This window comes from Nesoenas mayeri (assembly GCF_963082525.1).
Source record: "Nesoenas mayeri genome assembly, chromosome: 1".
Classification (NCBI taxonomy): Eukaryota; Metazoa; Chordata; class Aves; order Columbiformes; family Columbidae; genus Nesoenas; species Nesoenas mayeri.
In genome coordinates, this window is record NC_137541.1 from 187,711,480 (window position 1) to 187,783,568 (window position 72,089).

Here is a 72,089-nt window from a genome sequence, read left to right on the forward strand (position 1 = left end):
CCAATTATGCAAGAAGATGCAAATATTAAAGCTATTAATGAAGAGTACAGGAAAGCCTTTATTTTTATCAATAAAGGACTGAATACAGATGAACTGGGACAGAAGGAAGAGGCAAGAAGTTACTACAAGCAGGGGCTTGAGCACTTGCTCCGAGGTGTTAGCATTCCATCGCAGGGTCCTGCATGTGTAGGATCCCAGTGGGAGTCTGCCAGGCAAATGCAACAGAAGATGAGGGAGACCCTCCAAAATGTTCAGGCTCGACTTGGCATTCTAGATCAAAACACCCCACCTGTACAAGCAAGCCCTGCTGCCATGGATGCCCCTGCTGGGGTACTCAAGTTGTACCCATCCATTCCTCCCAAAGAAAAACCGGAAAGACCACCAGCCCCTAATTCTTTGTTGGTACCAAGTCAGCCACCTGCAGCAGATGGAAGCGTTGCAGCTGTGAGCCAGGGACAAATTCCAGCTATGAGTCCATCACCTGCAAAACCTCTTTGTCTGCCAAATGAAGCACCTCCTGCCTATACCCCTCGAGCTACCAATGGCCATTTTACTGTGTCTTATGGCACGGACTCTGGGGAGTTTTCTTCTGTAGGTGAGGACTACTACAGTAAGTGTACTCAGCCACCTCCCCTTGAAAACCTGGGAGTGGATGCAGATGAGCTGATCTTGATTCCCCGAGGAGTACAGCTGTTCTTTGTGACTCCTGATGGGCAGGTTAGTGCTCCTTCATACCCTGGATATCTACGCATTGTGAAGTTCTTGGATGCAGATAGTGAGACAGCCCAGAATCGTCCACCTGCGTTTCTTCAGGTAACAGCAAAATAATTTTCTTCTCTGTTTAAATTTTAAGAACTGTCATAAAACTTTAAAAGACAATCTTCTTAAGTTCTGACTCTTCTGAGCCTAAATCTCTGTGATCATACCAAGGATGTTATAGCTATTGGAAAAATGGTTTTCTGCACATACACCCTTTTATGACTTTTTCTGCAAAAATCACCTCTGTGTCTTCACAAGGTTGTTGAGTGCCGACTGTTCTGGTGAATTGCATTTTCTAAAGGAGTTGATTTAACGTATATTTTCGTTTCATAGAATTAACTTTCCTTTCCTTACATAGAGAAGACATGTTGATTCACATATTGTAACATGTCAGCATAAAATGGGCTTGTGCGCTGCCCACTTCATTCTCAACTAGTGATAAGGTATTGCAGTTAGGACAACTGATAATTGGGAATGTGGAGGCCCATGCTAATCCAGACTCTGAACTACAAATGATGGGGTACTATTTGGATTTTTTCAGTCTGTGCTTGCTTCGTGTGGGCATGTTCTGTAATGTACATTGTGTTTCTGGACTGGTTTCTGACTTGCGGTCTCCTTGTTGCTGCTAAGACTGGCTGTTGGAAGTCTCATCAGCAAAAGGAAAACTTAGAGGAACAAACAAAAAATGCTTCATGGTTTTGGGTCAGCTGATTCGCCTCCACCTGTGTTAGCAGGCTTCAATAGTTTGCCAGCAACAGCTATATGTTCTCTTTATCCTACTATACAAATCTGTCCCAAGATCTACAGGAAGTTATAGGTGCTGTGAATGCTGAGTTGTTTGGTAGTGTGTTTCATCTGTTTCTACACCTGGGCCCAAGACTAGACCTCAGTTAAGAGTCTACCAGCTTGAATTTAAGTCCTGTGAAAATTAGTATTTTCTCTATATTAGACTGCCAGAACTAATCAAGAATATTTCCACAGTCATGTGGATTTCTTTGTTTGAAGATGGCTTAAGGCATTTTAACTTTCTTACTATATGGAAAATCAAGTTTGTGGTGCTTATCATTACATTCTGCCTGCCTTTCTTTTTAAAAAGATCCTTTAATTCCTTTATGTATTTCTCTTTTCTAGGTTTGTGACTGGTTGTATCCTCTAATGTGTAACCAGTCTCCTGTTCTGTGTTGCAATACTGGAGTCTACATGTTCCCTGACGCGATGTCTCAGATACCAGGATCCTACGTGGGAGTAGTGTTGTCTTCAGAACTCCCAGAAGCTGACAGAGAGCTGTTTGAGGATCTCTTAAAACAGATGTCTGACCTTCGCATCCAGGTAAATTCCTGGGCTGCATTTTTGAAGCTAAAAAGGAAAGGTGTAAATGATAGTTATATTCTCCCGTTTATGTTTAGTTGTGCAAAAATGCAAAGTTCTGTGTATTGCTTGGTAAGCCCACCAGTGAGAAATAGATAAAGTAGCCAAGATGAAGCAACCTGCTAATGAAACTGTAGGCTCTGTGAGGTGGGAGGACAGAAATTTTAAAATACTAAATTGTAAGCACAGAGAGGAATTGAAGACCATTTTGTATATTTTCTCTATTTTTCCAGAAGAGAACATAGGACCCAGAATGAAATTTTATGTTCAGGAGAAAGCATGTTTTTTCCTGTGTGTGCACACACATGCATACCATTTCTTTGTAGTTTTGATGATGCCATTCTTGGAATATTTGGCCCAAATGTGTGAAAGACCTGTGAAAATAGTGTGTACCTCAAAAATCTACCTTCAAATGGAATTTCAAAATAATCTAGTTCCTTACTATGGGAAGATATTAACAGATAGAGAAAATAGAAAAAACCCATAGTCTGACAAAGGTGCAGTAGGACAATGGTGACTGAAACTCAGGTGAAAAACTGGAGCACCATTTCCAGAAGAATGGTAATCAGTAACTACTTAAAAACTTATAGGAAGATGATATCTTCATGAAAGGTAAAGCTTGATGATTCAACAAGATTCTGAAGAGAGTCATGATGAAGGACGAATTTGAAGCATAGGATGTGGGTGAAGTTCTGCTACGTTATAAATCCTCTTGAGTTCAGCAGGGAATTTTGCTAGCACAGGAGACCAATAATTTTTACTTAAAAGTACTACAGAATTGTGATCTGTCAATTTTTACTTAAAAGTACTACAGAATTGTGATCTGTCAATGCAGGGCTTACTGTTCTTTTTCCTGCGTAGAAGTAGTTCAGATTGGATATCTCATTAGTTTCTTGTTGTCCTAAAATTCCGTGTTTTTGTTAATGTTCCCTGCTACGATGTCACAGGTGCCAGGATCCCATGAGAGAGTAGGGTTATCTTCAGAGCTCCCAGCAACTGAGAGAGCACATTTTGAAGATAAGTTTAAACAGATGTCTATCCACAAAGTCCAGGTAAATTCCAGGACAATGATTCCAAAATTTTATAGTAAAAACAAAAAAAAAGGAAAAAAGTCACTGAAGTACTTGTTAGAGCTGCTGAGATTCCAGACTTGGTTGAAAGCAGCAATGTATGCTGGGCTCTGTGGTTTTTAATTTTTTGTTTGTTTGTTAAAAGCTGGTTCAGTTAGTGCAGGCTACCACATTTTGCAAATTGGTAGCATATTTCTGGAGTTTTAAAAACTTTGTGATAAAGCACAAGTATTTCAAAGCCTAGTCTGATGGCCTTTTACTGTGTCTGTTTTATATAGTACTCACGAGGATCAAATTAACAAGTATATTTAATGTAATTTTAGTACAGAGTCACCTGTCTTATTAGAGAACCCATTTCTGGTCCTTAGAAAAGGCTTTAGAAGTCTTGTTGAATGTTTTTCTGCATAATGATCCAAACTGTGGAGTAACTAAGTTATACCTGAAAGATACTTTACTGGTTTGGTGTTTGTGGTGTTCTTTTGTTGTTTTTGGTTTGTTTTTAGTTTGTTTTTTGTTTACTTATAGCTGTGGTCAGTTTTCCTGCCCAGCCCTCAAAGTGTTTTGGTCACATGCTAAAGATGTTTTTTAAACATGAAATTTCACAGTGCTGTCAAGCGGTAATTGATATAGTACAAGTCAGGGATACATTCTTAATCTGGCAACTTTCCAAGACTTAATCTACTCTTTTCTATTAATGTTGTTTGTGTTTTAGTTTTGTTTTGTTGTTCTCTTTTGTCTGCAACAGCCATCTTTGTGCAATACCCTACTTTTATTTCCAGTAAATATTTCAGAGGAATCTAATAATTCCATGCAATATCAAATATTATTCTATATAGTGCATTTTATTCTGTTCATAGGTTTTGTTTATGAATGCTTTCATATAGACTTATAGACTAAGCTAAAAGGTTTTTTGTACTGTCTCTCATTAGCTAGCAGTGTTTTCAATCATATGAAATGTTTATTTTTTTACTTAGAGAAAGTCTTAAAAATAGAATTCTAAAAAAAACCCTAAGTATGTTATTTTTTTGCTTTCTCTAATTAAAGTTTAAATACACATTGTCTGTGAACAGTGTAAAGTGATGTTACACTTTTCAGAAGCACTAACCAGACCCTGTTGGTGGTTGCTATGTTTGAATAATGTCCACTTCAGCAACTCTCATGTTTGACAAGAAATCACATGGAACCTGTCCACCCAACTTTAAATGGGGAGCGGCATCATGCACAGCTTGCTGTGTTCCTTGGCTGTGCCAGCCTGCAAAAGCATCGACAGCACACAGAATGAATACTCTGCTTTATTTTTGAATTTGGGAAGAAAGGATGGGGAGCAAAACAACCAGAACAGCTGCATTCTTTTAGTTCAGCTGGACTGCAGTTCCCATACTGAATAACAACAGAGTTGACTTCCCTCTGAAAAGATAAAAGTGATAGATGGACAAGTCTCTTACCTTTTTTTGCTAGTTAATTTTTACTGTTAAGTTTTCCGTACTTAGTTACTTGACTATATGGCCATGTTGGCATGCAAGTCTTTTCATTATATCTGGATGAAGAAAGCATACAGAAAATGCTGAGCAGTCTGATAAGCTTTTTTTGAATGCATAGCAGTTCTATACGAAAGTAACTGAATCACTAATTTCCACTGCATTTCTCTACACTTACCCAAGGTATACATAGCATTACCATTTTCTGATAATAGATCTGTATGATCTAAAACATTTACAACAGAAATCCTGATGATATGTTGCAAAGTAGATTCTCAGATGTTTACTTTCACTTGTTAGCCTTCCGAAGCCTCCGGTGATGTCATTAACTTGCCTCAGACTGTACATATCCAACCAGAACCTGAAGGAGCAGAAAATCAGAAAGAGTTGCCAGAATGGAGTGAGAGAGTTGCCCACGGAATTTTGTCAGGTACTGTTGTAATAAGAGGAGTGTGTTGAATATAAACATCTGTGAGTACCATTTAAAACAGCATTTTCACCTAAATTCATGTGTGCTGGTAGAAGCTGAGTGGTTGGAAGTAGTTGTTCACTGGTTAGTTCTAGTCATAATTGTCTAAGGGATGCTTTGTTGGGCTCTATGAAAACAGTGCAGAATTTAAATCCATTGCCAGCAGTCCTGTTCATTGCAAATGAGTTAGGCTCCTCACTTGACTGTATGGTAGGGTATCAACCCCTATGATCCAAACCACTGTGACAGAACAATTTACTCCTCTATGAGCTGTTACATTGAAGCAGATATCTGTTGTGATTTCTGCAGATGAACTTTTTTTTTTCCCCCCTCTGAGAACCTTTGGAACACACTAATGACCACCTGCTGATTGTAGTAAATATGAATCTGCCAGGAGGGCTAGAGGGTTAGGATGTACATTTTCAGAATATTAATAGCATTGAGATGTGCAGTTTTATCGCTTCTGGCCCAGCTGGGGCTTGGATATCTATTAAAAAAACAAGTGGCTGTATTAAGCTGACATTTGGATGAGGACTGGCGGTATTAAACTTAAAGTGAATTGAAAAAATGTGGGTGGAGTAGGAGCAGAAATCACTGCAGGAATTCATGCTGGCCCATTCAGGGAAGAGAATAATTGCAGACACTGTAATCAGGGATGTTTCTAAAGTCAGTGTTGGAGAGACCCAGGAGGGAGGGCTGTAGGAATCATTGTCTATAAAATTGTACATTCAAAGAAACAGAATTTTTGTCTTGAAGGTGCATCTTGGGTAAGCTGGGGCCTAATGAAAGGAGCAGAATATACTGGTAAAGCTATCCACAAAGGAGCTTCAAAACTGCGAGAACACATTCAACCAGAAGAAAAACCTCTGGAAGTCAACCCAACTGTAGCAAAGGGGCTTCATGTAGCAAAACAGGCTACTGGAGGAGCTGTGAAAGTCAGCCAGTTCTTAGGTAAAAATTTCCATCTCATAGTATATTATATTTTGCCTTAAATAATATTTTGTAAAATGAGAGCTGGTTTCTCTTGCCAGTGAGCTAGGGAAGGGATTGACCTGATGAAATCCAGTGATCAGTAGTTTGTGCCTAGTTATCTCTTTTGAGAGAGATGCTTTAGGACTAACAGTTACTATATGTCCTTGAGGCATCTTTTTCTTTCCTAAAATCATAGTCTGTACAGTCTTAAGTTTGTCATGCTTTTCTAAGTTTCAGACAGAATGGTCTTTCTCTCTCTTTTTAAGTTGATGACCATGTATTTTCAAAGCTGTACTGTCACTGGTTGCTAACGTACATATTGTACCACTAGAGAATGTGTGTATGCGCATACCTATAAATACGCACACCCGCAACAAGTCTATTAGACTATGTATGAACTTCCAGATAGAAATGGCTTGGTGCTTAGAGGTGCATGGTAACCCTAGCAGCTCTTGGTAACTTCTTTCTGTTATTTATTTGCATTAATGTTTATATTTAGTATCCAGTGACTCATACAAACTTAAAAGCAAATTGTGCTGAATATTATCAAAAAAGCTTTGAAGAGCTGGAATGGTTGTGAGAAAGACTTCTCCAAAAGACAGGTCAGGAAAGAAACACATTCTGTTCCCTATCTGCGAGTTTGGGATAACAAAGCAATGAAAACAGTTTCTTGAAATTGGGAATGTATGCATTTATTTTAAAGTGCTTTTTAGCCATAAGACCAACTTTATTTATTTCTTAGGGATTAGAGCTGTGCAGAATCTGAAAAATAAGGTTGCTTTGCTATCACTTGGGTACTTGGGCATGGATTAAAATCTGTCTTTTCAAATAAGCATATTTAAATAGACGCAACACTTAAGACTTCAGTGAAACTTACTTTTAATTAGGAGTAAGGACTTTTAAAGAAAGACGTTCTATTCTTACTAAATAATCTGTATACTGTTGTTTTATGGTAGTTGAGGGAGTGTGTTCTATAGCAAGCTGTGTTGGAAGGGAGCTGGCTCCACATGTGAAGAAGCACGGCAGCAAATTAGTTCCAGAATCCCTTAAGAAAGATAAAGATGGCAAATCCACTTTTGATGGTGCTCTGGTGGTAGCAGCAAGTGGAGTTCAAGGTAATGAAAATTCCTTATATGTTTTTAGTACTTTTCAATGCTATGAACTCAAATAAGCTATTTATTTTTACAGGATTTTCAACAGTGTGGCAAGGTTTAGAAAGTGCAGCTAAGTGCATTGCTAAAAGTGTTTCAACTGAGACTGTAAAAACTGTCAAATACAAGTAAGTTATGTTTTTGTTGGTTTCTTCTACAACACACTGTCATTGTGTTTGAATCCTAGCAAAAAAAAAAAGCTTATGACAATGCAGGGAAGCTAACATATACTGGAAGATGCTGTGGAGAATAAGGGAATATATTGAGATAACCTCAAAACATATGAAATGCGCCCCTCAAAAAAGGTGCAGTAGGTATAATAAAGTGAAGATTAAGCAAAAGCATGTAGGTTAAATGGAATTGGTGAGAAGTGCAGCAAAAAAATGTTTGAAAAGGATTGCGGAACGTGCTCTACAGGCTATTAGAAGGAGACAAGGTAAATGTCAGCATGCAGCACTAAATGGATTGGCATTTGGGCTTGTGATGCATTTCAAATAGGCAGCTGATAGTGAAATTCTAGTCAGTGGTGCTTTATTGTAATGTTTGTTTTCAGTGGGAATGTCAGGAGGTGTTATATGGGAACTCTTTTCTCGTAAATTCACATTAATGTTTTTCTTTTAGATATAAAAATAGGAGAAATGGAGATCAGCAGTCAACAGGCACTAAGACTGAAAAACAATAAGTAATTACATGTTGCAGTTAATGACAATACCATGGAAAAACATCTGATACTTGATCTTTAGAATCAATCTGTATAAATATATGAACGTTTGACATAATCTCTCTCTTTTGGGAGCTGATTTCTGTGTCAGTAACATAGATTTCTGCCACTCAAAATACTTCCATGAGTGAGCTAAAGGAGTATCATCACAGTGTGTCTACATCAACAAAAAAAGTCTAAAACTTAGCTGCAGTGCTTTCGTGGATGGAATCATAGAGAGATGTTCATCATATGTGTCTCTTGGTCAGAACTGGGGGAAAACGGAGCTTCAGAAGTGATAGGTCTGCCAGAGTATGATACTACTACCTTAGTAGGTTTTTACTGTAATATAAATAACTGCACTATCTACACCTGCCAAACTTTTTTTTTTTTTTTTAAAAAAAAAAAGGATGTTACAAATTATGCAATTGAGACAGGCAAACTGAAAAATCAATTATCAAATATTATTAACTTGTTAGTTTAACTCTATTGGATAAGATAGTCTCACTTTAAGTGAGGTTTCTTATTTTACTGATGTTATATAAAACTGGCTTATGATGTTCCTGGGGTGAAATAACTAATCAAATTGACAAATACTGAACTTTTGCTGTGAGATTAATTCTGTGATCTGCAAATCAGATGTTGCTGATCCAAGGCTGTTACTCTATCAGAGAATTACAAACAAACCAAAAAAGCACTAATACTTTTTATTCAGTTTTGTTGTTGGTTCCAGCCATTATGCTATGGCTGTTGCACCAATAATGTGGTAGACTTTTGGAATCTTTGATATTCTGTGCTTCTCTCTAGCCTTATTTTGAGGTCCTCAAAGAATCTCTGGTCATAAGCACAAGGAAAAAGTAACTCTTGTAACTTCTGAGATTGTGATGCTGCCAGAAATACTTCCCTTTGGCCTGGTTTGTCTGATGACAATGCTCTCTGGAGAAATGTCTGGATGCCCAGAACAGCTAGAGTTACTGCTCTCACTGTACTCTTGTCCTCCTTCAGTGTGTTCTCTCTGCTGGGGTAAAAGTGACCTTTCTTCACACTTGAGTAACTAATAGGAAATTGCTGACTTGCCCCCTAAAACATAAAGATTGTGGACCCACAGCCCAGTGGAGAGACCTGAGGTTTAATTTCATCATAACTTCAAGATAGCTTTGTTGAGGCTTTTGGGGTTGTGTATGACTTCTCCGCGCCCCCCCCCCCCCCATTCCCCCCCCCCCAGCCCCGCTACTTCCTCTTTGCCGTTGTATTAATTCCACGTTACTTCAGAGAAGTTTTCACTGCACAATGACATGTTTTTTTGTAGGGACCTTGCTACCTCCAACTTATGAGCATAGCTGTGTCAATAATGCTCTGTACCCCAGAGACCTGTTAGATGGTCTGGATTGGTTTGCTTTAGCACCTCAGTGTGCCTGCTTTTGGAACTGGGAATTAACGTGCCAGTGTGTTACTGTTACACCAGACATAGTATCATATTATGGCATGTAGACACAGGCAAAGGCGATATAGAACAAGTACTAACCAAGCACCATTCTGGCAGTGGTGGTACTAATTGAGAAAAAATATGCCTGAGGTGATTCCGGTCCCCTTTTCTGTCACAGCTGAGAAGACAAGACAGTGTTAGCCCTCCCTCCTCAGTGCTGTTGCTCATGGTACAGACTAAGAAGGTTTAGCAGCTGCAAGGGTCTAGCTGTGAGGTCTTACATGGGAGAATAGAGGGTATTAGGAATTTTACCGAAGAATTTAGGTGAAAAAGGGTTATTGCACACAACTCCCTCTCCCACCTGCCACCATTCTTATGGTTCTATAGCTAAGTCTTCTACTCTTCTCTTGAAAACTAGAAGGGAGAAAGACTGGAAGGTTTTTTGGAGGAAAAAGGGCAGAAACATATTGGTATCTTTAAAGAGTAATTCATCTGATAGAGGAGCAGCCTTTACTCAAATGGCTTGGTAATTTCTAATTTTATTTTTTACACATTCATGCTGTGAGCTTACTATCTGTTCTTGCTAATGCCTAAAATTTTGCTTTCAAGATAATTCTAGTGAAGATAAAAATGCTATGTATACTTATCTACAAAACTGTTATCCTTCTTAAGGTATGGAGAAGATGCTGGCCATGCTACAGACAATGCCATGAATTCTGCAATCAACGTTGGTGTGACAGCATTTAACATTGACAATCTTGGTATCAAAGCTGTTGTAAAGAGAACTGCAAAGGAAACCGGTCATGCTGTGTTAGATGAGTATAAAGTATTAGACAGTGAGAAGAAAGATAAAAAATGAAAGTAATGGAGTATTTCTCAAAGCCTTACATCAGAGATGAAACTTCCTATTTAGAAATAACTACATTGCTAATCTGCAATTTAACACAAATCACAGTGTACTTCTCAAGCAACCTTTATTTAGTTTGACAGGAAAATGTAAAAGCAGGGAAGGCGCTCATGGAAAGGAAAATGAAAAGTTGTCTTAATTCTTTGTTCCATGTTGAACAAGGCTATTAAACAACTGGATTAGAGCTTTAGACAACTGGAAAGATATGAGTTTGCAGTTAATAAACTTGCCTCTGTAAGCACTTTTTCAAAATCTAAAATGGAATAATATATTAATAGAGAAATACTATAGTGGATATTTTTGTAATGCTTTGTATTTGTAAAGAAGGTGATGATATAGAACTACTTGGATTATTACTTCGAAACAAATTTGGTTTTTAACCATCTTTAACAATTTTACTAAAACAGCCTTCTCTTATTTAATATGCACTACAATAAGCTTTGTGTTTCAGTGTTTCGTAGGAAATTTCTCTTTACAGCTACCAAACAGCTAATCTTATCCAAAGTTATGTCAGAAGAAATGAAATATGAACCTCAGGTAACTAAGTAGTTAGTCCCTTTAAAACTATTTTTTTTTCCATCCAGCATATAAGCAAACCAAAGATAATCAAGCATTTTTTCTAAAAGAGGGTATTTACAACTCTAGAAAAATGTATTCTCCAGTTGACCCCTAAGGAATACAGAAAGATTTTTTTGAAATTGAGATTTTTGTGTAGAGAGGATAAGTATGTTTTTGCATAAATTATTTTTCTGTGAAAACATTCTGTAGAGGACACTAGGAACTTCTATGCATTCTGTACTTTTCAGCCAATCTAGAAGGATTCGGAGTACACATCATGGCCTCCTAATGGGAGACAATTATCTATTTGCTTCAACAAGTAGTTCTAACAGTCAGCATCTTTATTCCATTAAATTCATAGTTGCACAAGGTAAGTCTTTAAAGAGTATGAAGACAAGGCCTTTTAATGAAGAGATGGGTGTGAAATAGACTAGACATGACCATGTAGGTTTTTCATCCTGTTCCTAGTGAAGTGTGAAATAACTCCATATGTAGAACCCTTGAGATTATTAATTAATTAACTGCTACTTAATTAACAATTCATTATTGAGTTTTAAAGCTGATGCACATTCTGATATTGGCTGTACCTGCAACAAAGGGAACACCATCAATTTACAGCTTCTCTCCATTTCATGTAAATGGAGAAAATAAATAAAAATGGTTGTTAAGAAAGGCTATTTGCATCAGATTGAAAAAATACAGTAACAACTAATAGGTGCACATTTTGTGGTAGCCACTGTAGGTGTTTACTTTGGATGAAAAATGTGAAACAAAGGATCTAACCACTTGAAGTGTAACTTTGATTTATGGAAATAAAGATGAAATTAATATTGGTTAATCTGTGCTTGACCTTTTTATGATTTGAAGCTGCTGTATCGATCAGCAAGTGGAAAGGCTAGGACTTCTTCTGAAGTAGAAAAAGAACAGTATTGGAGTCTTTCTATGATAGAAACAAGGTAATAAATTAGAGTTTGAAGTGTTTCAAACTAAACAGGTCCATTAAAATACACTACAACAATTTCTGTTACTTAAGTCAGTCACCAGTTTAAGACTGCAAAAGACTTCACACTAGAAAAAGCATTTGTGTTGTTAGGAACTGCATTTACAATAGGGATGTATGTATTTTTATCTTCTTTCTCCCATTTTTATTTTGCATATAGCTCATGCTCTTTAGTTCTATCTATAAACTATCAGAACAGCAAGTTGTATTAAAACAACAGTTAAGATCAAAGTGTTCCAGGTTTCAAGAGAACAAGTTGTAGCATACTGAGGAAAAAAAGATTTAAATGCCATTGGTATCAGGCAAGTTTTGTCCTGTTCAGCTCACTGTTGTTCTTTTCACACATACTCATTTTTTCAAATTTGTTTCAAAGTAGATTAAAGCTATTTTTTTTTTTTAAATAATGCCTACTCCATTTTACAGTTTTTAGTGTGATACATCCATGATCTTATTTTCCAAAGCTTAGTTCTCACTGCTGAAAGTGCCATGCTGTTGAACTTGCCCTGGTTCAACTGTCACTACCTGGCCCTGGGCAGCAAATCCACATGCTTGTCCCCAGTTCCTCTAACATATACAACAGCCTCCCTCTACACGTTTACTGCCTTATCTCTGCTCTCCTTTTTATACACTATATACACTAAGCTCCCTATGCCTCATACCTTTAGGTTCATTTTCTATTCCCAGCTTGATTTTGTTTCTCCTCTGAATACTGAACATCTTTTGATGTGTGGCAGTCCTAGAAGTAGTCTTACTAATGCTGTTTATGGAGTGAACTGCCACTTGATTTCCTAACACATCAAGTATTTAATTTGGAAATGGCAAAGTCTTTTCTACTACAATATTGGTCTGAAAGCTCAAGATTATTTTTAATGACCTCCAAGTCATTGTAAGCTCCTGCTGTCTCTGACATCTTTGTCATTCTGTAGGTATAAACCACTGTTCTTACCTCAAGTCTAAACCCCTGCATTTGAATGGGTTTCTCTAGATTCCAAGTGTGGGTTGTTTACTTGGTTTGTTTAATGCTGATTTAAAAACACTTTAGGATAGCCTATTTATTAATATTCCTTGACAAACTAAATCTGTAATCCTTTGAAAAGAATTGGTAAAACTACCTTCCACCAAAGCATGCAGACCACCTCAGTTATTCACTATAGAGTAGTGTAGGTTGGAAGGGACCTCAGGGTGTCCCAGACTAGAGAGATGTGTAGCCCACCATTTTTCTCAAAACAGGTCCAGATGAAGCAGAGTACTCAGTGCTAGTTCTGATAATGTTTTTATGATCTCCAATGATGAAGACTTTCCAAACTCTCTGGACAACCTTTGCCAGGTAGGTAAATATTTCTCCCTTACACTGGGACAAAATTTTTCATAAGCACTTGGGTGTATTGCTGCTTATCCTTCCATAGAGCACACTGGAGAAGAATCTCCCTTCTTCACCTTCACTACACTCTCCTCTTAAATGGCTGTTGACAGCACTAAGACCTTATGCCTTTTCCAGGCTGAACATAGGCCAGCCCCTGACCAGCCTGGCAGCCCTTAGGACTTCTTTAGGATCCTGAAGCCCTTGGGACTTGTTTGGGAGCCCAAAGCTAAGCCCTCCAGCATGTGGTTTCACAAGTGCTGACCAGAGGGGAAGAAACACCTTCCTCACTGTCCTGCCTATGCTCTTGCTGATGCAGCCCCACAGGCCACTGGGCACCCATGCTGCTGGATGTGCTGCTGGCTCCTGGGTGGCTTCTTCCCTGGGCCTTTCCATTTGAGGTTGTGTTCATGTTACCACCCCCAGCCTGCACTGCTTTTCCCATCCCAAGTGTTGGACTATGCATTAGCTTTTTGTCACATTTCATTAGGTTCCTTTCAGCAGCCTCCTTCTCCCTCGGAGGGGCAGCCCTGCCCTCCTGCATAGTGTCTGCTCCCCTCAATTCATCGTTGTCTGCAAACTCGCTGAGAGCGTGCTCAGCCTTTTGGGTTGTTAATAAAGAATTAAGGGTATTGGTTCAGGTATTTATCCAAGAGTTGAGCAGTCATACTGCTGACCACCACACTTCAAGCCTGATGGCCCAGCTAATTTTCCAGCAACCTTATTTTCCAGTTATCCAATCTATAATTCACCAATTTGGCTATAAAGGTACTATGAGAGACTATATCAAAATCCTTGGTAAATTCAAAATATACAACATCCACCAGTTTCCCCATGTCCACACAGCCAGTCAATCATACCCTAGATACTGGTGCTAGAGAAATAGCTGCTACTTTGTCAAAATTAATTGATGTCATAATCCAAATGTTTGTCATTAGCAAACAGTCTACTTTGCTTTTGAGCAACTAGTTGTTTATTGCCTTCACATAATCCAAAGATACTTATTTGAGTATGAAATTCTGTTTTCAAACCATATTGTGTTGTGACCAAGCTTCTTCCTAACCTTTCTTACTAAAAATGAAATTAAAAGCCTTAAAACAATGAAAGTACCTTTACAGGTATCCATATATCTAATTTTAACCAATTTATTATTTCTCCATTTCTTTAGAAATGGAGAAAAATTCTCAGGTGTTGCAACTGTTGCTATGCTAGTGCCATGATTGTTAAAAATGCTAATGGTTTTAAGTTTTACACACAGAAGACCTCAGTCCATGAGACACTAAGATTCAGTACATTGAGTTAGTTATGAATGGTAATCTAGGTCCAAGTCATTACTTAAAATTATTGGCTCGCTATGGAATGTGTTTTCAATATGTATCTTAAAAAGCAAGCATTCAGTAAATCCTGAAGGCAAAATGAGCAGCTAAATTTAAATGCAGTTACAGTGCCGTACTCTTCTAAATTTCTTTCTTGATTAAAGTATTTCAGACAATTTTGAGTTCACACTTCAGGTGATAATTCACTGATTAGATGATAGCATCAATTATAACTTGAGACTGTCAAAAATCACCTCCTGTCCTAATATACATCAGACAAGTGAAATTAAAATGACTTTTCCTTCTTACAGTCAAGCTTCTCACTCTCCATCCTACTGTTCTGCTCGCAGACATTCCATCCTGCTGGATTAGTGCTCCTGCTGTTGCAGTAGCAGCGAGGAGTTAGGTCAGCCCATTCCAGTGTCACGAACCACCACCTTTGGACTGAAATTCACAATATTTCAGGACTGACCTTTGGATGGCAATACTGATTTATGCTACGTTAAAGTAATGGTAATACATAAGCCTTGTTTTAAACTTTGAAGGCAGTGCCTCTCTTGCTCAGCGAGTTGTAGGGCTATTGCATTTGGCTTCCTGCTCCTGCAACAGAGTGACATCCAAATAACTTGAGAAACTATACCCTTTGGTTTTTTGCCTAGTGTAGCAGTAAAGCAAAATGACAGTCCACCTCCTTCCTGAGAAAGTGGACAGTTTCTCTAGTGAGCACTAGATCCCATGAAAAGGCAAGCTGATCTATGAGCACACTAATCACTTCCAGTTTCACCCTGTCCCTTGCATCAACTCTGGTGCTTTTCTGCACAGCTGGTGGGCCATTTCAGCTCACTAACCAGCAGAAACTGCAAGCATTTTCCCTGATATAAGTCTTCTAGGTTTCATGAGCTGTACTGGATCATTGGACATTACACAAATGTCAGGGCTGGCACCGAGGCAGACAGAGAAGGTGACAGGAAGACCCTGACAGAAGGGATGCCACTCTTGGCAGCACTGAATTGTTTGTTAGATTAATTCAGTCCAGCCCACAAATCTTTGCCTTGAGAAAGCCATGAACTGATATGAAATTCCTTGTTTGAAAAACGCAACGTAAAACATTTTAAAGCATGAATCAAGATAATATTAGCCAGTAAATATTGACTAATTGACTCCATTGACTTGATCGGTGACTACCGACTATTCTAAGCTCTTCTGTTCCAACTCAGGTTAGGTTCTTGCAAACTACTTTATGCAGAGCACAGATCTCAATTGTCAAGGGTGCTAAAACACAGGCTAGACACGCTTTTAAAACCAGGCCCTGTTGCACTGTGCCTCCCTCCACATATAGGTCAAAGCATCTATTTAAAACCATGCTACTTTGCATCCAAAAGACGTGTTTTAAAAAAATCTCTGCATATTTGTGTTTCTCAGGTCATTAGAAGCTTAGCATACCAGCAGTTCACACTACATGCTCAAAACTCTTTAACTGGGCCACAGCTGTATCATAGAATCACAGAATGTTAGGGATTGGAAGGGACCTCAAGAGATCATCTAGTTCAATCCCCCCGCTGGAGCAGGAACACCCAGATGAGGCTACACATGAATGTATCCAGGCGGGTTTTGAATGTCTCCAGAGAAGGAGACTCCACAACACTCCCAGGCAGCCTGTTCCAGGGCTCTGGCACCCTCACTGAGAAGAAGTTTCTTCTCAAATTTAAACAGAACCTCCTGTGTTCCAGTTTGTATCCATTGCCCCTTGTCTTATCATTGGTTGACACTGAGAAGAGCCTTGCTCCATCCTTGTGACACTCTCTCTTTACATATTTATAAACATGAATGAAGTCACCCCTCAGTCTCTTCTTCTCTAAGCTAGAGACCCAGCTCCCTCAGCCTTTCCTCATAAGGGAGATGCTCCACTCCCTTCATCATCTTTGTTGCCCTGTGCTGGACTCTGTCCAGCAGTTCCCTGTCCTTCTGGAACTGAGGGGCCAGAACTGGACACAATATTCCAGATGCAGTCTCAAGGTTGGAAGGATCATCTGGTCCAGCCTTTGTTGGCGAAAGCAGATTTTTCCCAGTAATTTCGGGTGCTGCCGAGCCACATGTGGGGGATTTGCCCGGACAGAGGGAAGAAAAAGCCCCATCAAACGAGGGGCCGTTACAGCAGCTGCCGGCACAGCTGGTACCAGGGGGAGCAGACGGAACGACACGGCGAAGGCGATGCCGACTGCCACGTTTCCCCGGGCAGCGAGAGGCAGGGCGGCTGCGGAGACTGGGGTCGCCTGCCCCGAGGGGTGAGGAGGCGGAGGGCCAGGACCAGCGCTGGTTCGCCCGCCTCCGGCCACACCGCGACCGCAGGAGGCCGGGCCGGGCGGCTCCCTGTTACCCCACGCAACAGCCGCCGACGCCAGGGCTGCGCTTGGGCCGGCGGCGCCATGGGGGAAAGCGGCGGTCGCCGGGCGGCACATCCCGACCGGCTGGCGCTGGAGCTGGGGCGGGAGAGGCGGAAGAAGTGAGTGCCCGGCGGGCGGCAGCTGCTCCGGGGAGCCGCCCCGGAGGACCAGCAGGCCGGGGGCTCCTGCCGCCTCCCTGCGGCAAAATGGCGGCGGTTGTCTCGGGCGGGTGATGCGGCCGATGCGGTGGGTGGGGAGCGGCCATGGGGGCCGTGTGGCTGCCGGCGGGTCCCGCAGCTCGGCTGGGATGTGCTGGGAGCACGGTTGGTGCTGTGAGAGAGCCTGGCGTATGGCGGGCAAGAGGGACAGCTGGCACTAGCACAAGGAGCCTGAAGAATTTGGGTAAATAATTTTAGCCAGAAGTGGTACGGAACAGGCATGGCTGGAGAACGGGACGGCGTGTCACGGTTTAACCGCAGTAGGCAGCTACACCTGCTCGCTCCCTCCTTCCCTCCCTGTGGGATGGGGGAGAGGATCGGAAGGCTACAAGTGGGAAAATTTGTGTGTTGAGATAAACACAGTTTAACACGGTTAAAAAAAAAAAAAAAAGGAAATGGGTACAAACCAAGTGATTAAAAAAACCAAACCCAGAAGCAAGGGCAGCCTTGGCAAACTGCAGCCCTCGGTTCTGTTGCTGAAGACAAAGTGGCTGTCCCTGCTGTGTCCCCGCCCAGCTCCTCCTGCACCCCCAGCCCACTCCCTGGTGTGGGGATCCGAACATGACTTGCCTGTGCAAGTGCTGCTCAGCAGTAATTAAAACATCCCTATGTTATCAACAGTTATTTAATCACAAATCCAAACAGCACCATATGAGCCTCTGTGAAGAAAATTAACTGTATCCTGGGCAAAACCAGTACACTGCGATTGGAAACCATGATGGGGTAAGAACAGAAAAGACCTCTTTGGCGGAAGAGGATTGAAATGATCAAGGAGGTGCTCCTTAAACACACTTATTTGCACAACTGGAAAGATGGATTTCAATCTTCTCCACTATCAGTAAATATCTCTGAAGACTATAGGGAAGGTATGATATCTCTCCAGTGCAGTTAGCAGAGAAGATGAGGACTTATTACTGCTACCAGTTAGTTCCCTTGCTTAAGCAGCAAATGTTGCAGAGCTCTGATTATTGTTCATGCTCACACAGTGGTGGCATTCTTGGTTGTTTTTTTTATCAGTTTGCTTATGAAGTTACACATTTCCCCCCATGTTAAAGAATATGGTTGCCTTTTGAATGTCAATAAATTAAAAGTTAGAAAATGTCAGAAGCTCCCCTGCTGCCTTAAGTCTGTTCCTTTATATGTACATTTCCATACCATTTTCAGACATTCTATTCCATACTGATTTTTCCTCTGGACAATGTTTCTTTTAGTGTCTATCTAGGCTGCTGATTCTTTTCAAACTAGTCCTGCAATTGTGGACTATATAAAATGTTTATTTACTAAAGGAAAGGGGGAAGCCGATATTAACAGAGTCAAAATGGCTAGGCAGATTTCTGCGTTTGAAATGCCACAAAAAGGAGCCTGGACATACTTGCACCAACATGTAAGCAAATATCCTTTTACTAAGACTGAACAGTAGTGTGTCAGTGTAATACATCAATTATCCTCTCTATGCACCAATTCTTTTACCTGATACATGATCCTGATATTATAGGTGTTCAGGAAAAAGCAGAATGATATTGGCTTTGTTCACTGCTCTGATTTTTCTTTTTTAATTAGTGAAAACCTGGATCCTTTATGTACCTTAAGTTCTTGCTAATATCTCTAAGAATCTTCTGCAAGACTGGGCCCAAAGCCCAGAACATTGTGAAGTGGTGACTTAATTTGCCAAGGAAAGGAAAATATCTATTTAACAAATACTTTTATTTTGACGGCATGACAGCAAGACTTGCTGCTCCAGGTGGATCCTACACCTGTTTCCTCTGTGTATGTTGTATTTACAAATAGACAAGAGCATTACTGCCGATTTCACAGAAGTTATTTATTCAACCTAACTGTTAATGACCAGGGTTGTTATACATCTAAACCAGTGGCATGTATAGGTGATGAAAGCAGAAAGGCTCTTAGAAGGTGTGATTCATCTGCCCCACTTTGGCTGTTTTAGCATGAGATGACTCAGTCCTGAGGAGCCTGTTTCTCTGCGTTGGGTACAAAGCAGGCTGAGGATGACTGGCTTGCAGATAGATGTCAGCGCTCCTTCACAGCTACCTCGTCCTTGTCATCCTTTTACTGGCTTATTTGATTATCATGCCATTTAGGCAGTTTGCTAACAGCCCACCCACCACTCTCATTTTACATTCATGAAGAAGAGATTTTTACTTCAAAGAGTAAACTGAATCATCCATGTCCGTAAGGGGGCTGTACCTATAGTACCTGCTGATTCTCAATGATTGTGGATGTAATACTGTGAAATCTTTCGAAGGCTTTAATGAAAGTCAGCTTAAATCTGACTCTGAATTACTGTAATCAAGATTCAGAACAGGTTTTGATTGGGAGATGACATGGCAAATGTTTCTGAGAGAGCAAGCATATAATACTGCAGCATACTTCTTAATAGACAAAGAGATCTTAAAGCCATATATTTATGCCTGTCAACTACTTACTAATGTTGATGGAGTTGCATGTTAATTCAGCTTAAGAGATTTCAGCTTCTGTGGCTCTCCTGGCAAGGAAAGCTGCAGTGTTTTCCCAGCACGCTGCTGACTGCAAGTGTCAGGAGCCTGTAGCTTTCAGTACTCTGCCCTGCAGTGCCTTTTGCACTGCGCAGTATTGTTTCTGCTTTGTTCCTAGGTTCTGAAGGCATCTATACATTTTGACTTCCACAGGAATCAGTAAAGGTCTGCCATGTTAGAGAGCGCAGGCCCTAGAACTGGTGATTTGCCTTGAGCTTCTCCTGTAATGTTTCGCTGCTTTTTCTCTCTGCTATAGAAAATGGCTTCAGGCAGTCTTGGGCCTGATACGTGCACCACATACTCAGATCTGGATAGCAAAATGTGCACGAAAATGGCTTTCATCCCAAGTGGCTGTCACTTTCAAGTTAAATAACACCTGTACGCTGTTTTAAAAAGAAACTTAGCAATTTTTTTCTTTTGTCATTTCAATCACAGCCTTCTTATCTGAACTGCACTTTTTTCTCCTTTTCTTCACAAGAGCTTTCTTGTTATGCTTAGTATGCAAAGATGTAGTTTAAGTTCCCCTCATGACTTAAATTTGAGCTTCCAGGATTTATGGGCTTTCTTCTGTGATGACTATAAATTGTCCATTGCCAAGGGAAAGATTTCTAGCCCTTGAATATGTGTAATTATGTTTAAAACATGTGAAATTGCAGGTAAAGTCATACCACAGGCTCTCTAAGTACAGACCAAGTCTCTCTTTGGGCAGGCGGCTATACACAGCTGCTTTAAATTCACAGTAACAGATACATGGTGTGACCATAACTTCCTGTCACAATTAGAAATAACTGCAGAAATGTAGAATAATCTGATACATTAAAAAGCTGAAGTATTTACCAAGTTGGTCAAAGTTATTTGTTTCTACATCTCTTCTCAGTCAGTACAGGATCTGTAATTTACTGCATATACACTGACTAAAGTGGAGAGGTTCTACTCTGGCTACTTTCAGGATGCTATTGAATTATTCAGTGTTTAATAATAACTAGATTTTCTGTTTAAAATGGTTTCAATTGCCAAATGAAAATTAGACTTTCTGTCAGTGTAGCAATTGCAGTTTGACACCTGACAATTTATCATTTCTGTACACACTTTCATCAGAACAAAATATAATTGGTAGCTGGCTGGCAGTTTTGCTAACAGTGCAGAAAGAATTACAAAATTTAATTTCAGAAATGTTGTATATATTCTTGGAATGGTAGCAGAAATGAAGAACTGAAAACATTGGATTTAAAGAACTCATTCTTCCTGTGTTTTCCCTCTGCACCCACCTAAGCACTTAGCTAGGATTTGTTTGAAAAGGAAAACAATTTCATTTTGATAGAGCTCAGCTCTAGTTACAGCTTTGACTATTTCTAATTTATAGTGTTATATCCTTCCAAAATCTCATTTTGACACTCACTGTTGTTATAATTTCCTCTTTTCCAAACACTGAGGGGTTGATAGAAATCTGCTTTACAGAAACCTTATCTATTTGTATTGGAATGATACCAGCAACGTAGTAAGATTTTGTCTGTCTTCTTCCTCACCATCTGCCTCTTTCATTTGGAGTGGGAGAAAATACGCAGCAGGTTTCAGATTTCCTTTGGTTTTCCCGCATCTAAGATTTTGACTCCTGTGTTTCAAGTCTGTCATTTGCTGGGGCTTTCACCAGTTCCTTTTTGTCTCCAGCAAGTTACCAGAACTTCCATTCTTTCTTTGGCTATGTCCCTGGATACCTGGTTTAACGTCAGTAGGGACAAAAAGCGCATTGGAGCAAGGAGGATTGAAAGACCCAGCTCCTCCCTGCCGTTCAAGATATCCGTCTTTTTGCGCTCCAGTGTGTTTTTTGCACTGAAAACTTACTTGCATTACCTTAAATTAACCTTTTTTACATTTCTTGTCTATTTCAGCTCTTCAGCCCTCCCCATTCCAGACATACCCCTTTCGTTTATTAAAATCAGTTGGTTTGCTTCTGCAGCTTTCAGTTGAAATCTGGTGTTTTAAGCTGTGGAAAAGTGGCACCAACTGAATGTGAACATGAGGAGTGCAACCATTTCTTACTGATCAGCTCTGTCCTCAGACTGTTTATTTAACCATTGCTTGAAGAGCATTTCTTATTATGAACATATTCAGAAAAAGAAGATCCATGTTGACATGAAAGCCCCCTTTAAAAAAAAAACACCACCAAAAATAAGACCGCACAATGATTTTCTTGCATGTTTTAATGAACTAAGATAGGATTTTAAGGACATCTATTGTCATATTGGTATTGCAAAGCATTTTCCAAAGGGCCTTTTTTGCAGAGCTGCTTTCTCAGTTCTTTTGAAATACCTCAATTTGGGCACTGAAAAATGGAGGCACCCAAGAACCATTGGTTGTTTTTTGAAATCTTGGCCTTCCAAGCTTAACTTTAAAGGACAAAACCACAAACTGCTCTTGCGTTGTGTTGTGCTGTGTTTTTCTTGTAGCTGTGCTGGTGTGGGCTCATCTCCTGGCATCTCACAGGCAGGAGCATTTCTCCATAGACATCTCCAAAAAGCACCAGGCTGTTGGCATAAATATAGTCAATAATTTAGTTAGCCGTAATTTCCTTCTGGCATGATTGAGATCATATGGATTTATTGTAGCACACTAAGCTACCATCTTGCTACTTAAAAGGGTGAGAGTCATCAGCATGTTGTACGATGCACGCAGGTATCTTGTGCACTCATCAGAGTAAGTCTTCTGCTGCCTTCTACTTCTGGTCATACTTTCTAAGGCAGAAAGAGTCTGGTTCCCATGGTACTTTTCAGTTGTCTGGCTGTCCAACCAGTGTACAGAAGCAATAAATGAGCAAAAATATATTTTCCCATAAGATTAATGTACTGAAAAAACTGGTGGCTTTAGCTCCTGTATGTTTTGCTAACACTCATTTTAATCATTGGCTTTCTTTTCTGATAGCCATAATACATGGTATGGTTTGATTGGTTTTATTATGGGTACAATTTAGAAAATAGCTATTAGGCATTGAGCAGTGACTCAAAATGAAGAATGAATTCAGAATTTCAAATAGTATGTCTGAGGCATATTCTTGTTTCAAAAAACATATTCCTTGGGCATCTTATTTTAGATGAAAAATTAAAGTCAGTGTCTTCTCTACATTTGCTTAATTCTAATGATATGCTAGACAGTTATTAAATTTTAGGTAATATTGGCCCTGTTTTTTTATGGAAGTAATCTTATTCACAAAGTAGAAGTGCTTCTGTTGTTTTTAAGGCACTGTAGTATCCATAGAGAAAAAATACATTAAAAAACATGGACAAGATGATGTAATTACATAGGAAAGACCAATAGATCCTTAATCTGAAAATACATTCAATTTATTAGTTTTATTTTTAATAATGAGATTAATGTATTAACCAATTTATTGAATTCTCTAAATACCACAGGGAAATGCTTGAAGCCTCAATATTTGAACTGAGAAACACAGTAACAGAACTGGAAAAAAGACTTAGCAGCGTTGAAGATGAAGGTAAGTGAATTGCAACAGTCTTATTAGTTAATTAGGAAACACAGAAAATTCTTTTGGGTAGGCCCTATAGAGATACAAGTACTTTTTTTTTTTAATATAAGTTTTCCCTTTTCAAACATGCCTACTATAGGTGTGATGATTCAAATATGACATTAAGGAATACTACATGCTCCATGTTAGCTTTAATTTTTAAGGAAACTATGAATAACATGAATTCATGGAGTTTGTTAATATTCTTCCCACAGTAAGCCCAGTGAAGAATTCCCTTGATTTATATTTTCAAACTGTTTTGTGTGCAAAAATCCTCATTGTGAGGATTGCTAAGTGGAGACTTCCTCAGTCTCCAGACAAGAAGTGGGGACAGTTTGAAAAAGTGCTGACTTTTACTTGAAATGGCATAAAATGATCTGGGAAACAGAATAACCCTGTATTTCTTTTTAAGGTAATGAATGGAAAACCAGATATGAGACACAAATTGAATTGAATAAACAGCTGGAAAGGCAAATTAATATTCTTCATGAGAAGATGGAGCTTATTCGTGGCAATCCAGCAGGTAGAAATGGGTAGTCATAACTGGTTTTAAAAAGAATTAGTGATTATATGTTGAAATTGTATCAATGGGTCAAATTTTCTGCTTGTTTGTAGATAAATTGTCCATTGTTCGCACCTTTGATCAAATGCCTGTGGTGAGTACTATGGTGTTTAGTTGGTTAACAAAAAATCACGGTTTAATTGAAGAACTTGTATAATCTTTGGGTTTTTTTCATGACAGAAAATAACAGCAGCCTGGTCTAGAAATCAAAACAATCAGTCTTCCTTACTTGTTTATTTTTTCAGATATGCAGTTGCTTATAAATTTATAGAGTAAAATCATTAAATAGGAGGTACGTAAGACCTTAATCATGTAATGACTGAACGAAGGTTGTGTGGTTGGAGCTGCATTAAGGCATATAAGGTGGAGTAGTTGGACTAACTCCATGAATAAATGGAAAAATGTTACACCTTGATCGCAAAATCATGGCATCATTTAGGTTGGAAGGGCCCCCTTTGAGATTTCCTAGTCCACCCCACATACTCAAGCAGGGCCAGCTACAGCAGGTTGCTCAGCATCATGTCCAGCTGGGTTTTTAATATCTCCACAGATGAAGACTCCACAACGTCTCTCGGTGATGTGTTCCTATGTTGGACAACTCTCACAGTAAGAAAAATGCTTTCTTCTGATCAGGTGGAATTTCATGTGTTTCAGTTTGTGCCCATTGCCTCTTGTCCTGTCACTGGGCATGACTGAGAAGAGCCTGGCTCCATCTTCTTCATTCCCTTCCATCACATATTTATACACATTGCTGAGATCCCCTTGGAACTTCTCTTCTTCAGGCTGAACTGTCCCAGCTCTCTCAGCCCCATCTCATCTGTCAGGTGTTCCGGTCCTTTAGTCATCTTCGTAGACCTGTGCTGGACTTTGTCCAGAAAATCTGTATCTTCTTGTACTGGAGAGCCCAGCACTGGACCCAGCTCTCTCTGGATGTATTTCAGCAGCACTATAGAGAAAGGACAGATCACCTCCCTCAACCTGCTGACAACACACTTCCTGGTGGAGCCCAGGTTTGCCTTCTGTGCAGCAAGAGTGCATTGCTGGCTCTTGGCCATCTTCTTGTCCACCAGCACCTCAGGGTCGTTCATTGCCAAGCTGCTTCCCAGCCAGTCGGCCCCCAGCATGTATTGGTTCCTGAGGTTATTTCTCTCCGGGGACAAGACTTCGCATTTCTCCCTGTTGAACTGAACTTCATGTGATTCCTCTGCCTATTTGTGCAGCCCACTGAGGCCACTCTGAATGGCAAAATGATCCTCTGGTGTATTGGTCATGATTCTCAATTTTGTATTGGCTGTGATAACATAGATAAATGGTTGCGGTAACATTTTGTATAACACAGTAACAGGAAAATTCTTCATTGCACAGTAAATACATTGTTTTTGCAACACCAAAGGAAGTATCTGTTTTTATTTTTAAAATTGTATTTCTTAATATGCTCATATTTCATGGCCTGTATTTCAACAAAGCGTAAAACATTTTTCTGTAATCTTAAGGAGAAAATGGCAAGAAAAAAAGCAGCAAATATTTTTGCCATTTCATTTTCTAAAGTAGTACATGAAGTGAAAGCAATTTCAGATTCAGGACTGCTTTTTCCATAGTCTGCCGTCTGCTGAAATTTTTTACTTTGAGACCTTTTCTGCTTCTTACCCACTTTTAGAAATAAAGAAGGCAGATAAAAAGATTTGTTAATGCCTAGTAACATAAGCAGGAATAATGAGGATTATGAGGTAGGGCTCTGATGATTTTTATTCCACTTGTTTATGCTTACAGACGTATTTCCATCTTACTTTTTTGTGCTTTAGATTCTGAAGATTAATGGGAGTTTACTGAGCCTAGAGGAGGCTGCGTGCCCTGTTAGTGGGAGTGATTATCTGTTGTAAGCAAGGTGTGAAAAACTGCCTGGTTTTTGTGATCTCATCCATGGATTTCTGATAGTAAACATTCTCACCAGTTTTAGTACTGTCCTAGAGACCGTGGTGTTTTCTAAGTTGGCAGGTTTATTTTTTTAAAAAGAGTTAATTAAAAAGAGAACAAAATCTCTCCCATCTCACTTTTATGTTTTATGGAGTTGATTTTCAAATACAACTGGGATTACATCTGAAGAAAAGTCTTGAAGAAAGAACATTGATGTAGAATATTTACAGTAGATTCTGCTTCAGACAATGTTATTTCTGTCAGTTTGTAGAGCACAGACTGGCATGCACACTCACAGTATCAGAAGTGTTTATTTCCATCCAATTGCTAGTACTTGTAACAAATCCAATTACACCTTGCCAAGCACTCCAAGAGTCATTACCAGTGAGATAATCTCCTTTACAGGCAGCTGGGCCATGCCAATCCAGTACATTTCTAATCCCTACTAAATACTGCCTTGCCTCCTCACCTATGAGCTGTGGTTCTCAGAGGTTTGGTTAGTTTTGCCACAAAGGAAAGAATGACAGCACAACAGGAAGATTCATACTGCTAGAAGGAGCCTAGAAGACAGTTTGGAGAGTCCTAGATGTACTCAGTGACACCTGGGGAAGTCTAGAGCCCATGTTGAAGTCTTTCCTTCAGCCTTCCAGCTTAGAGGGAATACACTCTGTTTGCTAGCCAGAGGGGAAAAAGAGTGCTTAGGGATTTGAAATATCAAATGTTTCTTTTTTCCTTGTTTTGATTTTCGGGAGATGGAAAGAAGGGAAGAAAATGGATGTATTTTGTGGGCTTTGCTGGTTTTTGTTTTTGTTTGTTTGCTTGGGTTCGTTTTTTGTTTGTTTGTTTTCATTTTTGTTTTTACTGAAGCTGTCAGAGAAGTCAGTGTATATTTACAGATACTCTTGGAGAATGCAGAGCTGCTTGCTTTTTTTTTCCTTTTACATTTTAGGTGATAAAGTATTGGTAAGAAAATATACAGATCATTTTGCAGAGTTTAAGCAGATAGTCCTTTTATGTTTTTGAGAGTTGTTCAGGGAGTAGGGGGAATACTTATCTTCTCCACAGATCAGAACAAAGAGCAGACATAGTGAGTGGATGTAGAAAAACAAAGAGCTTTGCAGCCAGTCATCAATCTACATTTGCTCAAAGTAAAAATTCTGAGAGTGGGTATCCATAAAATTCTGTGTGTGTGTGTGTTAAATCAAAAGTACACTATGATATTCAGCTTTCAGCTTACAGTTGCATATGAAAATCTGTGAAAATACAGCAAAGTTATTCTTCTGGCAAGATTATGAAATTTGTAGAATATGGCAACAAAAGACAGTAGATTTTGTTTTGAGCAACATATTTTGTAAAGTAAGTAGTATTTACAAGTCTTTTTAACCTGTGTTCCCAAGGGAGTTAGAATTATGCAGTTAGAGTAATTGGAAGTACCTCTAATAATTCTTAACTTCCTGAGCAATTTCAGCTCTACTTAACAGAGGAGATATCTCAAAGATACTGAAGAGATTTATCTCACTCAGCTAGTCATTTAAGGTCCTGCCGTAGTCAATAGAAGGAGAAAAACATGTCCGTAGAGTAATTCATCCCATTTAGAGACAGATAGCATAAATTATTTTCTCAATATCAAGCACTACAGGGAAAGTAAAAAAAAGATTAGTCATCAGGGACCCTGGCAGTCAGCAAGCTGTAAAAACCTGAATGAAAGAGAAGAATACAAATGCAAATTCTAGAGTGATGAACAAAGAAGCACAGAGGATTTTCTGTGTTGATAAATTGCAGTAATTGTTGCAGATGGCTTGCACTATTTTTGCTTTGGAATTAGAATCATAGTGATGAATGATTCCTTGCTATTAAAAACACCCCTAAACCATTTTAATGTACAGTTATAATTTTGGAGTCCTTATACTGACTTGAGATAATTCTTTTGTTTTGTTTGAAGGTGTCACATGACAGTAAATGAAGAACCAATACCTTGAACACCCAAATTTTTCCAGCCAGGGTTTAGAAAATCATATTTGTGTACTGAGGGTGGATTAAAAATAACCTAAACTGTGACAAGCACAAGGGAGTTCCAAGAGTGCAAACTGTTTGGTTCAGTAATTTTCTTTGTGTCCCAATGAATAATACAAATGTCATAAAGTACTTCAGAAATAATTGCAGAAGGAATGCCTTCTCTCTAAGGTGTTAAATGATATGAATTTTACTTGGCCCTCCTAAGCATGCTGCATTCGTTTGCTTTTTTCATTAAATGAGCTTTGGTGAAATACATGCTCTCTGCTAAGCAGAATTTCCCGTATAAGCAGAAAGAAAAAGATTCCTTTCTCACCATTTCTGCAAGAAAGAATCCCTAGATAGTGGCTTTAGTGTGCAGATACATAAGAGCATACTACCAAATCAGTTCGGAAGAGCACGCTCCTGGTAGCATTGCCTTAGCAACGCTCTAGTTAAGATTAGCCAAGGAACCAAGGTTTCTGTGATAAATCACTATTTTTGGAAATGTCCGGCACCATAGCTGAGAAAGTTCTGACGTTAAGGGCCAGATGTTACTTGCTTTGCAAAGCTGCCTTTCTGAGAGCACAGGGGCCACAGAACTGAGCCCCTCACACAATCACCTCAGGGTTTTGCCATCAGTTTTAAATTATAAGCAGAATGTGTGGCAGTGTCACACTGGAGAAGGTGTTGGCAACATCACAGGAGGAGAATCTTGGGTTTATGAAAACACACAGTGAAGATTTTGTATTTCCGTAGGTGTTGCTAACTGCCTATAGGGAACATCAGCACTTTATAATGGCACAGGAAATGTTTACAATTCTCCTAGCAAGCCACTGTTAAATGAATCTCATTGCTCTTGCTGGAGTAAGTCACGAGTAGCAAATGGTAGGAAGAAATCCGGTATCCTCTCTTTTCGTGAAACTCTGAAGTATTTTGGAGAAAGTTCGGCAGTCTGGTCTGACTGCCCTGAGCTGTATCTTGCCTCCTCACAGACTTCTCCTTCCTACTGCTTTCATCTGACCTCAGACGAGTATTTTGGATGCCTCCAAGAGACTTTTGCATTTTTTCCTTTCCTTGCCATGTTGGCATTACTTGTTCCTCCTTGGTGGCCTTGCACAAACCAACAGACTATTTGATTCAAATCACTTTGTGGTATTCCCAGAGGCAGAATACGCTTTTTATTTCAAAGAAAACAATCAGGGAAAAATCTTGCAGTCAAGTGGCAATATTAACTGGCTATTCTCAAGAATTCCTTTGCAGTCGACTGCGACCCAGGATATCTTCCAGAGAAAACGTATAAGGATGTAGCCTCCAGCTTTTTTTCATGCCTACCAGGAGAGATACTGAGTGAAGCATTTCAGAGTCAGCAACAACTTGTTCCGTCAATCTGAGCCAAAGGGATGGAGCTCTCCATTTTAACTTCCTCCTCTCCAAGTCAGCAGATAACCAATATAAGCAATGCTGTGAGACCATTGACATAAGGACTGGTGGTAGCAGTGTCCCACACCTATTACACTGAAGAAGCCTCAACTTTCCAGCAAGTCTTCAGGCTGATGTCTTTACCCTGGTGGTTGCCAGCATCTGGTGCATTTGTATAGTTCAACTCTCTATCTCTCTATCTGGTTTTGAACATGAAGGTGATGGTAACCACAAGAGGGCACCTGGCATTCAGACAAGTACAGGGAGCCTTGCTTCACTGATACTGAAGTCCTTACAGTATCTGGTACATATATACTGAGTGCATATTGCATGTAGGAATATACTATGCTAAATAATTTTTATGTATAATTTTTTCAGTGATATACGACTAGTGAGCTTATTGATATCAACATAAAATCAAGTTCCTTTACAGTAAAACTAAAGACGTAGTATTGCTTTTTGCTCTTTATGAGTTTAAAATGATATGTTAAAAGATTCAGCTAAATCAGCTGATGAACATCAGCTCCTAGTGTTGGAGGGAAGGGAGTTTATTTTCCAAACAAAACTGCATTTGATTTAAAATGTCAAGTAGAATGGATTGCAAAGGATTCTTGTGTTGTGTTTTTTTTTTTCTACACAACTGACAGATGTATTGTTTCTGTTCTAACTCACGGAGAAAAGTTAAAGAGGATTAGAGCTGAAGCAAATTGCCATGAAGATGAGCTGAGCTCTTATGAAAGCAAGTTTGAGCCTCTTGATGATGTCATGAATTTGTCACCTTGTCTATTGTGAAACGATTGATAGAAATTGTCACCTCTGTTGCCACTGGTAGCAGGGCAAAGAAAAATCCAGAATGAGAGCAACTTATGTGGGTGGCCTTAAAATTCAGCTGCAGTTTCATTCTGTATAATTTCATTTTCTGGCAAGTTTTAAGCCAAATGTGGAACTGCAGTCGAATAAAAAAGAAATTGTGTGTAAAAATGAATTGGAGCATTGGTGTTCCTTTTGTGAAACTCTGGGCTTTGGTCACTGTTGGGCACAAGACTTAATTTATCATTGCTCTGGGAGTGAATCTTGCTAAGCCCTGCAAAATTATGTTGCATAAAGAAAGTATTCATTTAAAATCTCAGTGTGTCTTTTAGTTTACCAGCTTGTTCCAAGTGGTTTGACACGGATGACTTATTGAAAACTAAGGATCTTAAATTCAGCTTAAATCCCTTAGTCAGCTTATGTCTTCTTTTCAAGAATACATTGTCCAGCTATTCAAGACTTAGTAGAAGAATCTGCAATAAATCTAACTTAAACCCAACATTTCAATATTCAGTTAAGCCACTTCTAAAAAGCTTTTTTTTCAGAATTTTTCTTCCTGGTTCATCCTGGAATTTTGTTGGCAATTTCTCCTTCTGGGTGAGTTCTGCATACCTGGGAGGCTTCTTCTGCTTCTCTCAAGCTCTCACTGGTCCTTGATTTGTACTGAGGCTTTTCTGTGCTCCAAGAGCTCTGCTACGAGTCTGTGTTGCTGCGTGCTTTAAACTCTGTTTTCTGAGAGTTTTTGCTTTTGTTTTGTTTTACTGAATTAAACACTAAGCTGATCATACAACCGTAAGCATCAAGAATTGAATCTGTTTGTGTGACGTTTCTTTCTGCTTACTTCCCACAGAATTCAGGAAAGGCAAATCCAGTCCTGCATGACTTGGCTGAGTTCATATGCCGGTGTTTCTCACTTCTTGATTTGTATTCTTGTGCAGCTTCAGATATATAAGGTTTCAGCTAATTCTTCAATTACTGCCTTGAAAGAAGGGCTGGGTTGTAATTTACAACAATCCTGGCTGAAGTGGGTTTCTAGAACCTCTTTGAAGTTTTACGATTTAAAATTTTCTTTTGTCTGTTTTTGAAATTGCATTTTGTAGCGTTTAGTGACTTGGAGAGATCTTTTAGTTGAGTAGGAACATCTGTGTTGCTAGATTCCCGCAAGAACTTCAGTATTGCCATACTGAGCTCTTCATCATCAGTTAGTTGCTTGGACACAGGAACCGAAGTCAGAAAGCTGAGTTAACTGCCTAAGTTTCCTAGGTATTAACTGGGAGAAAGGCAGCTAGACTGGGATTCACAACAGAGTGTATATTAGAGATGGAAAATCAATGGGAAGTTGGTAGGAAACGCCCAACAATGGTGTCCAGAAGTAGGCATGACCTTGCAGCCTTTCTCACTTGTTCCTTCTCTATCCATGTAAATTTTGCATTTCTGACCGACTAACAGTCTGGCTTCAAAAAGTATCTCAGTGCTAGTTAAGTATGATGGCAAGGGCACTCTCAAGATACCAGTATACAAGCTCTTAGGGTGGCAGGGGTCTAAAATGTAACTCATCTAATTTCTTTGTGGGTTATTCTTTAGGCTGTTCAACGGAAGTGGATCCTTTCCTCTGGTAGCATGGGTGGAGAGTGCTTCTCAGGTTATGCCTCACTGGGGGGATGACCACCAGGGATCTTTGCTTTGAGACTCCATACAGGCTTTCAGAGCAGACTAAGCAGCTTGATTAAGCTTGCGCTTATGGGCAACTGAAATAGCAACAGCTCAGATGCCTACCTGAGTTATATGTCAAAAACAGATGTGAAGAATGTAAGACATTGCATAGACTGCTTTACTAGCATTAGGATATTAAATTCTGCCTGAAGTGCAATTTAGACTCTGATGCTCTTTTGATTTTGAGCTTCACTTCACAATCTGTAAATTGCGAGTAATTTATAACTTTCTTATTTCACAGGAGAATTGTAAGCACAGGTACATTACAAATTATGAGGCACCCAAATACTGTAAGGATGGTAACTGCATACTTTAGTCACATTATCAACCTCTTTCCATCTGCTTGCTCATCAGAAGCAGCGTAATGCACCGTTTGTTTCCTTGCCATTGGATAGCATCCTTGCTCCAGAGCTGAATGAAAGCCCAGGCATCTGCGCTGGACCAGCTGCATTGGCAGCAAGAAATAGACAGCGCTTCTGAAAAAGATGAAATGAAAAAAAAGATCTAAAAGTAGTTTACTTCATAGGTGAAAGAACTCAGATAAATTAGATGAGTACCATCACTGAGGAGATACCACATTGCTGTGTTGTATTTAATGGCTGCAACAGCAAGTCTTGTTGTTTTACATAACACTGATGGACAATCTAGTGAGGAAATAAATAGTAGGCTGTGGATTTACATAGAGCAAATCTGGAGAGCAGCATGAACTTCTGTATTTACTGTATTTAAGCTTACTGTGGTTGTACCAAAATAAGTTGTAGGTGGTACAGAATGTGTTGTACAAAATATGGTGTCACATGGTTATAATCTTTAATGTGAAGTCAGGTCAAGAAGGCAAAAATTAATTTCCTAGCTTGACAGTGTTGAGACCTTCTCTGTCGTGTTTAATTCTGTACAGACACTGATGTTATAGTGAAATAGCACATGATCCTAGTGGAGTTTAGCCAAATCTTCTCTTTAATCTGCAGTTTACTTTTTCTCCTTGAATTGGCCAGTGTTGACTGTATTGACTGCAAGAACCTTCTGTATTAGGACAAAGATTTCAACTGCATCCAAGGTACTTCTGCCTTAATTAGGAAAACCAACCCAAACCAACAAACAAAAAAACCTATTTTTTTCACATCTCCAGTGTGTCTGTTATAACAGATTAAAGTTAATAACAGTTCAGTCATGTGTGAAACATTAGTGAAAGATATAGCTCTTTTGTGTCTCTTGTTTGTTTGTTTGTTTGTTTGGTGGTGGTGGTGGTTTTTAACAGTGAGAGGGGTTATTCTCTCTTGGCAGCGTATTTTAAAAGTATTGTGCCTTTAGCCATGCTTCTGAAAATTCTTGACCTTAATGGAAATCATTCCTAGGGAAGTCTCAATAACAGCCAGAATAATTTTTGTGAAAAATAAGATTTGGAACCAAATGAGTAACGTGTAGTACAGAAAATTATGAAAAAGAATAAAAGTTGCAATGATCTGCAGGCACTAGAAAGGATAAGACTGGAGATCGCAAACAGGCAGATGTAAGAGCAGGTGTATGTTTGGTGGATTTTAGAAGCCATTGGTAGGACTATCACTTTACACATCCAGAAAACAGAACAGCTTGATAATGTCCAACGTCAAGGAAATTAGTTATGGACTTGAGATGAAAATGCTCTTATAAGAATGACATAATCTTTTGTGTAATGACAAATGACATTTTCAAGTTCACTCTGGAAGAGACCAAATGAGATTATGCTAGGTTGGATGGATGCCCAAAAATGTAGAAGCTGAACTGGTCTGACCAAGGTACTGACTGAGAGATGGAAGGCACAGTTGTAATGATAAAATGAAGGTCATAGAATGACAGAATTGTTGAGGTTGGCAGGGACCTCTGGAGTTTGTCTTGTCCAAACCCACTGCTCAAGCAGGGCCACCTAGAGCCAGTTGCCCAGGATCATGTCTAGACTTTTTAAAAATATTTCTAAGGAAAGAGACTCCACAAACTCTCTGGGCAACCTGTTCCAGTGCTTGGTCACTCTCAACAGTAAAAAAGTGTTTCCTGATGTTCAGAGGGAACCTCCTGTGTTTCAGCTTGTGCTCGTTGCCTCTGGTCCTGTCACTGGGCACCACTTAAAAGAGCCTGGATCTGTCCTCTTTGCACCCTCTCTCCAGGTAATTATATATGTTAATAAGATCCCCTCTCAGCCTTCTCTTTTCCAGTATGCCCATGTGTGTTTTGTGTTGGGGATCTCAGAACCGGAAACAGCACTCCTGGTGTGGCCTCACCAGGGCTGAATCATAGAATGTCCTGAGTTGGAAGGGACCCACAAGGATCATTGAGTCCAACTCCTGTCCCTGCACATGACAACCCCACAGTTCACACCATGTGTCTGAGGGCATTGTCCAGTCTCTTCTTGAACACTGTCAGACTTGAGGCTGCGACATCTCCCAGGGGAGCCTGTTCCAGTGCTCCACCACCCTCTGGATGAAGAACCTTTTCCTAATGTCCAACCTAAACCTCCCCTGGCACATCTTCCTACCATTCCCTTGGGTTCTGTAGAGGGGAGGGATCACCTCCCTCAAAATACTTTGTCTAATGCAGCCCATGGTAATGTTGGCTTTCTTTGAAACTTGAACATTGCTGGCTCATGTTCAACCTGTTGTTCACCAGGACCCCCAGGACATCAGGGATATTGATCCCTTAAGGCTTAAATTAGGTTTGGAATTTTTTTACCATTAGCAAGCATTCATAAACTTTCTGATAAAGAATATGACGTGAATACTGGCCTTCCAGATCTGAAGTTTGGACGATAAATAGGGAAAAATTTCCACACAAAAAGAAGGGGAGAATATTTGGAGAGAGTCATGTTATATAATTTTATGTTATATTCCTTTCAATGTTTACCATGAAGATCTGGTAAATAAAGGCATAGCAAAGCATTAGGTCGTGAGAAGAAAAAACTGATTGTTAAGGCAATGATCAAGTAGTCAGTAAAAAGAATTCCGAAACAGATACTTATTTTACATGGGGGGCCTAAGCAGGGAAATGGAAGAACCTGGCTAGCCTGAAATTATAATAACATTGGTAATGAAAACATGATAGGATAACAAGTACTAAAGGTATGCATTTGGCAGGAAAGATGAAAACAGAAATATATGTGATACGTAGCAGATGTGAGAGACATTTACATTAATGTTGTTCGTCATCATCTGTTTGGATTAAGTCATCTTGAGGATGGACTGGAAAACAATTTTTAATCACAGTAATATTGGGAAATAATATTGAAATATATATGGAAACAATATGAATCACTTAAATATTAGGACACAAATATTTTCTTTTCTATATGTAGATATCTGGCTCTTGGCTAGATTTTTATTTCCTAATGCAGGCAGCGCAGGTCTAATTCATACAGTCAGCTGAGTATAGAGAGTTGTATCTAGATTTATCTAAGTAGGCATCTTCAGTGGAATAGTTGTGTAGACAGAGACTTGCAGATGTTTCCATGCAAGGTAGCCCATTGGTGCTCCAGAACTGTCTTCTGTAACCCATGTCATATCTGCCACATGTGAATGCCTTGGACGCTCTAGAACTTGTGAGATGGCAACTGAGTTGAGCTCTTTAGCTGCTCAGCTGAATGAATCACTGCACATCCTTGATTGTATTGACTGTGACTCTTAGTAGGAGCTTAGTTCACATATGGATTCTTAAATGTAGACTTCCTCACCTCAGACTGAATCCCATCCATATAGTCAAATACAGATATAAATATAAAACTTGGATGGATTAATTTGGATATAATATTATTAGATTTCTTCCAGAAATTGTTTCATATGCGATACTTGTAAATAAAGACAGAAAACCAAGTGCTGAGGCACAGATCTCAGTGGATGTGATAGTTACCTTTTATCAGAAAATACTGGATAAAAGGAGGGAATGCTGGTTTAGATTTTGAAAATGTAGAATATTGTAGAAAAGCCAGTCATAAAAATTGTCAGATAAAGTGATTGTAAATTCATTCATTTTAAATTTAACATGTATATATTGCCTAAGTTTTCAGTAAAGGCAGAAACAATAAAATAAAGGGCAAGGGAAGAAATAGCTAATGTCAGCAAATGAGTGGAAGAGCAAATGGCAGTAACCAAATCTTAAGGAAAACTCAAGGAGCTGGATATGCTTGAATTGAGGGAAAAGGGTAATCAGTACCTTACGATTCTGAAAGAGCTGGCTTGCTACATCACTGGTTTGACAGCAAGTGGTTTTAATAAAGCCGTGGATGATTGTATTGTGTGCACTGGAGAAAAGCAAATATTTTTTTTTAGTTTTAAGGCAGAGAAAGAGAGGAATCATTGTTGCAAAACCACTCTGAAGTATGGATTTATAAAAGTGACTCATGGTGGGCAAACGTTGACATTCTGTGATGAGACAATAGATTTATTGTCACAATAAATATAGTAATCTTGTTCATTGTGACCTCTGATAAAGATACTGTGTCACATGGGAAGTGACTGATTAATTTGGAGAAAATGAAAATTAGTAGATTTGTTGAAGGGGTAAGCAGCTGGCAAATAAGAGATAATAGCCATGACTAGTGAAGGACAGTACAAGCAGTGTTTTTCCAAGATCAGATTTAGGAATAATCTTAACAGTTAATGCATGACCGTGATACACAAAGTAAAAATACATTATATTATCTTTCTCCTGATACCAGGATGTCATGTAATAGGGATCTGGACGTTAAGAAAAAGGATGACACTGAAGACCTAGATTATTACAAATGGGTTTAAAATGTAATAGTGTAGACCAAAGAATTTAGGAAATTGTTGTGAATTGAAAGCTGATTATCTGGACGCAGCTGCAGAGGAGAATCTGGGTATTCTAGCTGATCCCATGTTGCCTGTGAGCTCTCACAATGCAGCTGTGAAAAATGACAATACAGTCCTAAAATTTCTCTGTACAGATAAAGAAGTGTTACTGGCATTATTCAAGGCAGTGAGATGGCTTCTGGAGTTCTGCATACTCCTGTATGGTTCTGTTCTCCAACCATAAGAACGTTGAGCTGCAGCCTGGTGTACAAATGACAATTAGATGAAATGACATTGTACTACATGAGAGACTATTTTTAAAAGCTCAGCTTATTTATTCTAGTAAAACGAATGTTACAAAAAGATGTTCCTGTTTTCTGTATGTGCATGCTGGGAGCAAACAGCTAGGAGGAAGAAGGACAGGTATCTTATAGATCATTTCAATACAAGAACCAACAGGTATAAACTGACCCTGAATAATCTGAGGCAAGGAATTAAAAAAGCCGCCTGCTATTAGAACCTCTCAATGAAAACGTCTCTACTGGTTGGAGTGGATCAGTTAATGAAGGGGATTATGAGAAGCAGTTTGCTGTGTTAGAAATGGAGATGGACCTGCTTGGGTGGGCATTTGACTTCCACTACACAGCAAACAATAAACTGGCCAGTGCCAGTAACCAAATCTGGACTCTGCCACTGTTATTCTGGCTCGTCTCAGTTGTAAATAAGGTATATGGCTACACACCTAAGACAGATAGTCTCCCCACAAAATACTGCTTTCTGGCCAAGTTGCTTTGGGTTACCTTTGACATCCCACGTGCCTTCGGCCAGTCCAGCAGCTCTCTCAGCAAGTGGTTTGAGAATGGATGTGCAGATGAGGTCTGAAACCTTCCTCCTACTAAAAAGGAGCCATCAGGCTGAACTTTGGTTGGGGAGCAATTCTAGCTAGTCACCACAAGGTGACTTTGCTCACCTATCAAGGAGGACCAGTGTGGAAAACCATATCTGTATCATTTTAACACAGTGGGAATGTGTACTGCATAACTGATAATTGTAGCATATGATTAATTGCTTTTGCCTCTGCAGCGTGCCAGCCAGCACCATGTAAACAAAAAGTGCACAAGAAACAAACAGAATGACAAACATCAGAATACTTGAAGAATGCTTGGGATCTTTATACAGGATGGAAATATTTGTAAAACATAATTTTATTTACTATAACCACAGGGTTCTTTAAAGGAGGTTCTTAAACAACTACAAGAAGAGAAGAAAAGTCTCCAGAATCAACTAAAAGACTATGAACTTAGACTGGAACAAGAAGCAAAGGTTGGTAATCACTGTTTGCCTCTAAACTGCAAAAGCCATTATGTTGTCTGACAAACAGACAATGTGTGTGGAACACAGGATAGAATAGTTCCACAAAATATGTCACTGGAAAAAAGCTCTGCTGTATATTTGTTTCTTCCTGTATGATTCAATTTTTAAACTATTTTGCTTAATGGTAGCCTATATCCTTTATTTTACCTGTAGGCCTACCACAAAGCTAATGATGAGCGGCGCATGTACCTCTCAGAGATCTTACAGGTAAGAAAAAAACTGTGTGACTTAATAACTTTTAAAAATCATTATGGTTTCTTAATGTAGCAACAGCATCTGTTAATGCCATGAGGTCGAAGTCTTTAATCACTTCATTCATCTACCAAATCCATTACAAAAGCTGCTTTTTAAAAATTTTAAGAGCTAGAAATTGAAAGATGGCCAGAGTTTGTTATTTTTTCAAACATTTTTTCTTCTTTATCAATTGGATAGTGTGATACTCAGGAATGACTGTCACTGAATCCCTGTCATAACTAATGGGGGTGAAAGGCTGTAATTAGCAGTGTTTCCCTGTGTTTGCACAGTGGACAGCTGTTTCCCTTACGTGGTTCATTGCTGCTTTGGGAAATCTGAAATAATTGCTCAAAACTTTCCAGCATGAAACAAACAGTGAGCCCAGGAAATGGCCATGATAACTGTTAATATCGCTGCATTAACAGTGAAACTGGGAGCTGCTGGAGGAAGAAGGTAGGAAATAAAAGATAATTTTATTACTGAACATGCTAGCAAGAGGAGTGTCCATGTTCAGCTGCCTAGAAAAACACATAAACATACATAAAATAGTATTTGAAGTGAGGTACGTGCACTGGCACGTTGCTTAAATGGGGCATTAGGGACAATGATTTTGTGACAGACACTCAAGGTACTTAATGCATTATTATTTTCAGTAAGCAGTTATTTGCCCCCAAGATTGCAGAATCAGGTGAGAGCAAAATAATCATGTTCAGATTAATCTCCCTGTCTTTAGTTCTCTGAGTGTTAAACAGCCAATCTGAAGTAGTTGTAGAGGAATCCTCTGTAATCTGTGGAGAGAGAAGCATGTTTAAGGTGCAAACCGTCACACCTTTTTTAGATCATGATGAAATAAATTTCCCAGTGATTCATCTGTTTCTCTTCCTGAGCTATAAGCAGAGCCTAGGTGAGTAGTTTAGATTAGACATCTACCTTTTATGTTGCTAATCTGAACAAGGCAGTCAAGCTAATACAGTTGATGGTTGGTTGCAAGAGAATCAGTGGCTCGTCTGGTCCCTTCAGGTCCTCTTCTGCTGTAACTTTGATTTTATTTTTGCTTTTTCATTCTTTTAAAATCTACCTATATGTGCCTTCCCTTTTAGCAGCTCATTTTAACAACAGAGATAGAAGGAAACTTACATTCAGTCCAGATGTATTAAAATTTCATTGGTTTAGGGTCTGCACAGTAATGATGGCAGCAGTTGAGCTAGAAAGATGTACCCATAGACTAACATTTTCCATACATTCCAGAGTAAATACACTACAGGATATTGTTATCTCGTGACAACAATACATTCCGGTGACATTCTCTTAGATACAGAGAATGGGTATAATGGTTTTTAGGCCTTTTTTTCCTCATTATGTTTGTGCTTTTCTATAGCTCACAGTAAAAATAATAATTGAATGGAAGTTTTTATTGGCAAGTGTTAAAAAATACCGAGAGTTCTGCATTTTTTCCTGCTTTGTTTGGATTCCATCTGAGCCTACAGCAGAAGCAAAAGAGAAAGATGCTTCTGAGCCGTACTTATTTTATTTACCTTTTCTATTATCAAGTGCTTTTCTGCTTTTTTTTACAAAATATGTGTACCTTCTGAGTGCTTTTGTTGTTTGTCTTGTCGAGATCCATAAAGATATAGTCAATTTTAAATCATAGTATTAAGATTCACAAACTTGAGAACTCACGCTAGAGGCACTGGTAGTTTATGGTGTATTCTCGTTTGCCTTTTTTGTTTTGTTTTCAATCTGAAAAAAAAAAAAAAAAGTTGATTTGTGATCAGGAATCCACAAATCTCAAAGCACTTTCTGGTGGTATTCAGAAATTGGTTTGAGAAGAAGAACAATAGCAGATCTTTAAAAGAGCCGTTCTTTTAGCCTAGATTTTTACCACAAACTTTTGCTAGCATAGTAGAGTCTGACTTGTGGTTGGGATTTCTTTGCAGAAAAAAGCCCACAACTATAGATAGGTACAGCTGGAAAGCTGCTTGTACAACCATGGCTCATTTTACTTGGGGTAAGCCTGGAGTAAACTACCAGAAAAAACTTTGCTATGGATAATAATGGAACTCTGTATACATATAAATTTTTAAAAAGTGAAGGCCATTGTAGCCTAAGTTTTGCTTCATGTGTCACAGAATCACATCTGCTCAAATTATACTAGCCATCATTTTTAATAGTAGAGATCCTTAAATGCAAAAACTTTCTTTCCTTCACAGAAGCAAATCCATGCACATCCTATTCCATTTTTACACTTGCGCTCTGATAAGACTGTGTTTAGTTCCAGCTGACTTTGCTGTGACTGGGCCAGGAATACTTGCCTGGTGCATCATGTACATGGAAGCCCGGTAGAAACCCTTGTCTTATAAGCAGAGAGACATGCTGCTTTTTAGTCCCAGAATTTTTTCTCCCAAATGCAAGATGTTTTCACACATACTATAAAATGTAGTGTTATAATGTAATATGTAATGTTATAATCTAAACCTTGAGCCTTGTTTAGGTAGCCCCAAAGTCTAGCTTTTGGCTTTCAAAAGGATTTCACTGTCTTTGTATAGCCAATATGTTGTATATTGTGATCATCATATATTTATTATGTATTCCTGATGGGTTTGTTTAAAGGGGCTTAGAAACTTCCATTCACTTACATGAGATACCCAAATGTGCACAGTAGTCAGGCAAGCCCTAAACCTTCTCAGTCTTCTGTTTTTCTGTCCATGGTGTGTCTGTCCCTCTGAGGGGCAGTTTTAAAAAAGGCAGCTGGGTGAGGAGGGAACCCTGTGAGCAAAGGAAAAGGAGAACCAACCAATTTAATCCTGGTCAAATTTTGATAAATGCAGTACCAAGAATAACAACCGTTTTGTTTTGTTTTGTGTTTGGTTTTGTTTTCAGTATGACCAGTAATGTAGATTTCCAGAGTATGCAAACTCTTTTTTTAAAGTAGTTCCCGTTCTTAATTGGTAATTTGTTTTGATTCCCATTCAGCGAAGTATGTTAGAAATATAATGCTTCTTCATTGAAAATGTGGACTTAACAGGCAGTATGACCAAAAATATGCTGATTATCTGATCATCCAGCTTAATAAGTAATGGTATTTTTGCACAGCAAGGGATTTTGGAAAGTCTTCAATTACCCAAATCAAAAAGGCAATATGTGCTGAAAGTATTTTATGGTAGTAAGACCATGTTGGGTCAAAATTAGTTTGGAAAAATTTTACTTCTTTAACTGTGATTGACTCTTCCATGAACCTGCTTAGCTATATTATTAAAGTGAGCATACACTATACATATTGGGAACATCTGAAAATGTAATGAGCAAGTTATAAGCATGAAATTGTGTAGACATATTTGCTTACCAACTTTATCCCTTAATTCTGTGTAAGCACAGATTTAACTTTTCTCTTTTTTTGTAAAAATTTGACTATTGCAGACCTCAGCTACAGTTAAAATTGTTGAAAGGCAAAAAACAGATGCTCTGATGAGCAAGGGAGAAAACCAGAAATTGAGGTAAATTTCCTTTATATTCCTTTTGTTTTCTGGTTTATTATTTTTTGCTAGAAACTATGTTTTGAATATTGCAACTCTTGTGCTCATGGTAAATATCACTGATTGTAATCCTACTGAAGAAGTATTAATGTTATCATCACTTTTGATAATGCTTTTCAGTCAGTTTTATTTAATACTAAGTATGTTGCAATAATGAATATATATATATGTGTGTGTATATATATATATATTTAACTGGCCTTTTTGAAATCTTACAATCCCTCTGATGTTCTTCCCTTTCAAATTGCGTTTAAAATGGATCATTGTTTTCTATATTACTGCAGCAGTGGTAGGAACAAGTATACCCTTTAGTCCATTAAGAGTAATTAAATTAAATAAAGCCTTGCTTGGTTATTTTTAGCCAATAGAGATTGTAAAGCTTTTTGTGGATTATAATGTGAGTGATTTTAGCTTACAACGTATAAAGGCTTCATTGTTTAACATATTTCTGTCTAGTTATATGGGTTAGAAATTTAAATTTGAAAAGAACCCACCTGCTCTGAGCTATATAGAAATAAAATGAGTTTCTGATTGTAGTGCTTGTGAGAAAGCTTGAGATTGGAGGAGATTTGTTTTCTTAACTGAACATGTTAAGAATATCAAGTACAAAGCATATAGGGAATCACACCAAACGTGTGTCAGATCCAGTATCCTGCCTCCAGTGGCCATAAGGAGATGCCTACAAAAGTGTGTAAGCAGTCAGGTATAATATTTGCTTTTGGAATTCTCCCAAATATTTTATATTTGAAGACTTCCTGAACTAGTATGGTCTTTATGTATTTAGTATCTCACAATCAATATTCTTCCATGAACCCACTTACTTATATCATTAAAATGAGCATACAGCATACATATTGGTAACATCTGAAAATGTAATGAGTAAATTATAAGCATGAAATTGTGTACTTACCAACTTTATGCTTTCATTCAGTGTAAGCACAAAATTGCAGGATTTCGTAAACTGGAATAGTGGATCTTCATGCTCCAGGAGAGAATATTAGTAGAATATGAATTAATTTAGTACAATATGAATTAAAGTTTATAGCTGCAGTTTCTCAATATGTTGCTTCTGGCCCCAGTGATGTTTAACATAACTCACGTGGAGAAGGTCAGGAAGCCAGAACTAGGAGAACTCACTGTCTCTGCCGAGAGATTAAATATCATCAGCCAGATCCTGAGACTTGCTGAGGGTCAGCACTGAGCTCAGATTATGTTGGGGGTTTTTAATAATTTATTTTCCTAGACTTATTACTTACCCTGAAATTCTATGACAGTGTGTTTCTGTAATTTTCTTTATATCAAATAAAAGAAAATAAAATGTAGAAGAAAATAAAATGTCCTGTAATTGCTGGTCTCAGAAGATGCGTATGATAACAAAATATCTCCTTTCAACCCATTTTCCCTCAGGGGATTTTTTTTTAACTTTTCAAAAACCTTTACACACATGAAGGGAATTGTTCGTCTTTTAAATTGTCCTTAGTAGCGAAGGACCCACTTTGCAAAGCATTGGCTTTTATAACCAGTGAGTTAGAACTTCCGGGTCAAACTTGGGTCTTAGCTGGCAACATGGAGATAAGAATGGAGATTTGGCATAGTTTATATTTTAAGAAAATACTGGAATATAAGTAAGCACCTTTTATCATCACAAGGTTAACACAGCCATTGTTATATTCTTTTTTGCTTATGTTTTGACTTACAGCCTGAAGGTCTTTCATTCAAGCTGACATTAATGCAAAATTTCATTTAAATAAGAGAAGACCTGCATGATTGAAAATAAACATGTTATTGAGAATAATTTGAAACTTTTCTGTCCAGAGTTCTCATTTCACATCTGTTGGCCGTTCAGAAAATGCTTGGCCTCATTGGATTCCAAACCATACTAAGAAACTATGTTTCATATTTGTTTTAACTATGGGTACAGGTTCAGAAAACCCAACCTATACATTAAAGCAGTGCTGAAATATTTTTGAGTAGTAATTGTGAACACTAATTTTTGATGTATTGTTTCCTGGCCATTCCAACATAGAAGCCAAGTTCAGTGAAGGTCCTTTTTATGGTATTTCATGGGATGAGAAGAAGATAGGCAAGCTTAAAATTGGGAAAAAACAAAGGTGTCTTGTTGACTCATGTCTCTGATGCAATCTGAGCAGCCAATTTAATGTCATTCTGAGGCATATGGTGGGGATTAATAGCTCAGTTTCAACACTGCATTGGCTGCGACTACTTGGCTTCTAAGTCCATAAGTTTTGAATGGAAAGAGGTTTTGCTGCTTGCAGAATTCCACACAGACATATGATGCCTGTTTGTTCCAGCTCTACAGTGATCTACAGATTAATCAACTGATTTTTAGTAATCAACTGATTTGAATTTGGATGATCAATTGATTATTGAGAAAACTGAGGCCTTGGGTTCTGATCTTCAGGCTCTGAGTAGAAGCAGCTCCATATCTCTATGGGGGGGGCAGCTGTCCCTTCAAGATCATGACTGCTCATAAGAGCTGGAAAAAAAGCATGTGTCAGTCTCAAGAAGACAAGCAAACCCTAGGGAAAACTTTTTTGGCTGTTTGCCCTGAAATTTGTAACTTGATTATGTCAGCACAGCTTCTACCTCATAACAAAATATTTCTCTGGCTACCATCAATAATATAATGATGTGATGATGTGATATATTTTCTTTCAGAATGCCTATTACTTGAGAAAGACATTGAAACCCCATATATTGTCGTTCGAGTATGTAAGGTGCTGTCTCTCCACTGTAGTAATGAAAAGGGAGAGAAACAAATGTATGTTGCATAAGAGTAAAGATGCATGCTGCTTGACCATGAGATCATGACCCTTCTGGCTGGTGGAATCACCATTTCCCTCCCTGGGATTTGTTTACATTCCCACTTGTTTCTCTTAGAAGATTAATATGAAAACAGCTCTGGCAGGGTTCATGTAGGCAGTGGGTGTATGTATGATGAGTTCCATTTCAGAAGTCCGCTGGCAGCGTTTCCTCTGTAAGACCATGGGCTCAAGAGCATGGGTCTCCTGCGTGGAAAACCCACAGAGAACTGTGACTACATCTATGTGAAGTTTTTTTCCATTTCCTAGTGGAGATTATGCTACTGATGAAAATGTCTCCTTTACCAGTTATCTTTCTATTTGTGCAGGTGTTTAGTATTCTGTTCATCTTCTTCAAATGCCGTCATTTAGGTAACGGGAGGTAGTCAGGAACCATAAGATGGGGATTGAGTTTGTATGCAGTATAATTAGATGCTCTGCTAGCCTGCAAACCCAGAAATATACTCTTTTTTTTTTTTCCTCTCTCAAGTTTATTATTAACAATAGTAACCAGTTATGCAAATAGAAAAAGTATGCATATCTCTAGCACCTAAAGCTTACAGGGAATGTGACACTTGATGACTAACTTCACCCATTTTATTTCAGAGGGAGATACGGTGTTGCAGGAAACCCAAAGATGGTTAATCCCCCAAAGGAATCAATCAAAAAGACTGCAGGAATGAAGCACCTTCCAAAACTAAAGCACTGATTTTAAATGAATGCCAAGAACTTCCAATCACTTAAAAAAAAAAAAATAATTTAATTGAAAGTTTCTAAATTAGAAATGAATGTATTTGTGCCATATTGTAATACCAAACACAGATCAGCATGTCTTCTTGGCAGCCTTAATGTAAATGTTCCTCTGCCTGACAGAACTGGTCTCCTAGTTGCCATCTCCATTCAGGTGATCTCTGACCCTTTCCGTTCTGGTTCTTATCAGTGATTCTGAGTACCAGGGCATCGGAAGCCTTGGAAAACATTTAATTTCTTTATACACTAGGTAGATCCTTGAACTCTTTGACTGCACAGCAACTACTGAAAACAAATGAGCCTCTAACATTTTTCAAGAAGAAGAAGAAGGCAGACTGATGGAACCTGAAGTATTATCACACCACCCAAACCAGTGAATCTCAGATAAGATTCCATCCAAGGGCATCCCCATTCAGTATAGGCACCAAAGAGAAACTGTCAAGTAGTCTGATGTTGCTACAGTTCAACAAGCCTTTCGTTTTGATTTTTGAAAGACCGTCAGCATATTTTACTGGCCAGTCTGATTTCTTACATGCTACCGTACCACAGAGTGCCTTTACAGTATAAAGCTGTTTCATATTCCACGAGCTTTCTTACTCTACCGGAGAAGACAATACACCTTAAGTTTATCTTTTTTAAAAGCTGACTTGCAAGAGATGACCACTTTCTGTTTGCTTGGTTTAGAAGCAAAGCACCATTTCCAGCCACTTTAGACACTAGTAATAAGAAGAAATGAAAGAAAAACTGAGCAGCTTTTATTAAGGATTCTTCAGAACATGTCTTGTGGAGGGACTGTTTCTTTTACACACTACAAACACATTATGATTCCAGATATTGGTATGTTGTTGTTTGAAGTTTAAACTCTAAAATGAATCTTTGTGTCCACAGTCTGGGTTCCATAAAAATCTCTAGGTAGTCTTCTGTGGCACTGATCCATGTATTTTTAGGGTCCTAAGTAGTGTCAGTCTTTAAAGTCATCTCTTCAATGAAAGCAGAACTACTTTGTATTTTCACTCTTAAGCATGCAATTATTGTTGCAGTTTCATCACGTACATTTCAGTCATTAAACTTCAGCAGAATTTTTGTAAGTGGCAACAGGAAAAATGTTTTGATAATGAAGCTTCAAGCTTCTGGGTTACATCTTAAAAGCTCCTCAAAGAGCAAATGTGATTGATTGACTGCCCTTTATTATTTTTAAGAGCATCCCTAGCTCTTTGCAGCATCTAATAAAGCTTTTTGCCTCTTTAAGAGCAGTACTAATAGTTCCTTATTACTGGCAGCATTGAAGTGATGCTGTAATTAGACTCATACAAAAAGATCAATGATGTCATTCTAAAATGCAGAGAAAGAAGACCTGCAGTATTGTTCAGCATATTCAGTATGGAAACCCCATTTTTTTCTCTTGCGTAGTATGAGATTTATTACAGATATTTCTAATGTTGCCATGATGCACCTGGTATCATTCTTTTACAAGCAGGGTTGTCTGCCTGGCCAGTTTTTTCCCCACAGTCACAGCTGAAAGCACAGCACAGCTGATTAGGTTAGCACTCTTCTGTTCCTGTTTTTCACATGGAAAAGTTTCCAGATTTTGATTGTGCTGGCATTTTTTATTGTGAAGAAGGAGAGGGGAAAAAAAATCACCATAATGGTCCTATTGGCATAAAAGACAAGGGCCATCTGCAGTAGTGGAGAATATCCAGTTCTTGGATTCATGCAGCAGACATTTACTACTGCTGTCTCTGAATCAAATGTTAATCAGTGCATCAAGTCTGGTCCCTGTAGCACCTCAACATAACTGGAAACATTGCACAGTTTGGGACAGTAATGGCCTGAGAAGAGGAGCAGACTGTCCTTCTTAATCCTGTTTTGGCTTGCCAGGAACAAGCTCAGGATTTGAAACTCAGTTCTATGGCAATTAAGCCCTAAAACCTGTGTTTGACCATTCTAATTATATGTCAAGCTGTAATGTTTGCTGAGCAAAGTGGCTACAGTTCTGTACTTTACTTTTTAGATTACTTGGTATTTCCTTTTCCTCCCACCTTTCTGGAAATAAAGGTACCTTGATGATTAAGTTTGATGACTCAAGTTTCTTTGCAACAGCAAAAAGGTAGTTTTTGGTTTCGAAAATGTTGTGTTATTTCTTTGGACCCAAATGAAACTTTTACTCTGCTAGCTTTCCCAAACCACGCTGGAATTTTTTCTTTGGTTTGTTGGTTTGGCTGGATGATTGTTTTGAAAGTCCTGGATTTATCTTGTGTGGACTTTTCTCATTACTACTATGCTGCGCTATGAAGTGGGTTTTGTTTACATTTGCAGCGATGAACAGTTATGTGTCTTTATAAAGTATCTTCTACAGGGAAATTCTGTCACCTCTAAAGTCTCTGTGAATCCTGTTGTGAACGGTAGACAAATCTGAAGACAAAAATGGGAAATTGAATTGCTGATAGTTGTGGTCAGTGGGTGAATGGAGCTAAACATCAGAGGCAGCTGGGATTAGAGCTGAAGGTTTGAATCTGGCCAAACTTCCTCCAGCACAGAATGCAATTGGGATTCCAGAGGTACTGGCTGTAGTGTGTAAGTGCCTTTAATTGATGGGCTGAGAAATTTGATCTCCTAACTCTTGGGACCTGAGAGTATGCTTCACTTATGTGGTAACTCATGTAACTCCACTGATTTCTGATGAGTCATGATTTTGAGGTAACTATGGCATTTTAAGTATTTACCCATATTGTTGCTGAAAAATATGATTTTAAAACTCAAATGCTAGTAAGGAAACATTTCTTATTTCCCAAAATACCTTTTTCTTTTTTATTTTTTAAGTCACATGATCTCAGAGGGTATTGAGTTATGAATTTTCTTTTTAATAGATCAGTATAGCACCACTGTGTTCCTCTATGATAGGATAAAGTTAAAATATTCGGACTAGTTAAAATGTTTGGGGATTAGACTAGATTCTGTAATTTACTGGATAGGCATTGACCATGTCATTGAGTATTATGTAATTATGCAGCATAACCACAGCTCCAAAAAACTTGGGTGATGAGCTTCCTCATGTTCAGATATTATTAACAATGAGCAAGATATTTCATCGCTTAAATACTTTATTTAATGTGTTCTCTGTATAAATGGCTGACTAGGTGGTACGGTTCACAGGTTCCCTGATTCCTATGATATTCCATCTCCACTGGTAAAGATGAGACGTATAATTTAGTCTTAATACATTTCCAGTAGTGGAAGATGCTGCACAGGCACTTTTATAAAAGTGATTTAGACACAGTAGCAAGCAAATAAATAAATAAATAGATGAACTTCTATATTATTAAGCCTCTGCTGTTACTGCCAGTCTGGTGTCAAACACAAAGAGGAATTTGAACCAACTCTGGTTGGAAGCAGAAGTGTGTGGATGAAAATCACAGCTAATTGCAACAGTTTTGTCTCTTTATATAGAAGTGTCACAGTAATGGCAGACATTTTGAGACTGAATAATGAGGCTTTTCAAAGATGTCAGTATGTCATTTAACTTGGCAGATCAGTTTAATCCTCTCTTCCAAAGATACAAATGTTGTATGTAGTTCCTTGTAGGTGACAGCTTGGAAACCAGTTCTCCTGAACTTCACTAGTCTGTCCCATAAATTACTGATTAAGAACCATGTAGAGCCCAATGAGTGTCTCGTGTCTCCAGGAGCAGCATGCAGATCACACAGAATCACAGAATGTCAGGGATTGGAAGGGACCTTGAAAGATATCTAGTCCAATTCCCCCGCTGGAGCAGGAACACCTAGATGAAGTTACACAGGAAGGCACCCAGGCGGGTTTTCAAGGTCTCCAGAACAGGAGACTCCACAACCTCCCTGGGCAGCCTGTTCCAGTGCTCTGTCACCCTCACTGAGAAGAAGTTTCTTCTCAAATTTAAGTGGAACCTCCTGTGTTCCAGTTTACCCCATGTTTTACCATTGGTTGTCACTGAGAAGAGCCTGGCTCCATCCTCGTGACACTCACCCTTTATAAACATTAATGAGGTCACCCCTCAGTCTCCTCTAAGCTAAAGAGACCCAGCTCCCTCAGCCTTTCCTCATAAGGGAGATGCTTCACTCCCTTCATCATCTTTGTTGCCCTAAGCTGGACTCTCTCCAGCAGTTCCCTGTCCTTCTGGAACTGAGGGGCCTGGAACTGGACACAATATTCCAGATGGGACCGGCTTTCCCTCTGCACAAACCTACGCACTGCTCCACAGAAAGGAGGCTGTGCCCTCCTTTCAGCAAGAACCAACAACAGCTGAGCTGTTAGAATGGCTTTAACCTCTGAGCCCATTGTGGGCACTGCCTGTCACAAAGGTGGCTTCCACCACAGACTTGTCCTCCATGTGGCATGCTCTGCATAGCTGGCAGAATCCTCTTCAAAAGACTGTCAAGACTCCACAAGTTTTCTCATGAAGGATAATCAAAATGCGTTTTGTGTCCTCTGGCTGGCAGGGCGGGTAACAGCTGGTTGACTTACCTGTGCCCTTACTATTACTTTATAGAAATTTCCTGTGGTAGTAACACAGTAACAGGAGTTGCACCCTGTCCACACACAGTAGGGAGCTGAGGATTGAGAAGGACAGTTGTCTGTTCTCCTTAGCACAGGACCATTTTGAGCATCTCCAGTTCTCCATCTAGAGATTATTTGAGGGGGATGGCCCCCAGCTGAAATTCCTTTTCCCGTTATAAGCAGGGACAAAAGAGGGCTGAGAAGACAGTACTGACTTGTTCCAGATGCTTTAGTGCACCCAGGTAGGAGAGACTGATCCAATGCTTGTGCTCATGACCAGGGATACCTAGGCAGTTGATAAGTTGGAGCTGGACTTCCAGGTGTAGGCAATGCAGTTTCTTCAAATTTGACAGCTAGGAGTGCTCTGTTGCCACAGTCTGGCCTGTATTTGGAGATCACCACTACTCCATTGGGACTTCATCTCAAAGATGTCCCTGGTCCTGTCATCCCTGATGTAAGCAGCAGATCTTAATTTCCAGGCTGGTAAAGTTCCTACTCTCTGGTTCCTCACCCATCTTTTTTGTTGCCTGAGAGAAGATGAACTCTGCTTTGGGAACCCATCATCTGTAAAGTGAGGAGAGTAGTATGTTTCTGGTACTGAAAAGCAATATGATGATAAATACACCAGCACTGGAAGGCAGCTACCTCGTGAAGACACAATGAGCCTAAGTAAGCCTGACCTAAATCAAGTGGGGTTTTTTTTGTCTTACAGTGAAAATGGATAACTTTGGAGCTATGTTAGTGCAGAAACTTAACAGTTGTGGCTACTGAATCTTACTGAAAAGAATTACCATTAAAATTACTGTTGTGGTATTTCCCAATGAACACAACCCAGCAGTGTCACCCGTTGCTGTGCAAATCTTGTCAAAGGAAAACAATGTCAGCCATGAAAAGAGAAGGAGCCCTTGTGAGGTGTGGCCGAGGACGTGCCTTGCTCCCCCACCGCTCTCTACAGCAGGCGTGTCCTCCTGCAGCTGTCAGATCCCTCCTCACAACCAGCAAGTGTCTTGTGGGGAATCTGCTAAGGAATGATGTGGTGTAAGGGAGCGATGCAGGCTGGGGGGCAGAGGAATCCCATGCAGCTAAAGGGTTATTTGGGAGAAGGATGATGCAGCAAGGGTGTGGCCCCTGTGCTGATCAGGAATAGAATACTGAGACATCTTACAAAAAGTGCAGAAGCGGAAAAGAATGAAATATGAGCGTGGGAATCATCTGCCCCAACTTGGGGCTTAGAAGGCAGACATCCAAGTCTGAGCTAATCACCGTATACTCCATGTGTAGTCAATGGGAAAACATAGACATGTTCAGAGATCAGCTCCTCTCGTTTTGTAAAGATACTTAAAATGCATCAGATGAAACATCTACAAGGTGTCTCTCCACTGACTAGAAAGAAAAGGTAGGATGACAAATTCAGAATAACCTGTCTAACATGTAGCTAGGTAGGCTGAACTTTGTTCTTGAAAAAGTCTTTATTTTTCTTAGGCCGGCTATGGAGAGTGGCACCCAAGATCAGTGAGAGTCTGAGCCAAGAAGAAATACTGAGCTGCAATTTGACTTTCCTTTTCCTCTTGCAACAGGCTTGCACACAGTGGAGGGCCTGTTCTTTAAGCACCATATTTACAAGGCCCATGGATCTATTCTCATGTTGCATCAGCACTTACAAGGACAAATTACCATTTTTTCTTCCCCTTTCCTTTGAAGAGATTTGGCAAGCTCCATGCTCTTTTGTAATCAAAGCAACAAGCTTCTTCATATTCTAAAAAGCCCTCTCTAAAGCTTATGGACCTCCTATATACAGGTGGGAAAATATAGCTTACAGATCAATTTGCTGCAGACCATAGAAGAAATCTGATGCAATCGTGATAGGAATCAATAACCTAGAGATCGATACTTTTTTGTGCATTCCTGTATCTTAAAGAGCTGAGCTAAGAATTTACTAATGACAAGTCAAATTATTGGCTGGGCAAATGTGTTCTTGGAGGATTAAAATAGTTTGCAAGTCCTGCCAGGCCTGCAGTGCCTGACAGTGTAACTTCATTAGTGTAATATATTTCTAGGGCAAGGATAATTTGTCCAAATATACTTAAAATGTTTAGATGAAATCATCTGCTGTGCTTAAGACTGCCATCAGAAATCACCTCTCAGGCCAAGCCATTGGTCTCTTATCGGCACCTGAACAGTGGGGATGGATGCTGCTCCTGTGCCACCGCAGCCGTCCTGGCTCAGAGGGGTGTGAGAACCATGTGTTCCTTGCGTGGATGGTCAGCAGATAAGTGGAAGACTATCCGCCTGTGCTGTGTCTTCCACTCTGAACATCTGCAGTGAAGCCCCAAATCTGAAAACTTAACTGTGTGATGCTCTGCTCATTGCTGCTTTGGCTTATGTTTCTAAATTAGTATGAATTCCTCTCCTGTGGCTGGTGTTTCTGGGTGCACCCACAGACATGCTGGAACTGGAGCAGTAATGGGAATTCCTAACAATCCAAATCAACAAAATGCTTGCCCGTGACAGGAGAAGTACCTCTTTCCAACTCAATCAAAATTAGAAGACCAAAAACCTCGTATTACAAAACCACACTCAAATTCCTTGGTTATGCGTGGATGCCTCGGCCATCTTGGGCTGTGTCTGACCCTGGTTCTCCTCACCAGGCCCGATACCCAGCCACACTTGTGGGGAGATGCCCTGTCCCAGTCTCAGCTGTCCCTGTGCCCAGGAAGGAGCATGGGGCCGGGGCTGCCCCCAGTGTCCCCAGCTGCCCTGTTCCCAGCTGGGGTGGTAGGACTGGCCCTGCCTGCCTGGGGATCCCCTGCAGCTCCCAGCCCTCCGTAGCAGAGGTCACTAGCTGCTGCCAGTCCTGTCAGATTTGCACTTGTTGATAGCAATGACATAAATAACAACTTGCTAAAATGCAAGAGTGATTTACTCTAAGCACTTTAGCACCTGCTGTTGCTCATTAAGGGATTATCATGCCCCAGATTGTTACTGGCAGCCCGGGGTTTACAGTTTTAGCACATGGCACATGTGTGCGAGTTACCTTACAGTGGTGGGTTCATGCACTTACTTTGGCCTTCCCCGAACTCCCACCAGCCTTTGAGATAAAATCTCACATGTAACTTGAAGCCACATATTTTGGTGACGATTAGGAGAAAATTCAACAAGTATAGCAACACACATGCTTTTAATACTAGATATCAGCACTTGACAGCATGTCATGATTCAGAATAGCAGAGCATTCTTCATTGTTGGCTTATTTTATCACTATGTGCACATCATTGCAATTAGCATTTCCTGGAAAGACTGAGGGAGAATACAGAGACAGAAGAGATGTGGACTCGTGCTAAAGCCTCTGCAGAGATCTGGCATTTCACACTGCCCCCTTGAGCTGGCATTCAATGGGGGGACTTACAGCAGTTTTCATGGCAGATATTCCAAAAACCTTGGCAAAAATAGCTGTCTTGCTATTCCTAGTAGTCTCCACTGCCTACTTAATTGCTCTAATTCCTTGTTCTTCTGGTCTCTGCAGCACATGCTTTCTCACCATAGAAAGTAGAAATTTCACCATAGAAATTTCACAGCACTGCAAACATATTTCTTCATCTCATTTTATTAAAGCTGGTCACCTGCAAGTCTAAGCCATAGAAGAGTTCAGTTGTGATTTTCTGGCCTGGTAATCTCCCAGCATCATTTGTTTTCTGATGCCAGTGCCAGCTGCAGCTCTGCCTGCTATGCCCTTTTTGAACTATCTACCCTCTCTCTTCTCACCATCAAAACTTTAACTGGAAATTACTTGAATTTTACTGCTTAGTATGGCTCCATGGATTATTTGTCTGGTCTTAGGAAACTATCATTTAAGAGCAGTGTCCATGGAATTTACCAAGGAGGAAAGAAGGAGTGGTCTGTGCCCAAAGATCAAGAAAATGGAAAAAAGAACATGCTAACACTACAGAGGACAAACAGCACCCTGCTGCTTTCCCAGCCATAGCTTTGATGATGTGCAAAAAGAAAAACCTGAAATAACCAATCAAAAATTCTAAATAATAGATTTATGCAGCAGAAGGCAAATCTGGTCCATATAAGCTTCAGCTTAAGTTATTTTGAGGGCAAGTTCAGAATTTCTATAAAACATTGTAGTATCAAACTTCATAGAAACTTCAATTTAAAGCAAGCATTGGCACAAAGCAGGGGGAAAGGAGGAAGGTTACTCGTTAAAAGCCTTGGAAAGATTTACTTAAGAAATACTTTTGTGGGACTATTTTAAATCTAAAAATGTGCTCAGAGGCAAAGAAGATACTTCTGCTACAGAAGAAAAGCAGCTTGCTGAGGGTATAATTTATTTACTTGCAAAGATAAAGCTTAACAAGTTTAATTGACTGCTTAAATTCTCCTATACAGAAAAAAGAGATAGAAGATATAAAGTAAGCTTGTATGCTCTTGGTGTTCCTTTTGATCTGTGGAGTGTAAGCATAGCTGAGATACTCGCCCAAGACTGTTCAGCAATCTGAAGACTGACAGTATCCAGTGGACTCTTAAAAAAAGGGTGAAGCAGAAAATAATGTGGAATGCTTTGTTAAGGTTTACCTTGAGACCCAGATTTTCAAAGGAATTTACAGAGTATGTTCAAAGAGCGTCCAAATTAAATAAGGTTTGAAAGTGAGGTCCCAGAAAGGGAATCTGCCACTGATGCTCTCTGCACATTAAATGGGGAAAGTTAGAAGTCAAACGATGAGATTTGCAGCAGTCAGATGCTGAATGTGGGGAAAGCCTAAGCCAGCCAGGAGTCCGTTTATCAGGATGATGAGCAGGATTGGTGGAGAGCTCCTGTCAACTCTCCTTGATCTTAGCCAAACCAAGTAAGGAAGCTTTTCCTGGAGAGAACTTCCACTTCAGTCATTGGCCACTTCATGATGAAATGCAACCTCACCAGAAAATTCTGTGTTGTGGTCCATTTCAGATCCCTCAAATGTCTTTGGAAAAGTTTACCCTTTTGTGATGGTTTCTTGTTAATGGAGTTCTCTACAGTGCAAAAATAAATGTATCGCTAATGTCATTGCATGTACGTTGCAACATACATGTTGGGAGTGATGTACTTAACTGTTCAGTTCTTCCTCTTTGTTTTTGCCCACGAAGCATTACTTTAAATATATCAGGTCATAGAATCATACAATGTCCTGAGTTGGAAGGGACCCACAAAGACCATTGAGTCCAACTCCTGTCCCTGCATATGACAACCCCACAGTTCACACCATGTGTCTGAGGGTGTTGTCCAGTCTCTTCTTGAACACTGTCAGGCTTGGGGCTGTGACACCTCCCTGGGGAGCCTGTTCCAGTGCTCCACCACCCTCTGTGTGAAGAACTTTTTCCTAATGTCAAACCTCAACCTCCCCTGGTACATCTTCCTGCCGTTCCCTTGGGTTCTGCCATTGGTTGCCAAAGAAATTGGTGCCTGTCCCTCCTCCTCCCCTGTAGACCGTGATGAGGTCTCCTCTTAGTCTCTTCTTCTCCAGGCTGAACAAACCAAGTGGCTCCTCCTACAGCTTCCTCTCCAAACCCTTCACCAACTTCATAGCCCTCTTCTGGACACTCTCCAGTAGCTTTATATCCTTTTTACCCTGTGTTGCCCAGAACTGCACACAGTGCTCCAGGTGAGGCCGCACCAGTGCAGAGCAGAGCGGGACAATCACCTCCCTGCCCGGCTGGCAATGCTGTGCTGGATGCACCCAGGACACAGTTGCCCCTCTTGGCTGCCAGGGACACTGTTGGCTCATATTCAACTTGCTGTCAACCAGAACCCCCAGATACCTCTTCACAGAGCTGCTTTCCAGCATCTCCTTCCCCAGTCTGTATGTACAGCCAGGGTTGCTGTGTCCCAGGTGCAAAATCTGGCACTTGCCCTTGTTGAACTTCATGCGGTTGGTCATTGCCCAGTTCTCCAGTTTGTCCAGATCCCTCTGCAGGGCCTCTCTGCCCTCGAGAGTGTCGACTGCTCCTGCCAATTTAGTGTTATTGGCAAACTTACTAAGTAATCCCTCAAGTCCTGAGTTTAAGTAATTTATAAAGACATTGAAGAGCACTGGCCCTAAGATGGGTCCATGTGGAACCCCATTAGTGACTGGTTGCCACCCCAACATTACCCCATTTACTAGAACCTTTTGAGCCCAGCCATCAACCAATTGCATTGTGTGTCTATTTCCCTCTTCTTCTTTTTCACTGTCCTTAAACACAACTGATGTTAAAGAACCTGAAGTTATAAATTTGGCAATTTTAACAAAGCAGTGATATAAAAAATATTCTGCTTATGAGCTGATTGGTCAACCTGGTGATTCTCAGGAAGGATAAGTTTAGGCTTATTCAGTGGTGCAGAAATACCGGTAGGTTTTCTCTCCAAAGTATAACTTTTTTATTAAGTAAACCATTTCTTTCTGTTCACATCTTGTCCTGAGGTTCTAAATGAAGACTGTGGCAAAAGCATTAAAGGTGCCAATATCATAGTTGAATGCTAAAATCACTTTGAGGCACCTGGCTCTTAACTGCTGCTTGAGTTTTTTTGATAGAAAAGGTAGGAAATCAAATTCAGCCTAGAGGATGTGCACTGTGTCTAGGACTGCAGCTTCCACACAACAAGGACATTATTTGTTATGGAATAAAATGAGAATACAGCATCAAATATTCTAAAATATGTATTTTATTTTCAATAAAAAACATTGGAAAAAAATCTGTGGGGAATACTTAATTCTGAAGGGTTTGAACGATTATTAATGACTCATATGCTACTTACGAGTCTTGGTTTTGTTTTTGATTTTTCAGGTTGAAGACACCATTTCAGCTGCTGAAAACACTGTTTTCAGCATGGAGGAATATGGGGTTTGCTTTCTGTGAGTACCTATCACCATCATTGTTACCAGTGTTCCCAGTACAATAGTGTTTGGTGGGGAGCACACGTTCTGTATGCCTCACCACCTGGGAGAGATTTGCATTGTGTGAGAAAGCTTGAGGCTAATATATGACAAAACCACAAAAATCTGCAATACATGTAGTTTTGTTCTCAGGTGACAGTTATCTAATTGAAAGAGGATTTTCTTACATTTGCAATATGAAGATTTTATTTCTTTTTTGCTCTGTTGTACCTTTAACTGTCAGGTATCTTTTTCAGGACGGTGAGTGGAAATGGTGGGCAAGCCGCACAGCTATACAGACAACATCCCGTTCACCTGAGCTGAGCTCTTGGGAAAACATTTTTGAAAGGAGAAGTGGTTCAGCTAAGAAGAGGTGATTACTTCTAAATTTGCTTTCTGAAAGCCATCAAGTTACGTCGATAAAGCTATGTAGCATTGGGACAGTCTGTGTACTGGTGAGCACAGAGGAGGGAGCTCTGCATGGCTGGATGGAGGGCTCCCAGGGACGGCCATGCCCCATTTACTTCAGAATAAGGCACTTAAGAGGGGACTATTGAACAGCCTTTGCTTTGGCCTACAGTCCCTCCTGAGGTCATCCTGCAGGTCGTCATCTAGCCTAGAAGTCTGTAATTCAAATGTGAGACTGCTGCTTGTGCCAGAAAGGCTCCGCACTACCACTGGGGTACTTACCTTTAAGGCTTCATTTTACTTAGATAGTACTGAATATGGAATGGCGCTATAATTAGGACATTTGACTGGGCTGTAGGAGATGATGATGATGTGGTGACTCAATTTCTCACTTGTCTGTGGTATAATAACTGTTTCCTGTGGGTGTTGTAAGCACTATAATTCTGTCATGTTCTAGAGGTGTCTCCATCTCAACATGACAGGCATCACCAGTAAAAACTCATAAATGAGTCTGTGCCTTCTTACTCAGAAAGATAAAACAAGAAAATTGAATGAATGGTGGAAATTGTGCATGATGGCATTAAAAAAAAAAAATAAATAAAAAAAATTGGGATTATTTGAGTTTATTGGCTGGTCACCCAGCAAGATGTTAAACCTGGATTTCTATAATGACCAGTTTCCTGCAGGCTGTTCAGGCCGTGGGCTTCTTCTGTGGCATGGCAGAGCCCTGATCCTGTTTCTTTGTGACAGACATTTCCAGCAGTCTAGACCAAGTGAGTGGGAGAAATAGTGGTGAGTTAATCAGTATTTTTTATTCTCTCTTCCTGAAGGCCAAACCTCATCTCTGTAGCAGAATGACCTTCCAATGGGTAAAATAGGCCAGTCCACCCTCACAAGCAAAAGGACAGCCACAAGTGGAAATTCATACTCTCTTCTGCAGCATGCCACAGGCATAAATTTGAATAAACATCTTTGAAATCTGTCACGTCCTGCTTCAGTAATTGATGGAGGAAGAGGACATTTTATCTTCTTTGTGTTACTGGCATGAGGACTGGACAAACTCTGCTATTTTGTCCTAGCTGAAATGGGTACAGAACATCTATTATAACTGAATCATTGCCAAATAGCTTTGGATTAGAAAGATGAGCCTGGATGAAACTGTTGACTACTGGGAATATTTTCAGTTCTTCCCCATGACTTGCTGCCCTGACCTGCATTTCTTCATAACTTTTCAAGGAAAAATATGGGATATCTCATTCATCATTCAGATTTCTACTAGATAGATGGAGTGATGGAAACCTCTTCCTACTGCCTAATGTGATACAAACAGTTGAAAGTGCAGAGAATATTTGTATGTTAAAACAGATTTGGAGCAAAGGGAAAGTGGTAATAATAATAATATGCAAAGTGACTTCACTTTGTAAGTGGTTCTCCACTTGAAGAACATTTAAAGTAAGAGTTTATGCATTATATCAGCTACAGCTGATTTCAGTTTAAATTCTGCAGGCTTCTCAATCTAAGCACAGAGATCCACCCACAAGAAACAGCTTGCCGATTCAGACCTCTAGCTGAAGGAGTTAGCTGACTTATGTCAATCAGCTTGCCTGTATATACTCTCCCTATCCTCTTCTTAAAATAGAGGTACCTAGTTGAAAAATTATTTTCATGGGGGTGGAGAGGTGATAGGAATAATAAATGAATTCATAAACCTAATTGTGCCTGATGAAATTTATCTCTTGATTCTTATGTATATTAGCCATTCACATATGGTTGCAGAGTTCACATTACATTCCATTGAAATGGATTTTGACATTTAAAGGTCAAGTAGCACCAACATTCATTGAGAGAGCATGATCAAAATAAAAAGATGTAAAAGTGGGTCTCAGAAAGAGAAATTAAAAGAACGATAGTATGATAGCTTGCCATTTTGTTTGCAAGTTGTTCTGAAGATCAGTAGGAAAAGTTTTTGTTGCCATTCACTGTGAAATATGATTTGTTGAAAAATGGATACAGCACCTATCTGCAAGAGGTCAAATAGCCAAGGCACTTTGAAAAGCAGAGGAAACAACAAAAAAATCATACGGCACAGCTCTGCTTTTGCTGCCTTCTGCTTCCTTCTTCAAAGAGCTGGCAAGTGAACTAACCTTGCCTATGGTCCATGCTTTCCTACATCACTTCTCTTTTTACTTTTTCCTTTTCCTTTTTCTTTTTTTTTTTTTCATCAGGCAGGAAACTGGTAGTTTTAGGAGAATGTGGTTATTTAGCAAAGAGAACCAAGTGAGTTGTAAAGGGCTTCTAATTCAGCTTAAAACTCACCAAGTTGTGCTGGCAGAGGGCAGTGGAAATGCACACAGTGTCGTCATTTGCACAACATAAGGGAATTGAAACATTTTTTTTCTAAGCTCTTGTTATTATAGCACTTTCATAATAGTCATAGTCAGAGCAAAAACCTCCAGAAGAAATGTAAACATTTTTCTAAATTTGTTCTGTTGCATAAGAACTGAAAAGTGAAACCAACTTTTCCTTCATTCCGGAACAAAAATAGACCAAAAGTACAAAGAGGAGATTAAACTCTCAATTTTTCTTGAAGTCCATTTGTGGTTAACACACAAGTGTGGTTTCTCAGCTTCACACTCTCCATGTTTTTATGTCTGTAAATCACTATTTGACATCTGCTTTTCCACACCATCCAGCTCACCTGAGAGTCTGTCTTTGACATGTGTTGTTACAACAAATCTTTAAACTGGAGTTTTTAAAGGCCGATATTTAGCTAGATGGGAAGAACTGCATGACTGTAATGACAGCACACACTCTTTCTCTCCCAGCTTTTAGAAGGACAAGAAGAGAGGCCTATCTTCTTTCAAGGCATTTTCAGACTTTCTGTAATGATTTAGTAGGAAATGTATCCCCATGAAAAACCACCATGACTGGCACTGCAAAGCTCCTCACATAGCTAACGTGTAAATCAGCAGGGCTGGTTTGAAACTTCACGACGTGTTGGCAGGGAAAAGAAGCAATGTACCTGGAATAACTTCCAATATGTAAGACTTCTAGGGAAAAAAAATCACAGTGAACTGTCTCTGGTTATGATTTGTCACTGCATCATGGAGCACATCAAATTAAGTATTTTCAAACTCATAATTGATATGTTTAATATTTTTAATGAAGTTTCTAAATGCTGGGTTTATAATCCCATATTCAATGCAGAATAATGAGAAGAGTAAAGAGCAAATATGACAGATGACTGTTCCAGTGTTGGTGTCTGCTTTGTAAAAGACATAGAAGAGGAAGCAATACATTTAAGTTAATCTAACTTGAAAAATTTGAATCATGCTGAGTAGAGGAAAAAAGAGTAAAATACATGGAAACAAAGTAAAGAAGGAGCAACAAGCAATTCTAGAAGGTGAATGTTTACTTTTTACTTTTTTTTTTTTTTTAAACACTGGTCTCACTTTGCTTTCTGATGCACCTTCTTGATTTTAAGACTTATGCCTGTATAAATTAAAGAAAATATTACCAATAACTAATTAATCCAAATGTGGCAACATACAGCTTCTATGAACACTACATTTCAAGGAGCATAACACTTCCATCTGTGAGCTTCTCCACTGTGGTACAAAGCTAGGCCATGTGAAGTGAAGTGAGACTGTGTACCTTGGGAAGAGCTCATGCTGCTTTCCTTCTACCCGAAGAAGCCAAGATGGTGAATGTTGTTGTTACTGCATTAAGCAACTACTGCAATACAGCTTGCTTTCAGGGGAATACACATTATTTTAATTATTTTAACTAGAAAACACATTAGGTTATTACCACGAACAGCTGTTTGATCTCCTGCAGTAAATGAAGGGGAAAAAATGTTGTTATAATTGTTCTTCAGGCACTATCTTTTTATACAAGGTACATCCAAGATAGGATTTCTCAGGCACTCTGAACTCCTTGGATGCTTTACAGTACTATACTCCCTACCTAAAAACATTTCCCTGTGCTTAACTGATCTTTTCCTCATATTTACACTGCAAAACCACTTCAAATCAATGAAAGGACTCGTAAGAGGCATCTAATGCCTGGACACCCATCACCACCAGCCTGCATCATGGCACAGGGGTATTCCTGACAGATGTGGGTCCTTCAGGACCTGCATCTCAGTTGTTCATCTTCACCACTGAGTGTCAATATACCGAGTGTATGTAACATGCACAAGAAAAAGATTTTGGCAAGTATATAACCCACCCCTTGTCAGGAGCGGTTTTTCTTAGTCTTCATCTTCTCTAACAAGCAAGAACACACAGTGGAATATGATTCTTGGAAATTTATCAGAAATGACCATGCGAAAGCCACTGAGGGAGAATTTACACTCATCACAGCTGCCAAGGGAGCTACGTGCCAACGAGAGAGGCAGAGCGAGACTGCAGCAAGTCACTAGCAATATCCTCGTCAAAGAAATGCTGATAGTTTGCAATGCTACTTCATGAGACTCAAACCAGATTTGACTTAAGTGACCTTTTGTTTTCCTTCCACCACCAAGCAGGAATAATTAAATTTAAAGATGCTTTGAGCACTGGTGTGGGCTGTCAGTTTTCCTGAGGATCTTGCTGGGGACCTTGGCAGGGCTGGTTTATGGGCAGTGTTTTTTTCTTTACACAAGTGCCTATCTTCAACTTCCCCCAGAGCCTGCAGCTGAGCAATGTGGCAATACATAAAGAGGAGTAAAGCAGTTGCAGTTGAAAATACTGTAAGTTACCCTTACCTGTGGTGGTGGGTGAGTGCAGGTGGTGCTGACCTGGTTCTTCATGCCAGAATCCTATTTTCCTCAATGACTGTCTTAACTTCAGCCCTCACCTCTGCCTCTCAAAGACAGTTTTTAAAGCATGCAGAAGTACAAGGCAGAATCTTCTCCTTTCTCCATATTCCTAAGATGAGTTTTACTAAACCAGAGGTTTTCATGAGTGAAGGCTGTGACTGCAGCATGATGCAATTGTCAGGGATATCGCAGAATTTGGCTTGTCAGGATTTGGGTTTTTTGAGATTGTAAGCAGAGATGCACCATACTCATCATTCAGGCTGGAGGAAGGATCAATGTGTGGTTCAGAATACAGAGGGAACACTACTTCACTGTAATGCAAGTTCTGCGCATCACCCAGGGGCAAATATCTTGCTAGTCTGAACCTAGTGGTTCGCAACTGTTGCCGAAGTGAGCAAAGGAGAAGAAGGACTGCTCAGGACACACATCTGGAAAGACTGACGAAAAAGAAAGTAGGGGAAAAAACCCTGTTTGTGCATGTACAAGAAGAGTGGAGGGGCTCTGGATCAACTACATTAATATGCTGCCAGATTTCCAGCTATCAGGCCATAGTGACCTCTGCTATGAACACTGAACAAGGAAGGTGACTATTCTGTTATGCTCTAGACTTTTCTTAACTAAATCGTGTCACATGAAATCATGCTTCATTTCTTATTTCATGAATTCCAGAAATCTTGGAGTTAGAAAATGTGGGTTGTGGGGGTTTTGTTTGTTTGTGTGTTTGTTTGTTTTAAGTTTTCTCATGTTCGGGAAATTGTCAAGTTTATCAGCCTATAAGAGACATGATCCCTCCTCAAGTTAGGAGAATAGTCTTAAGATTCTCTCTCAAGACAAGAAAGAGAGTTGCTCTTAGAAACTGATTCAGTTTTGAGGCAACTGCATTTTTCACTGAAATTTCGATTATAGAAAAAACTCAGTCGAGTGCCTAAAGTTAATGGACATAGTTCTGTGTAAGGATGTGTGGAAGGAAAGGGTATGGGAAGGTAAAAGTTATGGGTAAAGTAAAGACTCTGTAGCTACCTGGCACAGAAGGACATCTATTTTGTGGGGATATCTGGTTAATGGTTATTCATCATAAAAAATGATGGTGAGAGACAGGAGATGTAATAAACCACACCCAGATACACAAACCCTAAAAAACAGTAGATAACAGAGATAATCCCAAAGACTGAGTGCTCAGATCACTGATGGATGGGTCACTGAAGGAGCTACTCAAGGTCTTGAGGAAGTTCAACCAGGACTTTGTAACTGATAGGAAGGGGTGGGGAAAAGGTTTACCATGGGTCTCATGGGAAAGAGCAAATTTATTTTGGTATATCTGCAGGGGCTTGTGGCATTGTGTAAAACTTTTAATTGGATGTTTTAAGGGAGTTGTGGAAAAGTGTGAAAATTTTTACAGCATGTTTAAGTGAAGGGACAAAGGTGAGGAAAGGAGGAGCCAAGATGGACGTTGAAGGAACAAGTATGTGAAAAAGGAGAGGAGGGGTGAATAATGGATATAGAGGTGGATTTATACATAAGGCCAGCTGTGTATAAAGAAGTTGTTGGTCAGGCCTTGTTTGGCCAAGCCCTGCAGCTGATCACTGCAGTCTGTCCTATTTTCTTATTTAACACTTCTAGAAACTATTTTCCTGGCTAAGGGTACTCTCAATCTTTTTTCTTTTTCTTTTTTTTTTTTTTTTTTTTTTTTTTTGTATGTGCATAGGTGTGAGACATCAGGGAACTACAAGCCAGAACAGGGTGAGAGGTCTGGGACCCAGATACTGGAAAGACCATAGGTCTGGGGATGGGGCACTGGGGGCCAGGTGGTCTGAGGGCTGGCTTCTGGAGGGACCAGAGGTCCAGATTTGTTTTTCTATGAGTCTGGGTGTGAGCTCTGCTGGCAAAGTTTGAGCCTAAGCCTAGTTAGCTGGCAGGTAAGAGCAGTCTCAGACTACTTGTGTTGTTCATGTGTATGTGAGAGCTGTTTGTGGTGGGCTGTGTCCGCAGGACACTGCCCAGCCTAGCTGCGGGCTGCCCCAAGTTTGGGGGCTGTAACAGAAGAGCTGTATGGGACAGAGACTGGGACAGGCAGAATCTCTAGTCCTGAAACCATCAGATTCAGCTTCCATATAGCAACCAGAGCCCGGATGTCTACAGACAGGCATGCCACAGAAGTGGACTCATGCAACACAAGGGTTCTCAGGAGAAGGTGGGATAATGTTCTGCATAGGTTAGACTGTCTCCACCACAGTTCATGCCGTGTTAGGGTATGCACAGAAAGGAGTCCAGGCATATGTTCTAGGGTACTGTATAGTTTGCTCTGAATTATTTAACAACATGAAATCAGTAAAAGTGAAATACTAAACAAAAGGTAACAAAAACACGCAGTCTCTCTCCTGAGGCTTGAGCTGGGCACAAAAATATAAGCATTAGTAAGAGGTTACAAGATCACTTAATCCTGCTTCTTCTGGTGCTGCCAGCAGTAATTGTCATTTGAAAATGCCCCACTAGTGTCTCTCAAGGACCTTCTTTCTCCCTTTGTTCTCGTTAGGGAATATCTCTTCTCATTAACCTTTGAAGAGCCTTACATCTTTCCCCAGTCAATGTTTTGAAGCACTGTAGAACACAGTTTGAAATATATGCACATACCTAGAGTTTATCAGGCTAAAGCAAATTTTGCAATTATTTGCTAAATTAATTTCCAAGACATTATCATATAAATGTGTCATGTTAAATGTCTGGCTATCTGTGCAGGGTAAAATACTATGTTTTTTATTTTATGCAGTTTATGTATGGCATTACCAACATAAATATAAACTGAGAGCAAGATTTTAAAATGCATTGCACTTTCATTAAAGTAATGGCAAATATATACCTAGGTTAATCTTAAATGTAAACTACTGTTCAGGTAACATTTTTTTTTCAGTTGAGGTTTATCTAAGTTAAGGAGCTCAGGGCTTGTCTCTTGACATCTTTTAATATAGTGAGTGAGAATTGAGTGTGTGGGTTTCCATCACCTTGATTACCCTTGCCATCAGCAGGAGAAACTATGCTGCAAGTAATAATAGAAATAATAAGACCATTTCCTTTTTTTTTTTTTTTTTTTAAATTCAGGCAGGATAATGCCATTTTGCAGAGGAGTAAAATTCATGCCAATAAGAAGATTAAAGGCTGTTTAGGCTGCCATCATTTGTGGTCCATGGAGAACCTGAAATATATTTTAGTGGTGATACCTGCATAGCTGGGATAAAAATGCTAGTAACATCTTGTTTTCCTGAAATGGTTGTAGCTACCGATGCCTACAGGCAGTAAATAAAGCTAAGTATCACAAAGCAGAACAGACATCAGGCTCACAAATAAGAATGTCTGCTTTCAGAGTGAAAATGCCTGAACTAAGAAGCTTGGAGTTTCGAAAAATAATTGAGGAGATTTGTTCAGCCCTATATTTCCTCCTAAAATGAAATAACTTTACACAGCTGCCTTCTCAAAGTAAAATGGTGTATTTGAAGCTAAATTAAAGTATCTGAAATACTGATCTTCTATTACATGAAAATACTTACTGCATGGGGAGCAACAAGGGGTTTTTGACTATTTATTAGACTCCCCAGTTTCATTCAGACATTACTCAGTGGCAAGTAGAACGCAGCCTCATAGGTTTGCAATGCTTCCAAGAACCATCTGAATGAAAATCTGTTTTCATTGCTTTGTTTTGCTTCTTCCCCCGCCGCCTTTTTTTTTTTTTTTTTTTAATGTATGAAAAATTCAGTTCATTTAGGATTTAATGTAATTAGTCCTAGGGATTTAAAAGAACCTCAGGAACTTCATGAAGTTCAAAAAAAAAAGCCAATGCAAACTCCAGCCTCTGCAACAGAAAAATCCCAAGCACCAACACAGGCAGGGAACCAACATCTGGAGAGCAGCTTTGCAGAGAGGACATGGGAGCTCCAGCTGACAAGTTGACCAAAATCCAGCAAGGCACCCCTGTGTCCAGTTTGGGGCTCCCCAGTACGAGAAGGACATGTACATGCTGGACTTGGAGAAAAGAAGAATACTGTAGGATGGAATTCATCTCACTTTCCCTATCCTAACAGTCAGTGTGGAATACAGGTTCTTACCATGATTTTGTGTGAAGCTTACCCAGTTCTCTTTAAGGGAGGTCTTCTAGCTGTCAGGGTTGGAGCTTTTTGAAGGAAACCTAGTGATCTACATGCTTTGATTTATCTTGAAGAAGCAATCCTACTAGAAACTACATTAATCATCAATACGCCAGCTCGTACTGATGTTCAGAATTTCTTGCTTTCATCACTCTTTCGTGTTCTTCATTTTTGCCAATTCACTGCATGCTGGCCATCTATTTACTGTCACAGACTCTTCCTTCAGTTCTAACAGCTGAAGTCCTGTTTCTTCAATTAACTATTTTTTTTGGACTTAACTCTTCAACTTCCCTAAATCGGGATTCTACCATTTGAATACAAATGCCATGTGATTACAGCAAAGGCAGACTATCTAGGCTTTTTTCCGCCCTTTCACTGTTGAAGACTTTCACACACCAGTTACATGTGCAAAGACTCTGACATTTCCATGAGCTAATCAGAATATGCATAAGGAGACTCAGAGGATTTTCTTCCCTGTACAAATGTTTAAGTGACACAGTCACATTGCGGTGTTTTATTCTAGGAAACTGAAGAGAGTATCTGAAAAAGTAGTTTTTCTCATACTCTTAAATGTTGTAATAATTCTTTTCTATTTAAAAATAATCAGGATATATTCTTCGTGTTGTAGGGTGAAGTCCGGCATTAATTATTCACATTTGCTCCTTTATTCAACTCTTCTTTCTAGATAATTAAAAATTCCTTCCCGTCCAACAAGAAGTTTGTGTTCCAGCTGAGTTTGAGTCTGCTAGAGGGAAAGGGTTTTTTGTTATTGCTGGTTTTTAGTCAACCCCTGCTGATATCCTGTCGTCCAGTCAAAATAGAAAGAATTTGCAAGAGGCTTCGAGCAGCAGAAAGGTCTCTGAAGCTTTGCTGTAAAATAGTGCATACAATGTCCTGGAAAACAATTGAACTCACAGTGTTGGCATATAAAATCATAGTAACAAACTACTAATCATTTCAACACAGTAAGTCCAATACTGTTTTGAAACAATTTCATGTAGTTCTTGTGCATTTTCAAAGTGAGAAGTGGATATAATAAAAAAAGCTAACATGATTAACTTATCAAAGTGTATAGAGTGAAGCAAATAATCACACAGAAGTTTTAAATGACTGATAAATATTTGGTCAGGTTTCATCTTACTGTGGTGAACGCCTTGCCTGTTTTATCTGAGAATATTGTGAAATGCGTAAGAGCAATAAGGTATCTAAAATTACTTAGTATCCACATGAAGAATTTTTGAGAAAAATATGTTTCCTAATTAGTTTGACTCACTAGATTGCCTGTGGCCTGTCAGTGCTGAGATCAGGAATTGGCAGTTTCATGCACAGGATTCTTCTAGATTCTTCTAGAAGGCACTGAAATGGAATCTGAAAATAGTCTAGAGACACGTACAGCGTTGTCGCTACTGAATCCTGTGGAAGTCATCATGTAAGCTGGAAAAGAACAGAAGACAATCTAGATTCTGGCTGGAATGCAGGGTGGAAGGCTAATCTGAACATCACCTGCATTTTAAATTCAGTTTAATTAAATTCACGAACACAGTTGAACAGACACACTTTTCTATTTTTTTTCAGTATATAAATAAGGCAGTACGGCAGCACCAGTCAGAAAACTAATGTGGGAGTCTCATATATACAGCAGGCTTATGCATCTGTCATGTTTCAGGAAATGTGAATCCAATGCCATTGAGTAAATCTATTCCTTGTGAGATTTTGATTTTTTTTTTAATCTCTTTTTTGCTGCAATATTGTAGACCACAGTCAGAGATACCGAGATTTATGTTTATGTCTCCTACATGGTGTCCCTATCAGGAAACAGCATTAGCAGGATGCTCTCAAAGAGCTGCTGCTTAATGGGCTGCCAATCTGAGATAGCAGAAAGAACTTGTCACTCAAATGAAAAGTTTGTTTTACAGTTTATTATGTATTATCTTTGTGTATTACTGTCTTTTTCCTGCTTTACAAAGCTTTTTACATAATTCTTGTCCTTTTTAAAGATTTGTGTGAAGAATATGTGCTGAAAATGTCACTAAAAAGTTAAGATTTGTCTGGTTTATGGACAATTCAGACAACTATCTTGTTACACTACATATTAATTTTAAATAGTTTTATACAACCATAACATTTGGAATACACAAATGTTTTCCAAATATTAATTAGTTATCAAGTTATTTTTCTGTTCCTGTTACACTGTAAGCTTGAAAGTGTGTCTTACAGAGCCAAACATGTTTAGGATATTACACAAAAGCAGCAGGCCAAATCCAGGCAGATGATGCTTAGCCAGATTGTTATGTATGGTTCAGAATACTTTTGCTGTCTACTACTTAAAATCATAGAATGTCCTGAGTTGGAAGGGACCCACAAGGATTATCGAGTCCAACTCCAGTCCTTGCTTATGACAACCACAAAATTCACACCGTGTGTCTGAGAGTGTTGTCCAATAATTTCTTGAATACCGTCAGGCATATCATTTAACAATGCCACTCTATTAAGTTTTTAATAAATCTTCATTTTCGAATGTGAAATTATTCTTTTCTCTGTGGGACCACCCAAGCATACATCTGAGTTACTGGGAAACAAAGCTGAGCTTTGGTTAAGGCTAACTGGAATGAAGCAATGCATGTTAATGATTGAGAAATGTAGGGCTTCTGCTAATCTAAATGACAGCCTGTTACCCAAACCTGATATCAGTTCCATGAGAAGCTGTATCTTGAGCCACCTATAATTTACTCCACTCTTTTTCAATGCTGAATTAATCTAAAATAGAGATAGTTTGCTCGTGTCACATCTGGTCACAAAGTTGGAGGTTGAATACTATCATATACATCTTAAATCCTCATTACCCTCTTTTATTCCTGAACCATTCTTGATTTTGGGACTGCAGTTGCCCCTGAAACTGTTGAGTAACCCAGGAAAGAAACACTTATTTACCTATTTATTTAGCTAAATTATTCAAGCACAGCTTAATTTATCTGAGATTTAATCTATGGAAACCACAATTTTCAAACAGTTCATAATAGCATGGAAGTTTACAAGCTTCTACAAAATATATCATCATTTTTGCATTAAAACCAATTTCTTTCAATGTTATTTTCTAGAAATATTCCTTGATCTAATAGAACTCATTTTAGAGCTCTACTGGAACAAATCAGTTACCTCTTGAAACTTTTTAGCATATCAAAACCACCAATTTAGTTTCTAAAACAGATCATTTTGCAAAGTGCTCTCATAGTTTCTGAGATTTCCGGAGTAACTATAGTAGAACATCCCTTTATAAATCAAATAATTTTTACTCTCTGATGGGGTCTTGTTCTGCTAAAACAGTCAATTTGATAATAAGACCTTCTACTAGGAAGTAAATTCTCAGTAACTTTGAGATATGTTAATTAAATTTGGTATTAAATTTTATATAACTGTGAAATGCAGTATCAAAGAACACAGTTGTGTTTCTGCACCTATGGTATGCAGTTAAAAGCATCTTGGTACTTTTTTTTTTTCTGTAATCTGCCCCGTCTCTATGAGTTCTGATGGCTCACAATGGTTTTTTCTGTAATCAGTTTTCTCCTCTCATTGAGTAGGTGGAAGAGAGCAAAAAAATCTGATCCCAGCATCCCCCTCTTCAGCTGCCTTTGAAACAGAGCTGACTGACATCCTTGCTCTTTGACGTATCCATCACACCTTGTGTCACTGCATGGCTGGAAGTATCAACCTTCACAGGGTGAAGTGCCCCAGCATGGCTCGTACCCAAAACCTGCAGAGGTCTGGAAACTTAGAACGAAATTCATTTCACTTAACTTTGCAGCCTGTTTTGATGTGTCTGCTTCCCTATGAGCACTTTATGGGAAGGACAGGTGCATATGAAAGGGTTCTGATGCTACAGTGCAAACAATTTTTTAAGCATCCACCTTCTTTGCGACCACTCTTCTTAGGTCTTTGGAGGATGTGTTCCCATAGCTCGGAATAAAGTCAAGGGAGGATCTCCCAACACCAAGCTCTTACCTTTTTGTGCTTCTTGCACCTACTTGTATGAATATATTAATTTTTTTACTTCTCAAAACAAGAGATAAAATATTGTGTCTTATAATTACACAATCGGTGAAGCTGAAACCGAGAACCCATGTGATGTTTAAGTGGTTGATTCCAAACAACGTGACTGATGTTAAAGGAAAGATGCAAACAATCGGAATTAATTTAGAGCAAGATGTTGAGCTTGATTTCTTTGAAATTGCATTTCTTGTTGAAAGTCAGCCTTAGCCTGCAATATCGGGAGATGGCAAAATCATTTCTGTGTGCATTTATTTTTAACACTAGAGAGAGACTGTCAGAGAGAAACTGTCAAACAAAAAGAATTTTATATGGCAGCACTTGAATGTCTGAGGAAAAGCAATAAGATACATATTGTCATTTTTCACCAGTGACTTGTTTATATTTTTTCAGACTCTCTGAATGGTTAACAGGGAATTGTGTATTCAAGGGAATTGTGTATTCATAAACTATTCTCAAGGGGTACTTTGTAACTACTGAATATCTTAGTCCCTCAATTGCTTTCTGTGTCTTTGCTCCTTGATCATCAATACTGTATAAATCACTTCAGTGGTAAGCACTCTTTTAGACTGAAACATTTAGTTGCCCACCAAACAAAATCTAGTTGCAGTTCTGGGGATAATTCAGTCCAAACCCCATTCTCTATAGATATATACATGAGCCTGCATGAGCTCTAACTCCTACATTACATTCTTCCAACCCACTCACAGTAGCTTTGCAGCCTCAATGTCTCCCCCGGACAGGTAACACATGCCTTCTGTTTCATACTATAAAAATATTGCTCTTGATAGGCTGAAACAAGATCCTCATATATTTTTTTCAGACAATTTCAACTAGAGGAGTATAAGATATTAAAAACTACTATATTTCTAAGCACCTGGGACACCATGTTGGTTCTTGAGGAGGAAGCCCAGGGCTAACGTGGATGCAGCCAGCTTGTTTGAGTGGGGGAGCCCCCAGTGTGGACATGAGCCCTTCTGCAGCATGTAGCGTGGAGCCAGGGATCTCCCTCTGCTCAGTCCTGGGAATTCTGTCTCAATAGGGTTTCCAGTGCACTTAGTAGGGAGAGGCGGAGGTGAATCTGCAGACGTACGCCCTTTTCCCATTATCACACAGTACTAACTTCCACAGGCTACTGGTCTGATTAACATCTAATGTCAGTTTCCAATTGTTGGTATAATAGAACCGTTAATTTTGCAAATGTCTTAATAGTCTACACATAACCTAATAATGGCAAGATTAAGAACTCCCTGATTACAATCTAAACTGGGACTAAGAATAAAAAGGATATCTTATACCCAGAGGCCTATAACACTTCCCCTCAGCTTTGAAGGATTTTTTATATGGCATTTGTATTACAGTCACATGTAAAGGACCACCACTGCATCTTCTCTCCACTGCACTATACTGTGTCACACAATAAATGGCAGCCTTTGCTTTAACAACGTTAAGATAGGAAGCACATGGTTGCAAGTATTGCACAAATCACAACACGGCAAACATTTTAAAAGAAAAGCCTGAGAAACCAATGGGCTGTACCCCTCAAATAGCAGGTATGTTGTATACATTATGGGTTTAACCCTGGCTCTTTATGAGGTAGATTTATGACTGCTTGGGATAGGCTGAATTCCCTTTAAGGATACTGCTGCACATTTCTATTTTTTTTTTTTTTTAAACAAAGCAATTTGATTACCCACATTTTAGCTCATTCTTGTATCCAATAAAATAAAAGGATTATATGTAAGAATCTCACAAGAAAAAGAAGATGGAGAAGCTAGGATATACAACATAAGAGGACTTGTACAAACACTAAACAGTTAACCTCACTTGTCTTATTTTGCAGTGTGTCTGATGTGTGTACAAGGGTGTACAGATATATATTTTTCTTTTCCTGTTTGTCTTTCATTATGACTGATTGTCTCCAAAGTGTATCTTCTTATATCTGGCTTGTAGGCAGTACCTTGTCTTTCATCTTTATATAACTGTTCTCCCCCTCAGTTTTCAACACAGCAGTCTGTTTCTTCCGTTCAGCTCCCACATGGCAATCACTCCCCTTTGCTGCATGGATATGCAGTCTCTCAATTTTCAGCACATACACTAACTTTTCTTAAACTCAGGAATATACATGTTCTGCTTTTGTTCTTCGGGGTTCTACTTGTTGGAAAGTGTGCTGGGACTTGTTATGTACCTATTGTTTAGGATATTAT

The 72,089-nt window shown here is 39.3% G+C and overlaps 2 protein-coding genes across 2 annotated transcripts in view; both read left to right on the forward strand.

Moving 5' to 3' along the window:
- The window catches only part of SPART (spartin), a gene marked incomplete at its 3' end in the record, with an annotated part of 10,273 nt that extends 21 nt beyond the window's left edge, over positions 1-10,252 (forward strand). The window contains exons 1-8 of the mRNA XM_080357744.1: positions 1-813; positions 1,891-2,088; positions 3,075-3,179; positions 4,976-5,105; positions 5,901-6,095; positions 7,073-7,231; positions 7,305-7,395; positions 10,066-10,252. The exon at positions 1-813 is cut by the window's left edge and continues 21 nt beyond it. Coding sequence (XP_080213870.1) covers positions 1-813; positions 1,891-2,088; positions 3,075-3,179; positions 4,976-5,105; positions 5,901-6,095; positions 7,073-7,231; positions 7,305-7,395; positions 10,066-10,252 — 1,878 coding nt within the window. The remainder of the gene's footprint in view (positions 814-1,890; positions 2,089-3,074; positions 3,180-4,975; positions 5,106-5,900; positions 6,096-7,072; positions 7,232-7,304; positions 7,396-10,065) is intronic.
- Positions 10,253-16,960: 6,708 nt separating this feature from the next.
- Positions 16,961-45,351, forward strand: LOC308046034 (coiled-coil domain-containing protein 169-like; the record flags this gene model as incomplete). The annotated part of the gene is made up of 8 exons (XM_080353650.1): positions 16,961-17,037; positions 23,057-23,139; positions 23,582-23,692; positions 23,785-23,825; positions 37,582-37,680; positions 37,885-37,938; positions 41,383-41,459; positions 44,927-45,351. The coding sequence occupies 8 exons, from the start codon at positions 16,961-16,963 to the stop codon at positions 45,027-45,029; spliced, it is 645 nt and encodes a 214-aa protein (XP_080209776.1). The 3' UTR covers positions 45,030-45,351.
- Between the last annotated feature and the right edge of the window lie 26,738 nt (positions 45,352-72,089).